The 70,019-nt window shown below is 54.3% G+C and overlaps 1 protein-coding gene across 4 annotated transcripts; it reads right to left on the bottom strand.

Annotated features, from left to right (window-relative positions):
- Positions 1–21,482: 21,482 nt before the first annotated feature.
- On the bottom strand, positions 21,483–62,405 carry LOC120851940 (disabled homolog 2-interacting protein). Of its 4 annotated transcripts, XM_040225034.1 has the most exons (15): positions 51,439–51,980; positions 49,684–49,837; positions 47,973–48,071; positions 46,618–47,172; positions 43,678–43,822; positions 43,443–43,587; positions 40,620–40,856; positions 38,885–39,086; positions 36,250–36,425; positions 33,310–34,213; positions 32,498–32,650; positions 30,238–30,431; positions 25,395–25,482; positions 24,445–24,515; positions 21,483–23,308 (listed from the first exon to the last, which is right to left on the bottom strand). In XM_040225034.1, exons 1-15 carry the CDS (start codon positions 51,573–51,575, stop codon positions 23,299–23,301), a joined length of 3,270 nt encoding a protein of 1,089 aa, XP_040080968.1. In that variant the 5' UTR covers positions 51,576–51,980; the 3' UTR covers positions 21,483–23,298. The 4 variants fall into 4 exon arrangements, with proteins under 4 accessions (XP_040080968.1, XP_040080969.1, XP_040080966.1 ...); XM_040225035.1 differs by lacking the exon at positions 51,439–51,980 and adding an exon at positions 61,993–62,405 and having other exon boundaries at positions 21,483–24,515; XM_040225032.1 differs by having other exon boundaries at positions 21,483–24,515; positions 51,439–51,977.
- Between the last annotated feature and the right edge of the window lie 7,614 nt (positions 62,406–70,019).

Here is a 70,019-nt window from a genome sequence, read left to right as displayed (position 1 = left end):
CACCTGAGAGGAAGCTGGGGGTCTGGGAGAAGTACCTGGCTTGAAGTCATGACCACAGCAACCTCCTCCCCCGACCCCCTGAGCCCAGCCATGGCTCCTGTGCTGCTCCAGCCACTTGGACCCTGGAAGGCATGCATCGGGCTGGCAACAGTGACCAGTCACTGGGTGGCTTCACCCCGGAGTCTGAGGCAGGAGCCGGATCGTTCTCCCTCATGCACCAGAAAATGGTTCTGGAGGCTGGCGCTGGCTTTGTTTCTCACTTGGCTCTAGTCATCAGGCACCGGCCATTTGATCTGCTTGGACATTCAACTTCAATGGCTCCTCCCCGGGCACTTAAGTAGATCTGCTTTGAGCCATTCCAGGGCCAGTGGCTGTGGCATCAGTGGGTCACTGGGTCGATCCCTGACAGTCTTGGAGAAAAATATAGCCCAGATTGGCAGGTCAGAAGTCTGTGGGCATGGCTGAAATGCCAGGCATAAGCAGCTACTTACTTGAAGCCTCATGTCTTACCTTTAAAGGTCCTGTAACTATTGCCTTGGGCTCCATATTATATCCATACTTTAGTCAGGACACTGACTCATACGATGCTAACTCCCAAATCACAGCGGCTTCACCCTGAGGTTTATTCTTCCCTGTGCAAATCTCACCGGCTCAGGGATGACACTTATTTGGACAGGGTCCCAGCTTCTTCCTGCATGGGCTCTTTCCCCTCAAGGATGGTTTCCCAGTTGCCTCTGAGAAGAAGAGAAGATAGGAGGATTGCAGGAGTGGTTTGTTCAGGAAGCACTGACCTCACTTCTACACACATGCACTCGACCAGAACTTGGTCACCTGGCCCTAACCTAAGTGCAGGGGATACTGGGCAATGTGTTCTTCCTGTGTATCCATGTTGAAAAAAATGAAATGGGACTCAGTGGATGCATAGTATGGTTTTTCCTCAATTCATATTTGTTTTAATATAAAAAGGCTTTTCTCTCCTTCCATCTTCAAATAAAATTGCTACTACAAGAAAACAACTGTGTTTCTCTTACAGCTGCACGAGCATCTCATCTTGCCCCCGTCATGGATTTTCTATTTGGGAAGCACAGCGTGATGGAGGGCACATAGGTTCCTGAGACTGCAGGGGATTCTGGGAATATCTTGGATCTTCCCACCTAGAATTCCAATCCTAGGGTCTGTAGCTTGGCTGCAGTTCAGCTCCAAGCTCCTGGGGAAAACTTCCTATGCCCTGGAAAACTCAGTCCGAAGCAGGTCACTGAAATTTCCCCTTGAGAGGGTTGGGAGCCAGGACTGGAGAATAGAAGAGGAATCCGGACAGAGTGTGTGCCTTCTCAGGCAGGCGTAAAGCGCACAGTCCAAGGCTCTGGGGTCCTCAGTTCTAGGGACAGGTGGCCCAGTAAGCCAACTCAAGCTATAGGCCTGTCGAGCTCAGGGCCAGATCACCCCATCCTCCCCAATACAGTATGTTGTCAAAATGCTAACAGCCCATTGGTGGGTGAAAAAACAAGGCATCACTCATAGATTTAATCTGTTTCTCTCATGAATGAGGTTGAGAAGTTTTCTTCTGTGTTTCAAAGCCATTACTATTACCTTTTCTACAAACTGGCTGTTCTTGCTCTTTGCTCATTTTCCCTTTGGTCTTTTTCTGTTGATCTGTAGCATCACTTTGCAGATGAAAAGAATTAGCCTTTTGTCATTTTTTTCCCAAAATATGTGTTCTATATGGGCTATTTTTCAGCAGCCAGCTGTCTCTCTGCCTCTAACACATTTTCCACAGACTGCCAGAGTGGCCTTTCAGAAATGCCAATCTGACTGTGTCAGCCTCCTTCCTAGAGATGCAAAACAGCTTCTTGCCACCTGGATCCAGCTCAAACTCCCCACCTGGTTTGGGGGACCTGCCCATTTGAGGCCCAGCTTTCCACAGTCCCACCAACAGGACCACCGGATGCAGCCATAAGGGTCATGAACTGCAGAAGGGGCAATGACATCTGGAGAAAGGTCTCGGGGGCGCCCCCTGGAGGTGAACAGCGGGACAGCCTGACAAGCGGCTGCCCCCTTCCTATAAGGCCAGGAACCTTAGTTCAGGACTCCCCTGGGCTTCTCCAGTGGCTCAGCGGTAAAGAACCCACCTGCAAGGCACGAGATGCGGGTGCGATCCCTGGGTCAGAAAGATCCCCTGGAGAAGGAAATGGCAGCACATTCCAGTATTCTTGCCTGGAAAATCCCATGGACAGAGGAGCCTGGCAGGCTGCAGTCCATGGGGTCGCAAAGAGTCAGACACAACTGAGAGACTAAACAATACACTTTGGCCATTTCTCAAAGCCCATCTCTTCCACTGCTCCAGGGCTACGTCCAGGATCTTCCTTCTGCCCCTGACACACTTCCTCTTCTGTGATGGCGAGCTTCCTCCTTTGCAAGGTTGACCTCACTGTCACAGTTTGGCTGGCGGGGGTTGGGGGGTGGCGGGGGTGGCCAGCACTGGTGTGTCCATTTAGCCCACCTCACGATGCTTTCCTCTCTGGGGTAAGGCCGTGAGCATTCACGTCTGGATCCCATCCCTGGTCCGCGGAGGTGCTCAGGAAATGCTTGGGTAATGAATAAATGAGGGCCTGAGTGAAGGCAGGCCTTTTATTTTTTTGAAATTTTTAAAACACTGAGGTATAGTTGACGTATACAAGTACATAAAATACAATATTATATAAGTTGCAGGTATACAGTATAGTGATTCACAATTTTTCAAGGTTATACTCCATTTATAGTTATTATACGATATTGGCTATATTCCCTGTGTTGTAGAATATATTCTTGTAGCTTATTTTATACATAGTAATTTGTACCTCTTTCTCTCCTCCCCTGTCTTGCCCCTCCTCCTTCTGAAAACCATTTGTTTATTTTCTGTATCTGCGAGTCTGTGAAGGTGGGGCCTCTGCCTGCCAGTGGACATAAGGTGTGAGAGGTGAAGACCCAGCCTCCCCTCAGCCTTCTCAGCCTAATGTAAACTTATGCACTTACCCAACAGGCTGTCGTTTTGTATAAATATCCTTCAAACACTTTGAAAAATAAAAATTTTTTTAAAAAGCAGCAAAGTGGCTCTTCCCAGGTAATTATAGTCACCCCTGCAAGTCTGCACTGAGGCCGTTTTATTTAGTAGGTCTAGGGCTCTTTCCAGATTATAAATGAAAGCCCTTTAAGGGGCAGGTTATTCTCCCCTCTCTAAATCCCCTGGGGACGGCATTGCAGGAGGACATGGTGGGCACAGACACCGCTGCCACGGGGCACGCCCAGGGGAGCAGGGGCCCAGGGACCCTTCCTGGTCTGTAGGGGCCAGTGGGATGGACGCTCTAAAGCAGGTCCTTCCTCCTAAACCCCAGACCCTTCCCCTCGTCCATCTGGGCCAGCCCTCAACCCCTCCAGTGAGGACAGTTCCCCTGCACCATCCCCCGCCCCCACCCCCAGGTGCCTGCAAGACCTCCTGCTGCTCCGCGCACCTCCAGGCCTCCAGCTACCATCAGTCCTTCTCCAGAAATGTTATTGGTCCCCCCAGCTGCACTTTCCTGCCCAGCTCCTGCGGCCCTTCTGGGTTCCCGTACCCCGCACCCCGTGAAGATCTGTAGCTCTTCCAGCTCCGCCCCTCTGACCTGGCTAAGACCTGCTTAGCCAACTCATTCCTCTCTCTTTCCTGCTTCTTCCTCCCAGTCATTAGCTCCTGAGCACCTTCCCTGGGCCAGCCCCATGCCTGCCCCAGGGCAGGCGAGGAGACGAGCAAAACCAGTGTGGCGCTGCCCACCTGGAGCTGATGTTTGGACAGGGGTTAACTGTGGCTTGAAAGATATGATTTGGATAGTGGACCACGAAGTAGGGTGGAGAGGCTGGTTGGCAGGGTGTGAAGGAATCCTGGTGGCAGCAGCCCGGGTGATAAAGGGCCCAGATTCAAGAGGCTTGCAGGAGGCAGAATTGATGGCACTTCTCATGGCATCATTTAATGCCATCTCCCCTCCATCCAGGAGGGCAGGGCCTTGACCATCCCATTGGCAGCCCTGGTAGCACCCACCAGTACAACTCAGTACGTAGTAGGTGAAGTGTTCTGGGAATGAGTGAAGGAAGGAGAGGTGAGAGAGGGAATAGTAATCAAATGAAAGGATTTAACAGGTGGAGAGCTGATGCTCTGCGTTATGGGGCATGGGTGAGCTGGTGACAGCCCCAGTGTGGGACACACCCCAGCAGCAGGGCCAGTGGGGAGACCCCGGACTGTCTGCCCAAGCCCCAGGGCAACTGGAAAACCCCACCCCCTCCCACCTTGCTCACAAAGACCTGTTTTCCCAACTTGTCATTTCCCCGCACACCCACAGGCAGGAGCAAGCACCGCCCGAATAAATAAATCTGGGCCACTTTTCAGCATCGTTTAACGTCCCCGGGAAGGTTGGATCACGTGGCATCCAGCAGCAGCCCATTAGCTGACAGGCTGAAGCATATCATATTGAATTCCACGGCCCGTGGAGCCCGCGAGACCCCGTGCTGCTCGGAAATCTGCGCTGATTTATTACAATGCAATCGTGCTGTTCATTTCCTATAATGAACACGTTGCCCCCGCCTCTTGCCAGGACCGCTCCCCCACACCTCCAGTGGGGGTGGGAGGACCTTGAACTCACTCCCTGTCTACAGCTTGAAGGGAAGAGGGGATGATTGGGAAGGGGAAGGTTGTGGGAGAGCAGGGGCCAGTCCTGGGGGCTGTCCTTGGATGCTGCTTGCAGAGAGAGGGTCTCGAGGCGTTGCACTGTCCTCCTGTCCCCCACACTTCTTACCCCCTGCCCTGTGTCTCCCTGCTCATCTACCCCTGCCTCCTGGTCTCCTGGCCGCTGGCCACTGCTGCAGCAGCACCTCTGGACAGGCCAGCCAGGGACTCGGCCACTGACGCCCACAGCCTGGCCAGAGCCTGCTACATCTGTCGGCCTCTGTCCCACCTTCTGGGACCCCGTGGGGCTGGGCATCTGCCTTCAGCAGGTGCCCTGTGCACCAGTCACAGCTCTGCTCAGACTGAACTGCGGCAAATCCCTTATGATCAGCTGCTCAAGGTGGCAGCTCTCTGGCCCTCTGGGCACCCCCTGCTCAACCACACCCTGCTTCCCCCACACCCTATCACCTGAGCCTCTTTACCCCCTAGTGATTGTTCTAGTCCTTAGGCCACAGTGCAGCTCCACCTGCTAGTTTATTAAAGAGAACCATCTGCCCTTGAGATGGTCATTAACCTGAGGCACTGTAAGGGATGGGCCTCAGCCACTGGTTTCCCTGGTGATGAGCCAACCTGAAGTCAGTTTCTGTATAAATGGCAGCCTCCTTCTCCCCCGAGTGGCCAAGACGGCTGCCACACCCTGCCTGTGCTCACAGTGGGGTGTTGTTTCGGACGTATAAGATCCCCTATCCGATAAACCATTGATATTTCTGTGGCTGTATCCAGGCGCTTTCTTCAGTCTCAAGGCTGGGCAACGTGTAGGCTTGCAGGCCTGCAGCCCAATAATTGGTAAGTCAGCCGGGAAGGCAAGGGCTTCCCAGGTGGCACAGTGCTAAAGAATCTGCCTGCAATGCTGGAGACACAGGAAACAAGGGTTTGATTCCTGGCTCAGGAAGATCCCCTGGGGGAGGAACTGGCAACCCACTCCAGTACTCTTGCCTGGGAAGGCCCATGGACAGAGGAGCCTGGCAGGCTACAGTCTGTGGGGTCACAAACAGTCAGACACAATTGAGTGGCTGAGCACGTTCTAGGAAGCGGAGGAAACTCCCATGAGCACCGAGAGTTGTGGAAATAAGGATGGGGAACTAACACTTGTGGAGTCACTGGGGGCGGGCTGTCCCCAGCACATGGAGCCTTGTAACCCCTGACCACCCTGAGAGCTACCTTTCCCCCCCACCACACTGATGACATTCTGTTAACCTCAGTCTCTTTCCAGTTTAAGTGTAGTAGCCCCGGGCTCCTGGCTCATCTGACCACATGGGGATGGTTGATGAGTACAGACAAAATGCACGGACCTAGGTTATCTGTCAAATACCTGGGTGTTCTCTGGTTGGGAAAGACAAGATACCCCCACCCACCCCTAAACAACTACAGACACAGGCTTTAGGGACACTAACTCAGAGACAGTAACTGGACATGGCTAGCTACCCAGAATGGACTGGTTGGGGCCCGTGGCAACAGCAAAATAATAGAGTAGCCTGGGGCTTCTGGTCTCAGCCACAGGAGGGGGCAAAGTTATACGCAGCCTATGGTGTCTTACAACAGGTGAGAGACATTACAAAAGACCTACTCAAGTGGTTGAGCAATGCAAAATCCACTACTGGGGATCTAGAACAGTTGGGTGCACCATACGGGACAACCATGGACATCAATAGTGACCGAGGAGCCACCTTGATGTTGAGAAATGGGCTGATAAGAATGCCACAGGCTGGCGTTTCAGCTTGTCCTGCAGCCCCACTATTGTGGGGTTAATTGAAAACATGATGGACCATGTAATCATAGAGATGGGAGCCACTCTCAGCCGTGGACCAGGAACCATCACTGAGCATCCCAGCAGTTATCATCCCAGGGCTTACGCCACATTCACCCAGAGGCAACTAGTCACCAGCCGAGCTCAGCTATTGCTCAGGACAGTCACTCACTTTTGCCCTTGTGAAGGGAGCACATTATGAGATGGTTCTGGGGCTGAAACAGGTAAGTCCCTGGTGGCTAGGGTTCCCTACCCTGTGGGGAACAGGACAGGTTTGCCCTACTGGAGAAAGCATTGTATTAGCCCTGCAGTCGGTTGTTATGTGATATGACGCTGCAGGACAGAAGCTACCGGCAGGGGTGACGTCATCTCAGGATGCGATCACTGCTCGTATTTTGCTCAGTGATCACCATCTCCCATGTATCATGCTTGTTAAACATCTTAGATTTTCAGGCTTTGTGGAGAGAGTCTGTTCATGGACTGGGCGACAACAGTGGCCTCTCTGCAAAAGGAGTCTGATTGCTGGCTTTACAGACAGGCTGTGGTCGTCCTCCTCTGGACTGCCATGAAAAATTGACCGGATAAGTGCCTGGCTTACTCTTGATCCTCAGTAGTGCTGGTATCCGGCTTGCATTTGTGGGCTCTGGTTGCAGTGCACCTCTGCATACCTGATCTCCACGATATCTCTAAGGAGGGGCTGACCAAAAAATTGTAAGGGTTGTGAGGGGTATGTAGGGGAGAGGCATGTGGTCAGGCCACTCAAGATGGCAGCTCTCTTGCTCTCTCTGCATTCCCAGCTCGTCCAGGCCCTGTTTCTCCTGAACCCTATCATCTGTGCATCTTAGCCCCTAGTGATTGTTCTAGTCCTTAGACCAGAATGGCTCCACCTGCTAGTTTATTGCGGAGAAGGCAATGGCACCCCACTCCAGTACTCTTGCCTAGAAAATCCCATGGATGGAGGAACCTGATGGGCTGCAGTCCATGGGGTCGCTAAGAGTCAGACACGACTGAGCGACTTCACTTTCACTTTTCACTTTCTTGCATTGGAGAAGGAAATGGCAACCCACTCCAGTGTTCTTGCCTGGAGAATCCCAGGGACGGGGGAGCCTGGTGGGTTGCCGTCTATGGGGTCGCACAGAGTCGGACACGACTGAAGCGACTTAGCAGCAGCAGCAGCAGCAGCTAGTTTATTGAAGGGAAATGATCTGCCCTCGTGATGGTCGTTAACCTGAGGGGCAGTGAGGGACGTGCCCCAACTGCTGATTTCTCCGGTGACTGTGTCAGTCTGACGTCAATTCCGCCCATAAATGGCAGCCTGCTCCTCCCCGAGGAGCTACCATGTCCTGCCTGCCATCTGCTGCACACTGTGGGGTGTTGCTCCAGGACCCTTTGTTTTGGACTGGTCCACTAAGCCACTGATGTCTCTGTGGCTCTTTCCGGACTCTTTTCCTTTGGTCCAGAGGCTGGGCATCTACAAGCTTTGTAGGCCTGCGGGGCACAGTCCAACATATACCCACACTGATATACAGACCACCTGGACAGAACCACATTCAAACACACCCCTGGATATCAGCTCCCATCCCAACATGTAGGCTACACAGACCCATGCCACACCCATCACAGTTTGTGTTCCTGACTCTCTCACCCATACACACGTAGACACATATACACTTCTACACACATTTTGAATTTCCAAGCAGCAGATAAAACTTTGTTATTAATTCCTACTTGCCTTGCTCTGTGGTCAAGAAATATGACCTTTCCTCTTATGAACCCTACTTTGTGCCTAGCGTGGTGTTAGGTGCTAAGTGTACAAAGCTGAATGAACTTGGATCCTACAGCCTAATAACAGAAAACAAATTCACTTTGACAATCTGATGTGACATCTGATACAGCAGAATCCCAGCACCTATATTTTCTTAACGTTTTATGTATTTTTCTCGACTTAGATTGATTTCCTTAGTTTCTATCACTTAAACACTAGTAGCCAAAAAATATTTTCATTGCTATAGTCACTTGCTTTTCTTGAATTACTGGTGTAAGTGGGCATATTTTCTTCTCTTTACTATCCATCTGTATTCCTTCTTTGTGACTTGCCATTTCATATCCTCTGCTAACTTTTCTACTAGTATGATTGTTTAATTCTCCAAATTTCCAATTATTTGTCTTTTGCAATGTTCTTGGATAATTCTTCAAGCTGATATGCTAGCAAGGACCATGACTTTGACTTTTAAGCACATGTGTTCTGTTTCACTCTTAGCAATAACATGCTTTAATCCCAAGTTTGTTTTCAAGTCACACCTTTTTTTTGGCACATTCCCAGTATAAAGGAAGCATCATTTTAGGTATTTCAGCATCATTCAGAACGTACGGAGAGGTTTCTGCAGGCTGACACCCTAAGACTTGCTGTACCGTGCAGAGCAAAGTAAGACTCGCTGTTGCCAGGGGAGACTACAGCTCAGGAAGGAATCTCCCTGGGAATTTGCCCTCAAGGTTGGCATTTTCATCTGTTCCTCCATTCAGGCTGTACCTGCACCCCCACCCCCCACCACAACTGGGGGCAAGGGTCTGGGAGCAGCTCCCTCTCCCCCTCCTCTGAGCAGCCTATACCTGACACAGGCGTCTCTTGGAACACTTGTTAAACTTTAGATTCCATGAAACTAGAGATACAGATGCAAATTTGTGATTTCTAAAATGTGCACATGTATATGTGTTTGAATGTATACTTGTTTCCTAGCTCTGTTTGCTGGAAAGGTCAGAAAGAAAGGACATTCTAGCAGCTCTCAGATCTTGGCCTATAACTGCATTCCCTGGAGTTCCACGGAGAAATGACTAATCCCAGAGCTGGGGCAGGGTAGGTACAAGATGAGCCTGAGCTAGATAGTAAGGGAATGTTCAAAAACCACACTGAAGGCATGTCACAGGACAGGGGCATCAGCTTGGAGGGGCTCCCAATGGCCAAACTGGGGAGTGTTTGAGCACGAAAACAATCAAGTTGAGTAATGAACTGTAAGCCCTTAAAAACAGACATTTGAGTCCACACTGACTTGGGAAGAAGGCAAGACCTTTGCTGACAGTAAATATCTGAGTCAACCATTGAAGAGGAAGTTTTTTGCAATCATCCTAGTAAAGACTGGATTACTCCATCATTAAGCGTTGCTGAATTTTGGTAATGAGCAGGATATTTGTATGGCGTCAGACTATCTCCCCATGGACTGCATGTTAGTTGCAAGCAAGACTTTAAAAATACCCAGTAAATATACAGTGGAGAAATTGGATCACATCCTGATAAGGTGATCAAAATTAACATCACCAGGGAGGGATAGGCAGGCGTCAGGTGTAAGAAGGAACTCCATATGCTCTCTGCAGTCTTTTGGCCAAGAACGAATAACCAGAAACTAGTCACAAGGAAACATCAGACAAATGCAAAATGCTATTTTTAAAAGGGAGTGTGGGGAGGAATGGTTGGTCCTATTCTTCCAATGTCAATGCCGTAAAAGATAAAGAACACCATAGAGGCGTTCTAGATTAAACGAGGCTAAAGAGACATGACAGCTAAATGCAATCTCTGACCCCCAGACTGGATCCTGTGCTGGAGGGGAAAAAATAGTATAAAAGGATATTATCGGTTCTACTGAGAACATTGGAATGTGAACGCTAGATGAGAGAAAATTCTGTACCGATGTTAAATTGAGGTGGGTGAGTATTCTGTGATTATGTAAGAGAATATCTCTAATCTTACTAAATATTCACTGAAGTTTTTAGAAGTAAAGGGCTGGGACAAATGTAACTTATCATCAGGAATTTGGGGTAGGGGAGAAAAACCTGTGTGTGTGTGTGTGTGTGTGGAGAGAAAGAGGGTGGGAAATGATCAATGAGGAACAACAAAACAAATGCTAATAGGATAATCTATTAAGAGACTCATGGGTGTTCTCTATACTGCTGATTTTAGAAAACTTGCTGTAAGTTTGAAATTCTTTCCAAATCCAAAGTTTTCTTTTAAAACTTAAGACCCTAGGGCTTGAAATTTTAGACAATGTGCAAAAATAATCATTAGGAAGAAAAAAACCATCTGTATGCACAGAAATGAAGTCTTCCGGAAGCCTCGATAAACTGCTAACAACAACAGATAGCCATAGAGAGAGGGATTTGTGGATGACAGAGTTCCTTTTAACTTTGTATGTTTCTGTTTTGTTTTGTTTTTGTAAACGGGAGTCAGGAAAAATAGTGAAAAACATTGAAATAAAAAAAGATGATTGGGCCTCCTAAATCCATAACCAGTTTCATTGCCCTTGAGATACTGTGCAGCTCTGTCAATTATATTATTAGAAAAACTGATCATAATACATGTGATACTTGTCCTTAGAAGCCAAAATAAACTGTCTGGTGGAATACACTTGATTATTGCCTGCAGAGGAACTAGTCCTGTGTTTCTATTTGTAAAATTTTTTCAGCATCTGTGGTAGCCTCTGTAAGTGTGGCTGTTTGAATTCTCCTTTGAATTGGTTATGACAGCTGGCTGGTTGCCTCCTTAATGAATAAGTTGTACATACGCAGTCATGTCCAACTCTTTGTGACCCCAAGGGCTGTAGCCCGCTAGACTCCTCTGTCCATGGAATTTTCCAGGTGAGAATACTGGAGTGGGTTGCCACTTCCTGCTCCGGGGGGGGGGGGGGGGGGGAATCTTCCTGACCCAGGGATTGAATCCATTGCATTGACAGGCAGATTCTTTACCAGTGAGCCACCAGGGAAGTCAATTAATCAGTTAAAAACACTAAATATATGTTCAACTTATGTTTGTGTGAAAGTTATGCTTTACCTATTTAAAAAATTTTCCTTTAACACAAGTGTTTGTTACTTTTATAATTCAGGTAAAGCCTAGAAACATTATGAAAGTATTCCAGAGACTCCGCAGAGATCTAACTCAGATCTGGAGGGAGGTCTCATTCCAGTTGGGCAGTGTTGATTCCCCGATGAGCACGAAGCACAACTTCACACATCAGCCAAGCATGGACACCCCCAGGAACCCACCCCAGCCTTCCCCAGGGACTCTGTGCCTCAGGTGAGTGGGGTCCTCAGTCCTCTCAGTACCAGAGTCACTGGCTTACAGGGAGGGCGTGGCCAAAATCAGACTACCATCCTAGGGAAAAAGAACTATTTATGTTTCTGATTGGCTGGGCCTCTCAAAAGGCAATACATCCTAGGCTAATTTGCTTTCTGTATGTTTCAAGGATATATGAAAAAGATGCCAATGGAGAGTCACAAAAATAGCAGTAAATGTTAAACATTTATGTTGAATCCACAAATGTTTTAATACAAATTCAGTAACAGCGAAGTATAATTGTACCGTTCATTGGAACGGAGGTGTACTCTGGAGACTGGCCGTTTCCTGCACACCCACCGTCTACCTTGTGCGTACAACCTCACCAGATTGTCCAGATTGGAGGTCTCCTGTCCCCCTGCCTCTTACACCTACAGGCCCAGCCTGTTAACAGGCACCAACTGGCGTCTGGAAAAGCAGTTTCAGTTTTGTGTACTTATTGTGTATTCAGCCACTTGACTGAACCAGGAGCACTTTTTGGCTGCTTCCTAGGGAAATTCTAAGATGACCCTATCTTTTGCCTTCTCTTTCCCAATAGTTATAATTATCTTCTCTCCTGCCTTTTTGCCTTGAAATGTGGCAAAATCCTGCATCTAAGCCTGTTTCTTACCTCATTGGAAAGGGCTGTTATGTTTTACTCTTAAGGATGATGTTGGCTATTGACTTGAGATATTCTAGTTTTTAAATGTGTCTTTATTACAAAAGCAAAAGTACGGTCAGAAAAAAAAAAAAAAAAGACTTAAAAAATAATGATTAAACCCCAAGATGGTGGGGAGGAAAAAGTCATTCATTTTGTCATTTATCTCTAGGTCAGTGTTTTGTTAACACTTTGGTATATGTCCTTAATAATAGTTAAGATTTTATTAAAATAATAATTATTGCTCCCAGAGCACATGGCACTTATTTATTATGTGTCAATCTTGGTGCTGAGTATTGGAGTGACAAGCATTATTTCAGCAAATTGTTCCACAGTAGCTCTCTATAGTATAGACACTATTACCACCACTTCACGGTCAATCCTAAAGGAAATCACCTCATTTCCTTGTATTCACTGGACTGATGTTGATACTTTGGCCACCTGACGTGAAGAGCTGACTCATCGGAAAAGACCCTGATGCTGGGATAGATTGAGAGCAGGAGGAGAAGGGGTGACAGAGGATGAGATAATTGGATGGCATCTTGATTCAATAGACATGAGTTTGAGCAAACTTTGGGAGACAGTGAAGAACAGGAAAGCCTGGCGTGCTGCAGTCCATGGGATCTCAAAGAGCTGGACATGACTGAGCAATTCAACAACCGTTAAGGCAACAGACTGAGGATGTTTCCAATTTACCTAAGACCATAGGCTGATCAACAGCCGTGAAGAGCAAGCCCAGGCCTCCCTTATGACTGAGTCCGGCTCTTATCTACGTTGCTGCTGCTGCTGCTGCTAAGTCGCTTCAGTCGTGTCCAACTCTGTGTGACCCAATAGACGGCAGCCCACCAGGCTCTCCCGTCCCTGGGATTCTCCAGGCAAGAACACTGGAGTAGGTTGCCATTTCCTTCTCCAATGCATGAAAGTGAAAAGTGAAAGTGAAGTCGCTCTGTCGTGTCCAATTCCTAGCGACCCCATGGACTGCAGCCTACCAGGCTCTTCTGTCCATGGGATTTGCCAGCCAAGAGTACTGGAGTGGGGTGCCATTGCCTTCTCCGCTTATCTACATTACTATCTCCTAATCCAGAACGTTTTTTGAAAATAGATTTTTAAAACTAATCTAGAATCCTCCTGAACGCATTATTCTTTATCAGCTTTTATACCTAAATGTTGTTAACATCTTCAATGTTATTTATTATTCCTCTACAGATTTAATGGCTGCATTATATGTTTTATTGTATGGAGTTTCATTATATGGATATGTTTTATTTATTCTTGATGGCTCCATATCAAAACAAGAAATAAAGACTGGACATAAAATATTTAAACAATAATAAGAATGTAAAGTAGAAAATGCAAGTCTTCCTTTCCATCCTGCTGAGCCCCACTCCTCAGAGGAAGTTACCATTAAGAATATGTGTTTGCTTTCCCATAGTTCTTCTATGTATCTTATTATAGGTGATGTAATTTCAGTTCAGTTCAGTGGCTCAGTCATGTCCAAATAATTTTCTCGAAAAGAATGAGTATACCAATCTACAGCTTGACTTGCATACATAATATATCACGATCATCATTCCAAATCTATCCATCTTTTTTTTAATATTTTATCTATCTTTTAAAAATATTTTTAAAATTACACTATAATTGATTTACAATATTGTTCATTTCAGGCATACAGCAAAGTGAGACAGTTTTACATGTGTGTATATATAGAGAGTGTTGTTCAATTGCTAAGTTGTGTCCAACTCTTTGTGAGTCTATATATATAGATTCTTTTTTAGATTCTTTTCCATCATTGGTTATTACAATATATTCAATATAGTTCCCTGTGCTATACAGTAAATATATATACTGTATATATATATAGATGGTATACTTTAGCCATTCATCTCTTGACAAGTATTTAGATGGCTTCCATGTCTTGGTTTTTGTAAATATTGCTGTTATGAACATTGGGAGCATGTATCTTTTTTTTAAATTGAAGTATAGTTTATTTTGGGGCTTCCCTGATAGATGGCAAAGAATCTGCCTGCAATGCGGGAGACCTGGGATAGATCCCTGGGTTGGAAAGATACCCTGGAGGAGGGCTTGGAACCCACTCCAGTATTCTTCCCTGGAGAATCCCCTGGCCAGAGGAGGCTGGCGGACTACAGTCCATGGGGTTGCAAAAGGTTGGACACAGCTGAGTAACTGCTTGCAGGGTTATATTGTTTTGTTGTTGTTCAGTCACTAAGTCATGCCCAACTTTTTGTGACCCTGTGGATTGCAGCACACCATGCTTCCTTGTCCTTCACCATCTCCCAGAGTTTGCTCAAATTCATGTCCATTGAGTCAGTGATGCTGTCTAATCATCTCATCCTCTGTTGCCTTCCTCTCCTTTTGGCATCAATCTTTCCCATCATCAGGGTCTTTTCCAACGAGTTGGCTCTTCACATCAGGTGGTCAAAATATTGGAGCTTCAGCATCATCAGTCCTTCCAATAAATATTCAGGGTTGATTTCCTTTAGGGTTGACTGATTTGATCTCCTTGCAGTCCAAGGGATTCCCAAGAGGCTTCTCCAGCACCACAGTTAAAAAGCATCAATTCTTTGGCGCTCAGCTTTCTTTATGGTTGAACTTTCACATCCATATGTGACTACTGGAAAAATCATAGCTTTGACTATAGGAATCTTTGTTGGCAAATTGATGTCTTTCCTTTTTAATATACTGTCTAGGTTTGTCACAGCTTTCCTTCCAAGGAGCAAGTGTCTTTTAATTTCATGACAGCAGTCACCATCCACAGTGATTTTGGAGCCCAAGAAAATAAAATCTTTCCACTTTCCCCTATGTATTTGCCATGAAGTGATGGGACCAGATGCCATAACCTTAGTTTTTTGAATCTTGAGTTTTAAGCCAGCTTGTTCACTCTCCTCTTTCACCCTCCTCAAGAGGCCTAGTTGCTCTTCACTTCTGCCATTAGAGTGGTTGTTGTATAGCTGAGGTTGTTGATATTTCTCCTGGCAATTTTGATTTCAACTTGTGATTCATCCAGCCTGGCATTTCACATGACGTACTCTGCATAGAAGTTAAATAGACAGGATGACATTATACAGCCTTGTTGTCCTTTCTCAATTTTGAACCAGTTGTTCCATGTAATGTTCTATTGGTTGCCTCTTGACCTTAGATACGGGTTTCTCAGGAAACAGGTAAGGTGGTCTGGTATTCCCTTCTCTTTAAGAATTTTCCACAGTTTGTTGTGATATACACAGTCAAAGGCTTTAGCATAGTCAGTGAAGCAAAAGTAGGTATATTTCTGGATTCCCTTACTTTCTCTATCATCCAGCGAATGTTGGCAATTTGATCTTTGGTTCCTCTGCCTTTTCTAAACCCAGCTTGTACATCTGGAAGTTTTTGGTTCACATACTGCGGAAGCCTAGCTTGAAAGCGAAAGATATATCCAACTGAATGCAGAGTTACAGAGAATAGCAAGGAGAGATAAGGCCTTCATCAATGAACAATGCAAAAAACTAGAGGGAAACAACAGAATGGAAAAGACTAGAGATCTCTTTAAGAAAACTGGAGATATCAAGGGAACATTTCACGCAAGGGTGGGCACGATATTGGACAGAAACAGTAAGGACCTAACAGAAGCAGAACATGCTAAGAAGAGGTGGCAAGACTACAAAGAACTATACAAAAAAGTCTTAATGACCCAGATAAACACAATGATGTGGTTACTTACCTAGAACCAGACATCCCGGAGTGTGAAGTTAAGTGGGCCTTAGGAAGCACTACTATGAGCAAAGCTAGTACAGCTGATAGAATTCCAGCTAAGCTGTTTTAAATCCTAAAAGATGATGATATTAAAATACTGCACTCAATATGTCAGCAAATTTGGAAAACTCAGTAATGGTCACAGGATTGGAAAAGGCCAGTTTTCATTCCACTTCCAAAGAAAGTGCAATACCAAAGAATATTCAAACTGCTATACAATTGTGCTCATTTCACATGCTTATTTTGGTTATATACATATAAAATATATTCAAAATATAGTTTTTCCGATTCTTTTCCAATATAGATTATTACAAGTTATAGAATATAGCTCCCTGTGCTGTACAGTAAGTTCTTGTTGCTTATCTATTTTATATATAGTAGTGTATATCTGCTAATCCCAAACTCCTAATTTATCCCTCCTCTCTTCCCCCTTGGTAACCATAAGTTAGTTCTCAATGTCTCTGAATCTGTTTTGTAAATGAGTTCATCTGTATCATTTTTTTAGATTCAACATATAAGTGGAATCATGTATTTGTCTTTCTCTGACTTCACTTGGTATGAATGTAGGTCTCTCCATGTTGCTGAAAATAGCATTATTTCATTCTTTTTCATGGCAGAGTAATAGTCCAGTGTGTATATATATCACATCTTCTTTATCCATTCATCTGTTTATGGACATTTAGGTTGCTTATATGTCTTGGCTATTATAAATAGTGCTTTTATGAACATTGGGAGCATGTATCTTATTGAATTAGAATTATCTTTTTTTGGATATATGTCCAGGAGTTGGATTACTGGATTGTATGGTAACTCTATTTCTAGTTTTTTAGGAAACCTCCATACTGTTCTCCATAGTGGCTGCACCGATTTACATTCCCACCAACAGTGTAGGAGGGTTCCCTTTGCTCCATACCCTCTCCAGCATTTGTTATTTGTGGACTTTTTGGTGAAAGCCATTCTGACCAATGTGAGGTGATACCTCATTGTAGTTTTGATTTGCATTGCTAATAATTAGCAATGTTGAGCATCTTTTCATGCGTCTATTGGCCACCTATATGTCTTCTTTGGAGAAATGTCTACTTCTGGATCTGTTGACCATTTTTGATTGGGTTGGTTTCTTTGTTTTTGATATTGAGTTGTATGAGCTGTTTGTATATTTTGGAAGTTAATCCCTTGTCAGTCACATCATTTGCAGGTATTTTCTCCCATTCCATAGGTTGTCTTTTCATTTTCTTTATGGTTACCTTTGCTGTACAAGAGCTTGCTAGTTTGGTTAGGTCCCATTCATTCAATTTTGCTTCTATTTCTATCACCTTGGGAGATTGACCTAGGAAAACACCGCTATGATTTATGTCAGAGAATGTTTTACCTATGTTCTCTTCTAAGAGTTTTATAGTGTCACTCTTATACTTACGTCTTTAGGTCATTTCGAGCTGACTTTTGTATATGGTGTGAGTGTGTGTTCTAACTTTATTGATTTATGTAGAGCTGTCCAGCCTTCCCAGCACCATTTGCTGAAGACTTTTTCTTATTGTATATTCTTGCCTCCTTTGTCCAAGATTAATTGACTGTAGTTGGCAGAGGAACCAGAGATCAAATTGCCAACATCCGATGGATCATGGAAAAAGCAAGAGAGTTCCAGAAAAACATCTATTTCTGCTTTATTGACTATGCCAAAGCCTTTGACTGTGTGGATCACAAGAAACTGTGGAAAATTCTGAGAGATGGGAATACCAGACCACCTGACCTGCCTCTTGAGAAATCTGTATGCAGGTCAGGAAGCAACAGTTAGAACTGGACATGGAACAATAGACTGGTTCCAAATAGGAAAAGGAGTACGTCAAGGCTGTATATTGTCACCCTGCTTATTTAACTTATATGCAGTGTACATCATGAGAAATGCTGGACTGGAAGAAACACAAGCTGGAATCAAGATTGCTGGGAGAAATATCAATAACCTCAGATATGCTGATGATACCACCCTTATGGCAGAAAGTGAAGAGGAACTAAAAAGCCTCTTGATGAGAGTGAAAGAGGAGAGTGAAAAAGTTGGCTTAAAGCTCAACATTCAGAAAATGAAGATCATGGCATCCGGTCCCATCACTTCATGGGAAATAGATGGGGAAACAGTGGAAACAGCGTTAGACTTTATTTTTTTGGGCTCCAAAATCACTGCAGATGGTGACTGCAGCCATGAAATTAAAAGACGCTTAAGGAAAGTTGTGACCAACCTAGACAGCATATTAAAAAGCAGAGGCATTACTTTGCCAACTAAGGTCCATCTAATCAAGGCTATGGTTTTTCCAGTAGTCATGTATGGATGTGAGAGTTGGACTGTGAAGAAGGCTGAGTGCCTAATTGATGTTTTTGAACTATGGTGTTGGAGAAGACTCTTGAAAGTCCCTTGGACTGCAAGTGTTGACTCATTGGAAAAGACTCTGATGCTGGGAGAGATTGGGGGCAGGAGGAGAAGGGGACGACAGAGGATGAGATGGCTGGATGGCATCACTGACTCAATGGACGTGAGTCTGAGTGAACTCTGGGAGTTGGTGATGGACAGGGAAGCCTGGCATGCTGCGATTCATGGGGTCGCAAAGAGTTGGACATGACTGAGCGACTGAACTGAACCGAACTGATGTGGGTTTATTTCTGGATTCTGTTCCATGGAGCCATATGTCTGTTTTTGTGCCAATACCATGCTGTTTTGTTTACTGCAGCTTTGTAGTATTGGCTGAAGACTAGGTCTCACTCCCATTTTCTATTTCTGGAAGAATACTTCAACTTTGTATTCTGTCACTCCCATTAGATATTTTATCTTTGGATTAAACAAAAAATCTAACAGAAGCTCTTTTGTGATCTAGTTTTTTTTTTTTTTTTTAAACATCCTATTCTTGTTTTATCTCCCTAAGGATATTATATTTTGGTGCAGGGTTGTTTTTTTAACGCTCTTCTCTTTCCTACACTGTCTCTATCTCTCGTTTCTTTTCTTTGGCCAGTTGATTTGGACTCTTCCTTGAAACTTTTTAAGTTATTATATTTGCAAATAGGGGAGTTTGTTAGGACTAGTGAAGCAAAGGCCTGGGGAAATTCAAATCTAGTTTATTTGTTGGAAGCTTTGCCGTCTGAGGGGTCCTGGCTGTCTGTGCTCTTTGTGTGTGTGTGTGTGTGTGTGTGTGTGTGCGCACGTACAAAGGCCCAGTACACACTGATCTGTGTCGTTGTAGGATGTTGGAACAGTGATACAGTCTTTACGTTGAGAAATATATGGAGGTCTTTTCTCCAAAGCCAGTTTTTCCAGTGAAGAATGTTCCAGTCATCTGTCTGGGGGTCAGATGCCTAGTCCTGGGCATTCTGGGAGCCTTGCAGGTGCTGGTGGGCTGGGCACTCTTGAGGGCAGCTCACTTCATCCCTCCCCGCTCCTTTTAGACCTGTACCTCTCAGAGCTCTCTGTTCTGCCTGGTGTCCCCACGTCCAGAGCCTACCTGGCTCAATTGCTCTAGGGTCTGTCCAGCTCCTTACAAGGTGAGATGGCAAAGAGGACTTTTTCCTGGCTGTGCAGAACACAGGGAGAGGACTGGAGTCTGGTTCCCCCATTTCCAACCTGGTACCCTTGCTTGAAGGTTTCCCAGGTGGCTCAGTGGCAAAGAATCCACCTGCAATGCATGCATTTGATCTCTGGGTTGGGAAGATCTCCTGGAGAAGGAAATGTATTCCAGTATTCTTGAGTGGGAAATCCCACGGACAGAGGATCCTGGTGAGCTACAATTCATGGGGTTGCAGAGTCAGACATGACTTAGTGATTAAACAACGACGCTTGCTTGGCCCCCCATCACGCTGGGGCCCCACAGGGCTAATCAGTTCATTTCTGGTTCATTTCTCTCTCTGCTAATTTAGTCAATGATCTTTCATCAGCTTTCAGCTGCCAAAGCCTTTCAAATTCTCTTAAATACTGCTATCTCCTTCCACATTAATTCTGACCTTGTGAGTGATAATCTTTTCAGTCCTTTCCTGTCAGTATAGTGGTGCTTGTAAAGGAAAATAGATGAATGCGTGTCATCTATATACCTTAATTAGAAGACTATTTCTCTTAAAAACCTAATCTTACTGATTCAATAGTTTTTCAATTTTCTGATAGAAAAACCAAGTAAACATTTTTTAAGTGATCTCTAGTTTTATTGCTTCAAGGTACAAAACGTGGCCCAAACTGTTTCTTTGGCCGACTCTCTGAGGTTTTCCTATCTCGATGTATGCAGTCAGTTTTGGGTAATGTTCCAAGTATACTGGAAAGAAGGTGTGTTCTCTCTAGGGTAAGAGCTTGATGTATTCCTGCTTATTAAACTTTATTAATTATTAAAATCCTCTGAGTTCTTAATGTTTCCTTGATCTGTCATAAACTAATACTAGTGGTGTGTTAGTCTCAAATGCAATTATGTTTTTGTCGATTTCTTTTCCTCTTGCATTTCTGGCAGTTTTTGCTTTCTATCTGATGCTCCTTAATCCACATGTGGAAGGTCGTGGCTCTTGTAGCTTCATTGTTAGTGCCTCTGTCAACATGAAAATTTTTTCTGTTGTATCTATTGCTATTTCCTTGAATTTTGTATTTACAGAGCATCGCCCCAGCAGAGGGACCAGGGTCAGCAGTGCAGAAGCACTGAGGCGGCCCATGGTTTGGTGATGCGGTGGTAGAGGTGTGACAGGTAAGCCAGGTGACAGAGGGCTGGGGAAGGGACAGGAGGTGATGGCAGGTCCCTGCAGACAGTACACTTTAACAAATGTTGTCTGAGGGAAGGAAGCCTTCCCGGAGCAGGTGATGAGCAGGTGGAGAGCTGGTGCTCTAAAAGCTGTGAGCAGCAGCAGCAAGGGCTGAAGAGTGAGGAGGGGTGAAAGCAAGGCAGTGGCTGGGGCTGCCTCTCCATCGCCGCTGCAGGGATGGAGCAGTGAGGGCAGGGCGGCCCAGCTGGTGGTGACCAGGGCAGAGGGTCGCTGTGGCGCCCCCCACCCCCGCCCCGTGGGGTAGGAGGGTGGCTCTCAGAGCAGCAAGAGCACCTGGCTGGGAGGTCTGCGAAGAGGCACCATGGTGAACAGGGCAGATGGGAACCCAGGGGCCTGGTCTGAAAGGGAAGTTTCTCCCACCTGCAGTCCTCACCTTGTGCAGGCACAGCCGAGGGGCTTGGGCACTGGCTTGTTCCCAGCAAAGGCCCTGGGTTCAGCCTTGCGGGCAGGAAGGAGGTCACGCATTGGGGCATCTCAGGTATCAGAGGCTTTTTTATGTCTCATTCAGTCACAACCTGCTAGTGCCTCTGGACCAACCTCCTTCCCTCCTGGAGCCAGATTTCAGGGGCTGGGGCAGATTTCGGGTTCCAGAAAGAGACCCCAGTCCTCCTTCCCGACCCTCAACTGCCACTGGGGTGAACCAAGTGCTGGCGTCCCCTGGTACAGAACTGTGTCAGTCTATGACTCGGGGGTCACTTCTGGAAAAGCTCGAGACACAGCTGCATGGAGAGGCGAGTCAGGCTTAAAATAGCTAAATAAATCTTTAATATTTCTAATTGCAAATGTACAGAAATTGCACAGCCACACAGTCTTAGAACACCAACAACTTTCTCTGTACATTATTACATAGTTAGAGTCACAGCTGGAGGGAGGCACTCTGGCCAAGACTCCAACGTTTGCATTTTTTTCCTTTTCACATACTTACAAAAGGCGGGGCGGGAGGTGGAGTGGGGCTGGGGGAGCTGGGGGAGTGTGTAGAAAAAGAGGGGCTGTTTCCCTGGGGTCTGCCTTACGCAGACAGATGGGGTGGGAGGGCGTGAGAGGTGGACACCAGGGCAGATGCTCTGCAGGGTGGGGGTCGCCTGGAGCTCTGCCCTGGGTTCCCCACCCTCATTCTGGGCGGTTGGAAAGAGTCTTCACTCAAAGGAAGTTTGGCAGTTTCCTTTACCCTAAACATAAAAGTTAGGCGGAAAGTCAGGCCTCTCTGTTGGCAGGAGAGGGCCAGGGGACAGCCTTCCCTGGTGGTGGTGGGGGGCACCGGGCTTGGGACCCCCGTCTCCCCCATCCCTCCCTCGGGGACGCGGGTTCAGGGTGACCCAGAGGGGGCGCGCATTCCCCAGCCACCCAGACAGCACACTGCAAAACCCCAACCCCCAGATCCCCGACCTCCGACCTCTGCCTCCTGCCCAATACTGTCCTCTAGATTAAAAATAAAATAAAAAACCGCCAGAGAGCAGCGGTCCCGGGCAGCCCTCGGCAGCACCAGGACTGAAGGACTATGTACAACCATTGGGTGAAATAGTTACATTACAGTCAAACACCAAGAACATTTACAAAAATCGTCAGACTTGCAGTTCAGATAAAAATCTGTGGAGAGTCTGTACACTTTTACAGTTTTTGCACTAAGTAGATAAGGCTCTCGGCCCGAGAGCTCGCAACCCAGGCCAAGGGCCGCCAGCACCGGCCTCCGGAGCCTGGCTGTGCAGGCCCTGGGACCCTCCCCCTGTATTGCTAAGAGGCGCTCGGTTCAATCCGAGGTCGCTCAACGCTCAACGAGGCATCCGCGGGAGAGGGGTGGGGGACGGGTGGGGAGCATTCGCCAGGCAGAAGAGGGGTGCATCGGAACCAGAGGCTGACGTCCCTGGGGCCAGGCCTTGCCTATGTGGCCAGAGGAGTGGGGCAGGGCCTCCGCCCGCCACGGCCTGCCTTCCTGAGGTCTGTGGCCTTTCGGGGGGTCCTGACCCCTCCCCACCAGCAGGTCTCTGGGCTAACTGAGCTGCAGCTTCCACCCCAGGACGGGGTGCAGTGTGGTCTGAGCCACCCAGCCCCTGTTGCTCCCCAACTCTGGGTCCTGGTGGAGCGGCTCCCGTCCCAGAGGCAGGAAGGGGTGACTCCCCAGCTTTCCCACGGCTGAAGGCAGTCGGGGTGGCTCCTGGCTGCGGGATGGATGCCCCAGCTCTGGCCCCAAGATTCTCTAGGGTCAGGGGTGGGAACAAGGACAAGAGAGACCCAAGTTCCTGCCCACTTATGTCCCGCAAGGGTGGGAGCGGGGGGGCAGTGGGGAGGGCCCACAAGCTACAGAACAGCCTGGGGCTGAGGGAAACCGGCCCCAGCCGTGGGTGGGCCCCTCCCCTCCCCTGTCTGCAGCGCCTGGGTCCTCGGTGGGCCCGGGAGGGTGAGGCAGAGGCCGGCCGCACGCACGGGGCGGGTACAGGCTGCCGCGGTCTTGGAGAGGGAGCAAGTCTAACATCCTCCAGGGCCGCTATTTCCCATGCAGTGCGCACGCTCAATTTAAAAGGCCCCTGTGTTCCAGCAAGCGAGCAAGCGGGCTTTTGTTTCTAATGCATACTGTGAAAGGAAAAAAAATCACAGTTATCCACCTTTTCAGGGCCTGTGGGCACTAGAATTCTTTTTCTAACCATCCACCAGGAAAGCTCAGCCTGTCTCTCGGGAGGGGGGGGTGGGGTGGGGTGGGGTGGGGTGTACCTGCTGGCCACTCCCTGCGGGGCCACCATGTGGGCACGCGAGCTCTGGGAGACAGGCGGCCACTGCTATGGTGCCACCTGGGCCAGCTCTGCCCAGATCTTTGGCTTCGGGGGGGTGCCCAGCACATCAGCCTGGGCCCCTGTGGCAAGTGAGGGAGGCTCTGATCTTCCCTTGGGTACGAGGGCCCAGAAGGAAGAGCTGAGATCCTCACTGGGTCTATAGACTGTCTATCTGACAGAGTTACGGTGGGAGGGGGCGGGCCGAGGGGCTGGGAACAGGTGTGGGGGTGACGCCTCGGCTCCGCACAGCCAGGAGGGGGCCCCAAGCATGCACTGGCAGGTGCTCAGGGTGGAGACAGGCGAGGGGACACAGCGCTCTGGCAGCTCCATCCTCCCCACCCTCTGTCTGCCTGCTGACCACCCTGTCGGCTTCTGGAACCGAGCGACAGGTCCCACAGGGCAGCACCTGGCTGCCCGGGAGTCCTGGGTCCCTGGGAGGCGAGGGGAAGCCACGGCAGGAGACCCCTGGCTCTCTGACCCTCCAACTCTCCGGGCGGCTCCCCCGGAGGGGGTATGTCGGGGCGGGGGTACATGCACTCTGCCAGGTGAAGGAGGAAAGGGGACGCGCACCAAGTTCAACACCCAAAACAGAGACACTGCGGCAGGCCCCTGCCCGCGCTAGGCTGCACCCTCCCCAGCCTGCGCCCAACACGCTTCTCGGGGGAGCGGGCCGGTGTCCCCTGCTTGCGCTGCGTCAGTCTCTTGCGGCTCCCTCTGCAGCCGCCTCCTGGGCCGCGGGTGGAGTGGGGGAGGCGAGCCTCGGCCTCTGGGCCCCCGGCGCTGCTCCTCCCCAGGCCGAGACCCCGCCCTGGGCCACCAGAGTCCTCCCCTCCTCGGGCAGGTTAACAATTGCTGCTGTTTCGGAACTCGCCGTTTTCAGTAATCTGCAATTTGGTGGGGTTGGTGGGGGAGAGGCCGTTACGGGCTTGCATGCTGTACCTCTCTTTGAGCTGCGTCAGGGCGCTCATGAGGCGCGCGTTGGCTGCGTCCAGTGAGGCGATGCGCTTCTCCTGTGGAACAAAGAGGGCGTCAGTAGGGGCTGAGCCACGGGCTGCTGGGCCCAAGGTGGGGTGGGGGGGGTGGCACAGGGTCCGTGCCGGGAAAGGGGTCTCCCCGGAGCTGTGGCTGCCTACAAGAAGAGCGGGGAGGGAGGTGGCTGGGAGGACAAACACCGAGGATGCAGAGTTCCTGAAGCCGGGAGGAGGCAGCTCGCCCTCGTGGGAGAGGACCTCACAGAGCCCACCTTCCTCGTGTCCCTACTTCATTACCTGCTTCTCAGCCCAACAGCCCTAGTGGCGTCATGTGCCAGCTCCTTGAAGCCCCGAGGGCAGGCACGCTCAGTCATGTGCATGTGCGCGCGTGTGTGCACGTGTGTGCGTGTGTGTAACACAGAAGTCACAGCTCCCATCAGCCTTTGCAGTTTCCTGACTGAGCAAGGACTGGCCCTGGAGAGGAAAAGGGCACAGACCTGGATGAAGGAGACTGGAAGCCAGTCTCTCAACTGTCTTCCCCCCCTCAACGCAGTTGGGAAGCCAAGGGTTTGAATAAGAGTTCCCTTATTCTCTGTCCCCAGCCTGCTGTCACCCAGCCTTCCCCATTCCCCTCCCAACAGCTTTTACTCTGGTCAGAACACCTGGTGAAAGGTAATACCTAACTAAGCTGCCCAAGCAGGTGAGGAGCGGCCCTGCCCTTTTCAAAGCCTGTCCTAGTGAGCCTGTGGTCCACTGACACCCTCGACTCCGACTTCTTGGGGCAGAGATCCCGATCTCCTATCCTCCTTCGCTTCTGCAGTGGGGTATGACTGAGGATGTGAAGCAGCCAAAGCCACCCCCCTCCTAATCCCAGGTCCTTTAACACCTGTGGCTGTCCGAAAGGCCGGAGCCCCACACCTGAGCATCAATGATCTTCTGTTTGGAGTCTACAGCTGCTTGCATCTCCGCATGGTCCTTCTTCAGCTCCTCCTCCACTGACATCAACCTGTTACCAGACACAAGGACAGTCAGGCTGGCATTTGAGGGTGCAAGTGAGGGGGTGAGTGTGGGGCCTCGTGGGAACAAGTCATCACGCCCTCACAGAGGGGGACACACTAGGAGAGCCCCTCCTTGGGCCACAGACTCACCTCCCACCCTTGCCTGGGACGGAGGTGGCCTCCGCCACCCGACGCAGGCTGAGCCTGCTCCTTCCTTGGGGATTCTGTCCCCAAATCCCCAGAAGCCCCTGGCGTGGCCCCCTTCTGATGTTCCTCCAGGAGCCAAGGGGGTGGGGTGGGTATTAGAGCCTCACGCACCCCAGGGCTGGGCGGGTGGTGTGGGGAACAGAGGCCCTGCTGGGCTCGAGAACTTTCTCCACCCACTCTGTATTCACCGAGGCTGCACCGGGTACTCGAGGTGGCAGGATGAAGCCACAAGGCACAGGGACACAGGCAGGGAGACAGCAGCTACCCTCTGCACGGGAAGCCGGGGAGCCATGGGAACAGAGACCGGGAAGCGGCTAACCGTCCTGGAGGGTGGGGTGCAGCTGCACTTGCTGAACGGGACACCGCAGGGCAGGCAAGAGCTGTTGGGTGGATGACGAGCTGGGACGACATAAGGATCACGGGGTCCGAAAGTTCAGAACGAGGGCCAGCATGGGCCTACTGCCAGCTGCCCCCGCCCTGAGACCATTCCTGGGCTCGCCCTGCTTGTCTCTCACACACCTGTCAGTCACTGCTGATCACTCCCAGCTTCCCACTGCACTCTCTGGGTCTGCATCCCCAGCTCCCCGGCCACTGCTCTGGAGACTCCTTGTCCTGTCTGTCCCAAGGACCTCAGGTTCCCCAGGGCTCTGCCTCAGCCCGTCATTCTTCTTGCTCTATGCTCTTCTCAGATGAGTTCACTTACTGCTTTATTTGGGCTTCCCAGCTGGCTCAGGGGTAAAGAATCAGCCTGCCATGCAGGAGGTGTGGGTTGGATCCCTGCGTTGGGAAGATCCCCTGGAGGAGGACATGGCAACTCACTCCAGTACTGTTGCTGGGAAAACCCCATGGACAAAGGGACCCGGTGGGCTACAGTCCATGGGGCTGCGGAACAGTCAGACATGACTGAGCACGCACAGCTTTCCTCCTGTCTCTGCCCTCGGGACTTCGGCGCAGCACAGCATCTAAGCCCCAGGCAAGCACTCAGTCCATCTCACAGCAGACTCACAGGAAGGTCGACGGTGCCGGGGCAGGTACCACACAGGACTGGCATGAAAAGCCAGTGGGATCCGGGTTGAGGAGGAAGGGACGTGGGATCCTGCCAAGGTCGGGGGTGGGCGTTCCTTTGTCACGGGAACGTAAGACACTGAGCAAAGCCTGGATGAAGAGGAGGAGGTGGAAGCAATGGGGAAAGTGGGAGAAACTTCTGTTTCCAGCTATGGTGGAATAACAGGCACTGGGTTTAACCTCCTGCCACAGAAACACCAAACTAGAAAACGGAACAAAATATATGAAACAAAGGTTTCCAGACACTGAAAAACAGGCAGCGCAGTATAGCGCGGGACTCCCAAGAGATGGGAACACGCGAGGGGAGCCCCGCCCACTGCTGAGAGTGTCCAGGCAAGCAAAGGACCGAAGTGATCACAGAGGGTCAGGGTACCGGGGAGGATGGGGGGTTGGGGTGGGGGAAGATGAGACGGAAGACTCTACCCATCTCCTGAGGGGTCCCCTTGGGGCTTTGGCTGAGAACTGGTCTGCATGCTTGTGAGAAAAACAGGCGAGAGCCACTGGCAAGGAATACACAAAACTAACCCGAAAATAGTTTAGGATCATTCCAAGCAGTAAAAACACTCCTGGGTTAGTAAACACAGAGCCAGATTAGCTCTGGACTAAAGACTACCCAAGACCCACCCCAACAGAGCTTACAAAAAAACCTCGGAAAGACTCAAGACAGACTCTTTCAACTTCATTGTGTCCCAGAACAAAGCCCCCAGGTACTTAAAGGAACATAAGACATCCAGCAGCTACGTAAAAAAAAAAAAAAAATCACAATGTCTGGCATCTAACCAAAACTCACCAAGCATGCAGAGAAGTAGGAAAACATAACCCTTAACCAGGAAGAACATCAATCAAGACAGACTTGGAAATGTCAGATGACAGGATTAGTGGACAAGGACATTAGAACAACTGTTGTAAATATATTCTATGTGCTCAAGAGAACAGAGGAAAAGCATGAGCAAGATGAGAAGAGAAACGGATGGGATTTAAACCAAACTGAAAGTTTAGAGGCAAAAGATACATCTGAAATGAAAAAAATACTGGATAGGAGTAACAGACTGGACTCTGAACAATGAATGAACCTGAAGGCACACTGTAACAATCTAAGATAAGACACAGGAAAAAATTTTTTTAAATAAAACAGCACCGGTAGGATGTGGGACAATATAAAGAAGACTAATATACGTGCAATGAGAATTCCAGAAAACAGCCTGGGGAAGCAGAACCCTATACCCACAGATCCAACAGCTTAACAAACTCCAGAAACATGAAGAAAACACGTCAAGGCACTTCGTAATCAAATTGTTGGCAATCGACGATAAAGGAAAAAATCTGCAAATCAGCCAGAGGAAAAGTGATATCAATACATTAAGGACAGAAGAACAAAAATCCCATCATAGTCCCTGCTATTATAGCCCACGTAAGGGCAAAATCTTGTCCACTGCTAGCTTTGGTAAACGGCCACACCGTGCACATTGTTCTAAAACAGCAGAGGTACACAGCCGTGGCAGACGTCCTATGACCTGCCAAGCCTAAATATCTATTATCCACCCCTTACAAAAAGTTTCCAACCTCTGCCCCTCAGGCAACAAGATATAGCTAATATGCCAATAAAGGAGGTAAGATGGAATCATAAAAAGAACTCAGTCTAGAAGAGGGCAGGAAAAGGAACAGATGGTACAAAGAGAAAACAAGTAGCAAGATAATAGGTTTAAACATAATTATATTGACAATTACATTAAATGTAAATAGTCTAAACATTCCAACTCAAAGGCAGAAACTAAGATTAGATAAAAAGCAAGAACAATAAGGTGTCTGTGATAGAAACTCACTTTATGTAGTGAGTGAGGGACATAGCTTTGTTGAAAGTATAAGGATAAAAAAGGATATAATGGGCTAATGTTAAAAAAAAAAAGTTAAGGGTAGCTGTATTAATATCAAAGTGGACTTCATAGAAAGGAATATTATGAGGGATAGTTATGAGGATGTTATGAGGAATATTACAAAATGATCTTATAACGATAAAGGGTCAGTTCATCAACAGCACATAATAAGCCTAAATCTGTATGCATCTAAAAATAAAGTTTCAGTGACTATGAAGTAAAAACCACAGAAATGAAAGAAGAAATAAATTCGTAATTATGATTAGAAACTTCATTATCCTTTTCTAAATAACTGGCAGAACAGTAAATAAGTACACAGAAAACCACTAAAGATACAGAAGATCTGAACAACACTATCAACTAAATTGACCTGTTTGACATTTATAGCAGGGAGGAAATACACCAGGAGTGGGTAGTAGAAATAAATGGTAAGTAAGCCACTGAATTCAAGAAAAGATGCATCCCTCAGAGAACAGGGTGAGAAGGAAGTGGTTAGGGTGAAAAGTGTTTTCTCTTTTGGAATCACGCACATGAGGTGAGCCAAGAGCAGAGTTGGCAGTTAAGTGAACAGTGGGCTCCTTGTCACCCCGGTTATAGGCCCTCTGCTCACGCTAACCATTTTATAAAGAGGAAACCCATAGGTAAATCAAGTAAACAATAATTAGGAGCAGAGAAGCAGGTAGTGTAAATAGGAGGAATTAAGGAAGGATTTTTTAATAGTGGACAAAGCATGAGGCCAGGCTGGGAAACATCATATTTACTGCACACCTGCTATATCTATGCTGAGGACAGATTCCTGTACCACGGAAACTAACACGTCAGTGCACACTGTCGCCTCGCACTTGGTGTTACTGCCATAAAGGAGGAGGCTACACCTTGACAACACTCCCTGCTTACAGATGGGCAGAGGAGGAGAGAGAGGCAAATCAACACGGAAATAAAGATAAGCCGTCAGTGAAGATGAGAGTCAGCACTCAAGTCACTGGTCCACCTGGAAATCTTCCTGCATAACCCACAGGCACCTTAAAATTCAACACACCCAACACTGGCCTCACCTCTCCCCCTCCCGACCCAAACCGGTCTTCTTCCAAAGGTCCTCGTCTCAGTAACTGGCACATGACCCACCTGGACGCTCTTGGTAAAAATCAGCGTTATTTTGTCTGCTTCCCTCCTCTCACTCCCACCCCCACCAGCTGCATGTAACTGACACGTATTCCTACTTCCCCTGCCCTGGACTGGATGGGTCCTCATTGTCTTTCCTGGTACCCCCTCCATCCAGCTTCTAAACTCTAAGAAAACGTGACTCCCCATGGGGGCCCCAAGGCCCTCTGCACGCTGCCTCGGCTGACCTCGCCTCTGCCAGGCCACCTATACACTCCACCACCTACCCACGTTGTACCACTGGGGTGCCCTGCACTCCAAGCTCCCGCCTTCCTCCGGGCTGCTGCCACGCAATCCCCGCCGCCTCAGACTCTTCTCTGCACTCAGCTCGTCAAGGCAGCTGAGCAGCCCGTCCCTGGGATCCGGGGCCTCCTGGAGGGCAGCGGGCAGGCCTGCTCCTCTGCACGTGTGGGGCCAGCGCTGGGCCCGGAGCAGGGACCGGCCGGCCGCCCTCACCTGCTGATGATGCCCTTCATCTGGATGTCCTTGTCCTCCTGCTGCCGCCGCAGCCGCTCCTCGCCCTCCTCTAGCCGTGCCTGGTACTCCAGCACCAGCTTCTGGGTTGTCTCCTCCTGGCACTTGAACAGGGTCTCATACTCCTCCAGCTTCTTGGTGGAGATTCGCAACTTGTCCTGCAGCACTGCCAGATCCTGCCAGGAGGGCAGCGCGCCACGGCACAGCACCCAGGACAGAAAGCACAGGCTCATGAGTCCGCTGGGAGGCAGCCTGGCTTGGAATGCCCCAGGGGACATCACCAGCCCAGCCCAGTTCACACAGCGGGGAGACGCCCAGGGACCCCAGCCAGACCTGGCATACGGAGTGAGACTCAACGCCTGGCCCCCGTCCAGGGCTCTCCCATCCCCAAGCCTGACCTACACCTATGAGCGGGATGAAGACTCAAACCCAGATCTCACAAGTAAGGGTCTTGAGCTTCTCCTAATAAACAAAGGTAAACTTCTCCTTACAAAGGTAAACAAAGGAAATCAGAGCGCTTTGGAAGTGGGGGCTCTACAGGAGGGCAAACTAGGGTCCAGAAAGGAAGTGAACCAAGCACATGGGGAGTAGAGTGACTAATGGGGTGAGATACTAGCCTCCCAGCCTCCATTTGACCCTAAAGTCATGGCGAGTTGCATGGCAAGTGCAGGGAGAGATTAAAGGCAAAGTGGTCCAGGGCTCTCTGGGTCTGACTCAGGTTGGCACTCCTGGCCTTTGGGGAAGAGGAGGGATGTGTAAATTAGCAAGAGAAGCAGTGAGCAAGCAGGCTGTGTGAGCTGAACAGAAGGGGAGGTGGGGTCAAGACCAGAATCAAAGGGCTGGAGGTGGGAGGTGGGGGCTGGGCACCCTGAGAATCCAGAGAGTGGGGAAGCAGGAAGGGCCTCTCCTTGGGTCTCCCTCATCAGTAAAGTGTGGCCCAAAGATCAGGAGATGGCAAGGCTATCTCCTGAAACAAAACTGGCCCCAGGGGAGAGCCCAGCTCTGGGAAAAAAGGCCCATCATGGGTCTTCTGCTCAGAGTAGTGTCAGAAAGGCCCTCCCTGGCACAGGCAGGACCGGGTGTCCAAGGAGTTCAAGGCAACTCCAGGATCTGCCTGCCAGGGTTAACAGCAAAGAAAGCATGAGAAACAGCAGCTCCCTGGGCTAAGGAACAAGGGAAGAGAACAAGCCAGCTGCAGCCTGACCCCTGAAATCCTTCGAGCCATCCCCATAACTCACACGTGGAAACGGAGTCTCAGAAAGGCGCAAAGCCTGGGGTGAGGCAGGCTCTCCTTGCTCCCCAGCCAAACTCTGGCTCTGGGAGCACTGTGCCCCATGTGCCCTGGTCCCCTTCACGTAATAATGGTGGAAGCAGGTGGATGCGGCAGACCGAGGAGGGGGATGGTGGAGGCGGCGGAATGCAGCATGGACATGGACCCGGCCCCAGGCCGGTGGGAGGGAAAGCAAACACCCTGACTCGTGTGCCCTCACCCAAGAGGCTGCGACAGGCTTTCCCGGGGCCAAGAGGACTGCAGGCACCCAAGGCGCATGGGCCAAGTGGCTGCTGTTCTGCGGGGCCTTGTGACAGTATGAGCTTTGGCCTCTGGGAGGAGATGAGGGATCCAGGGCAGTTGCCACATTAACTAGAAGAATTTTGGAGAACAGAAGCATCCCACTGCCCACTAAATGCTAGATGTAATCTAGGGCTGAGGTTCGGAGATTTTAGGACCAATACTTTCCTCCTGGAAGGAAGAAACACCTCCACGGCCGTGGGACACCACCGCCCCCTGGCTTTCTCTCCCAGACCCTGGTGGAGAGAAGAATGCAGAGCCAGGCGGTGGGCAGGGACCATCCCAGAGCAGAGGGTCCTGGCAGCGTCCCCTCCCCGCTGTCTCTCTGCCTCTTGGTGCATGAGGTCTCCATGCACATCTCAGGCAACTCTGAGCCCCACGTCCCAGAAGCTTGGCTGCCCAGTCACCGAGGCAATGTGCCTCCTGAATCTGATTCAACACAGTTCCTGGGCAAGTCTCATGTGCAGCCCATAGAGGAAACCTCAGGCTTATGCTAAATCCTCCAAATTCCCCTGACTGCCGTCCTGACGTGGGACCAAGGGTTGGGAGGGGACTAGACATGTGCAGGAATGAGCAGCACCCTGAATTCAGTGCTCAAGGGGAGAGAGTGTCCTGCCGGCCACCTTGGGGAGGCAGCTTGCCCTGCCCGAGTGGCCAGGGTCTGGTTTTTACCTTTTCCGCTTGGCTGAGTTCCTCCTTACTCCTTAGCCTATCCCTGTGCGGGGGGTCTGGGCCCAGGCCCTCGTCTTCTAACAACTGTGCATTCATGGTCAAGAGCCAGGCAGCCGTGCGGTCCAGGGCATTGGGGCTCACGGGTGAAGGGCCCTGCGATGAAACACAGCTGTGAGGGACTGGGGCAGGGGGGAAAGGGTGAGGAGGGGGTGGTCCCGGGTGCGGCACAGGGACGGATGGGCATCTCTGATGCAGCCCCGGGCCCCGGGGAGTTTCACCTCCTAGACGCAGCCTGAGGCTGTCACCAGCCGGGGGTGGAGGGGAGCCTAGCTGAATATGGCTTCTCTGCCGCCTGGGGGAGAGCCAGTGGGCTTGGGCTGGCAGGTCGGTGTCTAACCTAAAGAACCCACTGCTCTGTGCAGAGCCCTGAAGACCAGCTCAGAGCAGGAGGAGGACCAGGGGATAGGTGGACTCCTACCCTGGGTTGGGCTTTAACAGGCTTTGGAACTGGAGATGGGCAGACAGATCCCTCCCTCTTTCTTCCTGACCCCAGCTGTCTCTGGGGAAACTGGCAGAGGGACCCCAAGCCACAGTGAAGCTGGTTCACAGGATTTAGGCAGGGGCCACTGGGGGGGTGTCACGGCAAGTAGCTGGTGGGATGGGGCCAAGTGTGGCATCATTCAGCATGGGATGGCAGCTGGGTGCGGGTGGAGATGACGTGGCCGGGAGGAGCAGCACGACGCGGGGGGTCAGCCGGACCCCACCCTGGGGCGGGGGGTGGTGGTCTGCCCTCTCCGCCTGGCAGCACTGACCTGCTTGTGCACGGCGCGAGGCTTCAGCTCGGGGCTGTCGCCCTTGGAGGACGAGGACTGTTGCCGCAGCCGGGCTCCGGGCCCAGCCCAGTCGGGCGAGGCCGAGGCCAGCGTCCCGCTTGACGGCCGTGGGTACTGCAGGGTGCTCAGGAGGGTGGGCGGCGTCCGGCCACGGGGCGCGGGGGGCGGCGGCGGGGGCGGCGGCGGCGGCTGATCGATCCTCCGCTGGGGGCCGGCGCTGTTCTGCCGTGGCACCGTGGGCTGCCCGCCCTTCTCGGTCAGCGACACCTGCCGCCGTGCCAGCTCCCCGGGGCGCCGGCCCAGGTCTTCGGGGGCGGCTGCGGCGGTGCTGCTGCTGAAGCTGCCCAGCTTGGCGGCAGCCGCCAGCTCTTCGCTGTTGCTGTGCGAGCTCAGGGAGCTGTGGCCCTCAGAGCCCGAGTCGCCGAGGCCACGGGGCGACAGTGGCAGGCCGGCCGCCATCTGGTACACGGGATTCTGGAAGGACAGCGGCGCCAGGAGCTGCGGCCGGCCTGGCGCACCCTCCGACGTGCCCGGCGTGGTGGGTGTCTGGCCTGCCCGCCGCACTGTGGCCAGCCCCGCCAGGCTCACAGGGGCCGCCCGGGCTGGCCACCCGGCCACCAGCTGAGTCGCAGGTGCTTGGCCATCGGTGGCGAGGGCGTCGGGGCCCACTGGGGAGCCTGCCTCCCCATCCAGCACGCGGGCGTCTTGGAGGTCCACCATGGACAGACTCTTGCCGCCGTTGGCCATCTGAAGATCGGGCTCGTTGGCTTCCGAGTAACTCGAGCTGCGGGCAGGTGAGGGCTGGACCCCGGAGGACCTTGTGACAAAAAACAAGTCCTTGTTTTCGGGGGTTGGAGACGGTAACCGGGTGAAATCTATCAGACTGCAGGGAGACAAGCACACACAGGGAAAGAAGGGGGAAGAGAAGAACTGTGAATGCGGCCCAGGCGGGTCCCGACCAACTGAGAGCCCCGCCAACCTGCCGCCCGTGGCCTGAGCCGGGGAGGGGGGAGGGGGAAAAGGAGGGGAGGCAGGGAGGGGCGGGGAGAGGAGGGGAGGGGGTGGCAAGAAGGGGAGAGTCCCGGGGCGCAGCTGCGAAACCAAACCACAGCCACCAAGCCTGGCAGAAGCCACCACCAAGGCGCGGGGCAGACGGCTGCTCCTACACGGAACTGCCGCACTAGGGGCCCGAGCTCCCAGCACCAGGCCAGGCTGCCTAGCAGCGGCCCTTTCCCTGCTCAGCGCGGCATCTTGAGACAGTAGGTTCTGGGGCCTGGGGTGTTCTGGAAAATTCCCCTGAGCTAAATCCAAACCCACAACTCAGTGGCTCTCTGCTACCCGAGGGTCCTGCACCGGGAACAATGACTTCAAAGGCACGGGGGGCTCCCTCTGCCTCTTCCCTCCCGTCCCTAGTCAGGCTGCTCACCAAAGTGGGGGGCCTGTGCTGAGAGAGGCCTCCACCTGCAGCCTCCTACTGCCACCCCTTGTCTGACTGGCAGGCGGGGGCTGGGGCTTCCGGCAAAAAAAAAAAACAACAAGGTATCAGAGGAGGATCCTCACAGCGTGACTCAGGCAGGGAGGACCTGCAGCTGCAGCTGTAGGCCATGTCCCGGACCCTCCACCCCAGGCTCCTAGCCCCTCTCTGGCCCATTCCCAGGAAAAGCCGGCTCCTTGGAAGGAGGCACAAAACCAGGTGGGCTTTGGAGGGAAGGCTCGCGGGGAGCTGAACAGGCTCTGAGTGGGCTGGAGGCAGCAGGAACCTGGGGCTTCAATGTGGGCTTAGAAAGGAGTTGGCTTAGTCTGGGATGGAGAGGAAGTACCAGTCCGGGGTGATGGGACAGGACAGGGCAGGATGTGGCCACTCGAGGCCACGGCACTTGGGGGCCGAGAAGAAGTGGACAGGGGAAGTAGGTGGAGTTGGGAGAAACCTGGACCAGCCCTGGGCCTGGTCGCCCTTCACACACCCAGGTCAGCTCTCCTGACCTCTCGACCGACGTGTGTCCCCACTTGAACTCTTGCTTTGCCTCACTTGGCAGGTTGTAGGGACGACCCCTCCTCAAGACGTAGAGGGACCCGGGGGGAAGGGGCGTCAAGGTCTCTGCATCTCCGGCCTCCTCCTGGGCCTTTAGTCCCTCACACCACATTCCCAGGTCCTTGATCTCAACGCCCTCGCCTGCTAACAGCCTGCTGCTGCCGTCCCCACTGTCTCAGAGCCGGACAGCGCCCAGCTCTGCTGCTCCAGCCTCAGCCTCGTGAGCCGGTCCAAGACGGTCCTGCTGGACGAGGGGAGTGTTTGACCCCAAGTACAGGTAGCTCACTGTAAACGCAAAGGTCCTCGTCTTGACGTCAACACTTGAGAACATTCTCCCCTCCACTGTGTATTGACGAGGTACTCGTCCCAGTACTGGGCATGCAGAGTGGCAGCTGGGCCTCAGCATCTCTCTAGTTTCCCGGGGCTCCCAGCCTCTGTGCCTCGCGGAGTCACCTGAACTCCTCCTGAAAACACACCCTGGAGTACTTTTGGACTCTAGCTCAGGCCCAGGAAATACTACCTCATATACACACAAAAAAGTGACTGTGACTAGTGCTGATTGGGACCAGGAACTGTTGCTCAACAAAAGATACTGTCTTTCTCCAGGGCTTTGTGCTAGTCCCTCTACCTAAAATGCCTTTTCCATCAATGGAAATGCTACTTTTCCTAAGCTCAAAACTAGCACAACCTCCTCCGGGAAGCCTTCCCGGATAACTCCCCCCCCCAAAAAATCTTACTCCTTAGGGCCCAAGGAACACCTTGAGTTTCATTCAGCTTGTTTCATAAACACTAGTATAGGTTTTCTCCTCCCCAAAGGAGACTGTAGATGGGCCCTTCCCGGTCTGTACCTGCACCCTACCACACCCAGCACGCCCAGCGGCTCTTACCCAGAGAGGTCATTCTCGATCACCATCTTCTGGAGCCCAGCCGAGACACTGCTGCTGCCTGAGCCGGGCGTAGAGGCCAAGTCAGTCCCTGCAAGCTGCCCACTGCCCGGGGTGCTCAGAGCTGTGTGGACGTCCCTCAGGATTCGAGGCAGAGGCCCCAGCTTGGATATGATGCTCTGCAAAGACATGGCAAAGGGGGCAGGTGTGAGCCAGGGGGCCACCTGGGGAGACAAAGTGCACTGGAGCCCCCGTGTTCAAAATCACTAAGCAGCCAGTCAGAGATGCAGCCTCGCCCTCCCCTGCAATCAGGTTCAGTGGGTCTGGGGAGGGGTAGGGAGCCCAGAAACGACAAATTGCATGTTTATCAGCACCCTGGATATCTCTGGGATGGGGCAAGGCCCACAAGGAGACACACTAACCTAGTCCAGGCGTTTCACCCTGGTCTGTCCTGCCTCAGGGACCCACAGAGAATCCTGGAGTTTGCCCCCGTCTCCCCAGCGGAGAGGCTTTTGGGGTGGCCCCCTCCCACGTTACCTACTCCACAGGGCGGGCTGAGGCCCAACCCACTTCAACACCCGAGTCCCTAGGGTGATGGCCCAGGCACAGAGCAGGCACTCCTGCTCACCCGTCAGACAAACAAGTGGCCAGTCAGGCAGAGGGTGGTGCCTGGGCTCGTCTGAAGCCCACTCTCCTAGTTTAGACCGATGGTGGTAAAGCTTCTAGGCCAAGCGGGTGGTTGCGGGGTGGGGGGGAGGGGCGACTCTGCCTTCATCTGGCTTATGTCCTGGCTTCCACCGACGGCTATGCGCAGAAAGCAAGCATGAAAACTCATGTGGTCCACAGAGGGGAGACGTGAGCAGCAAACAGCTCGACTTTAAATCCTGCTGCAACAATGTCAGCCCTGACGGCTGCAAACCACCGTCCGTACCTCCCGCCTGGTCATGCAGGCGTGGGGGATGGTGGCCCCCAGCACAGAGAATCTGGAAGTGATGGCAGAGTGACAGGTGTTGGCAGCTGTGGAGGAAGACAGGGCTCTGAGCCTCATTTCCATTGCTCCCTCCTGGGTCTCTCAGAGCCAAAGGGCAATGGACATAAAGGAGCAGAAATGATTGCAACGGCCGTTCACAGTGAAAAGCTGGGACTGATCTGAGTGTCCAGTGAATTACATGGTGCAGTCACGTGACTGGACAGTCAGTGCCATTAGAAAGGTCACAGTGGTGTGTGGCATGTATGGCTGGGGAAAGATGCCCACGAGAGAAGAGTGAGCAACGCACACGGCAGTGCCCGCTAAGTTCCCACTTTAACAGAAAAGGGCAAGAACTGCCTGTGTGGGTACCTAACATGTGCACAGAAATACCTAAAGGCCGCACACCAGAGCACCCTGAGTGCTCACCCCTAAGGATGGGGCGGGAGCAGGAGGCCTTCCAGGTCTGGTTCAGCAGCAGCTACTTTTGTAATCAGTCCTGAATATTCACTGGAAGGACTGATGCATATTAAAAAGCAGAGACTTTACTTTGCCAACAAAGGTTCATCTAGTCAAAGCTACGGTTTTTCCAGTTGTCATGTATGGATGTGAGAGTTGGACCATAAAGAAAGCTGAGCATTGAAGAGTTGATGCTTTTGAACTGTGGTGCTGGAGAAGACTCTTGAGAGTCCCTTGGACTGCAAGGAGATTCAACCAGTCAATCCTAAAGGAGATCAATCCTGAATATTCATTGGGAAGACTGATGCTGAAGCTAAAACTCCAATACTTTGGCCACCTGATGTGAAGAACTGACTCACTGGAAAAGACCCTGATGCTGGGAAAGATTAAAGGCAGGAGGAGAAGGGGATGACAGAGGATGAGTTGGTTGGATGGCATCACCGACTCAATGGATATGAGTTTGAGCAAGCTCCGGGAGTTGGTGAAGGACAAGGAAGCCTGGCGTGCTGCAGTCCATGGGGTCGCCAAGTCAGGCACAACTGAGCGACTGAACTGAACTTTTGTAAGATGGGCTCTCAGAGCCCTGGGGGGTAGCAGAGGTTCTGGAAGTAGGTCCTGGCAGGCCTGGCAGTTGCTGCCCAGAACCTGCCCACTGTGCAGGCTGGGCCTGCGGGGGCAGTGGAACCTAGGCCACAGGGCCTGCAGCAGTGTCAGGGGTGTTGAGAGAATGACTGTTTCAACAGATGGTCAAGGGCACTTCTGGAAAGTTTTGCAACTTGCTGCCTGACACATGGAGGCGCAGCATCTCCAGTCCATCTTTTTTGTATCAGTGGCCTTAAAATCCAGAGCAAGGACATTTCAGGAGACAGAGCTAATCTGATCATACTTCCCATGGGTAGGGAGGATAGCATGCCTTCACCCGTGGATGCCATCCACTCAGAGGCATAGCTGAGGCCCCAGTACACAGAGTGGGCTCCCCTGGAAGATGTTGGTGCATGAACGTGGCGCTCCCCACCAAGGAAAAGGGCCGAGATCCCTCCCCAGCGCATGCTGACAGGGTCTGCACTGGATCCCTGGGCTCCGGCGCCCTGGCGGGGCCTCTGATCTCTACTGCACAGGCAAAGCCTCGTGGTTATTCTGGGAGGAGCAGCCTGCAGCTTCAGTGCCCTTGGGCCCAGCCACGGCCCCATCGTGGCCCGAGTGGTCAGGCACCTGCTCCAGCTGGCTGACGGCCTCCCAGAGAAGCGAGTGCAGGCTGGAGAGCTCGCGGCCCAGGTCGATGTAGCCCTCGAAGCCGGCCGTGTTGGAGACGGTCTCGGGGTTGGAGATCTCCAGCAGGAAGCGCTGCATGTTGGTCCACTCGTGCTCCAGGAACTGGTTCATGAACGACATGTACTCTTCCTTGCTGCCGAACCTGGAGCCGAGCAGACAGGGTGAGCGCCCTGGGCCCCACCCGGGAGCCCCTCTACTTCTCGGAGACACCCTCGCCCCCTGGGCTCCCATCCCTCCACTGTGGCCGCATTCCACGCCACTTACTCCCCAGCCAGCCAACCCCCACGGTTTCAGGGTGCTCATGGCTAAGTCTGGAGACTCCTTTCTGGACTTTTTCTCCCAGGATCTGGAATGTTCTATGGCCCTCATTCCACCTTCACGGCCAGTCTCAATCTCCTTCCTCTTTCCCTGCAAATGTCTGCGGCCCCTGATGCACAACTGACTCAAGCCACACTTGGTCGGGTCTCTCTGCTGAGCCTTCCGACACGTTCCTCTTCAGGCACCTTCCTTTGTCCTCAGCTTGGTCAAGTCTGCGGTCACCTTCATCACCCCAAACATCACCCCAAACCCGCACCCTCCTCTGGGACTCCCCATCCCAAGGAGACCGATCCAGAAGCCTGGCCGTGTTCAACTGCTCCCTCTGCCTCTCCGTGAACCGGCAAGGCCTGCTGGCCTCATCTTCTGATCACCCCACAACCTACAGCCATGGCCTCCTGCATCACCATCACCTCCGGTATTATCCCTGACCCAATCCTTCCACCACTCTGCCTTTACCAGAACCATAACTCTGCTCTCCTCCTGGCCTCAGGGCTGCCAGTCTTGTTTCCTCCACTCCTGGCCCCTCTGCTGCTGGGCTGAACTTGGCAGGACTTGGAACACATGAGGGCCACCTTGCTCAAAGCCCTCTGGCAGCTCTTACTGCCCTGCCTGGCCTCCAAGTCCCTGCTGTCCTCTAGGGTGGTCTCCCACCTCTCTCGACCTAGCAAGTGACAATTCAGGAACGGCAGAGCGTCTGGTCCCTCCCTGGCCTGCACCTCCGTGTCTTTTCGTCCTGAACTCAGTTGGGGAGCGCGTCTTCTAGGAAGCCTCCCTTCTCTCTTCTTCCAACAAGCGGATAGCCCTCCTAGGAGGCCACGCCCCTGTCCATCACCGCTCTCCCTGCTGAAGTGTTGGCTCCGGGAGGGTGGGGACCAGCGGTGATTCATGGCCCAGCCCTGCGAAGGCCCGGGGCGGCTCGATCCACACCTCGTGAGAGCTGCTGTCTGAGCCAGCCCGTCTGTGTCCACCCCCTCGCTCTAAGGTACAGCAAGAACACTGAAGTGCTTCATGAACAGACGTCCTTGGCATCCTTAGACAAGGACAGTCTGGAGCCACCCGGGTGCCCAACCACAGCAGATGGGTTCAGGAGACATTGGCCCTTCTCCCTTGAAGGCATATTAGTCACTCATTTCAAAAGGAAGCTCGTGAATGTTAAGTATGTGGGAAAATCCTTAAGATAAAAACGTTCATTCAAAGAAGCAGAAGGAAAAATAATACCTTGCCTTATCACCCTTGAAAACTAAGGAAAGGCACCACAGGAGGGGAGCCTGGGGTGCAGAGGAGAGGGACGGAGGGAGGCAGGGCTGAGGAGGCAGGGACAGGCTCCAGCCTGCCGTGGGGGGGACATGGCACTCACTTCGCAAAGTTGGCCAGGTTCTGGGTGACTTTGGCGATGAGGGTGAGTGTGCGGGCGGTGCGGTCGTCGGGGTACTCCTGCAGCAGGTTGAAGAGTGAGGGGGACATGATGGCCGGGCAGAGGAAGCGCAGGAACAGAGAGGCGCTGATGAGCCGCTCGCTGATGTCCGGCCGGCCGCGGCTGCTGCACTCTTGCCGCCAAGAGGCAAACACCTCCTTGAGCTCCCGGGGGAAGACGCTGTGTGGGGACAGGTCATGGGGGGTGGAAGGGGGGAGTCAGTCGCCAGGCCAGGACCAGAGCAGGGAGCTGGTTCTGGGCCTGATGGAACTGTGTCTGTCCCATGCCCACCCTGATGGCTACATGACGGCCCAATGCCCAAGCTCTCTGAGCCTGCTCCTCCGCCATCCACTATCCGCTGGGCAGGGACGCTGGGAGAGCCAGGCCAGCACAGGGCAGGGATGCCCAGGCCGCAGTTGGTGGGTCTCTCAGAGGGGCTGAGTGAGAGGGGACATCAGCACTGGGGCCAAGCCCCACGGGGCTTCACCCCTGCCCCACCCGGCAGGAGTGCAGTCTTGGGCAGAGGGAGGGACACACGGCACAAACAGCATTGCTCCTCGGTTCCTGTCCCCGGCTTCTGAGGTGGACCCCCACCGCTCCAATAATGTTACAGGATCTGAGGTTCTCAGCAGGGCTGGGTGATCAGGACGAGGGGCAGATCCTAACCACAGGTTAAGAACACAGCTCCTCGCTAACTCGGGTGTGGAGGGAAGCGGGGGCAGCGACCTCCCTAGGCTGACCTGGTGAGGGTGGGCAGGGCTCTCAGCACCTGTCTGGGGGCTGTCCCCCCTGAGCACCTCCACCCTGCCTCAGCGAGGCCCCACCAGGCCAGCCTTTCAGAGGCCTTCCTATCTTTTTCACTCTGGAAGATGGGTGCTCTCTGAACCCTGCCTACACCTGGCTCTCCCACTAGCTCCAGGGTGCTCTGCCCCAGGGCCTGGCCCTCCCCAGGCTTCCGTTTCCTCACTCCCGCAAGGGGAACAAGGCCACCCCTGCTGAGTTTACACAGCCATCTATCCAAAGGCGGGGACCCCCAAGGCCTTAAGCCGCTTTGATCAGCTTGAAAAGCTTTTGCCCAACAAGCCCAGCAGACTCAGGCAGTGAACGTGGCTGAACAATAAGGATGTGGCCAGAGAGGAAGTGAGGGCAGGTGACCTTGAGCCCTGGCCCCCGAAGCGCCTGGCACAGGCCTGGGCAGGGGGCAGGCACTAAGTGATAACATCTATCAACAGCCTCGTGCAGAACTGAGGGGCCTGCACAAAGGCCAGAAAGAGGAAATGGAAAACCATTGTCCACGGATACGTTTCCCCGTGTCCCACACCCGGCCCGCCCTGGGTGAAAACACAGCCCAAGGGTGGGAAGTGTGTTCCAGACCTCAGACTCTCTGGTTGTCCCTCCTGGCCCGGTGCCAAGGGTCATTTTCAGCTCAGCCCAAAGGGCCAGGGAGGCCCCAGTGAGCACCTTGTGTAACCGCGGGGCAGGGGGACCTGGGCCGGCAGTGTGGACCCCACCAGCTCTGCCCTGACCCAAGACTGTCGCTCTCCTCACAGGCCTGCCTCTGCCTGTGCCTGTCCTTCGGGAGCAGCTAAACCAGGTCCTTCTGGTGCCCAGCACAGGGGTGCTCAAGGCACCCTGACGGGAGCAGAGCTGTGAGCCAGGGTGGCTGCGGGGGTAAGCTGACTGTCTCTGGTGACATAATAAAGAAGAGCCATAAAGGGGAACCAGACATAGGCCTTCCAGCAGGACAGGAAAGAACACGACCAAAGAGAGAAGCAAGCTACGGCCGGAGGTGGGACGGGGGAACGGGGCCAGGAGAGCCACTCGGGTGGGGAAGGGAACGTAGGTCCTGAGCTGGAGCACTGACCAGGGGAAAAACCTGGGCAGCTCCTCCAGTGTGAAAATAAAGCCACTCCTGGGGGCTGGTAGCATGGTCCCCTGGACAGTCACGCAGCCATCTCTGATGAGGCTGTACCAGCTCAGTGGCCACCATTCACACGTGCTGGGATGTTCATCTTGCACGGAATGGCCCGGGACTGACTGTGGCCCAGACTGCAGTCCTGTAAGAGCAGCCTGCCCTGCACACTTCTGCTCCTCTCGGGGGCCGCCGGGGCCCACAGAACTCGGTCCTAGTAAAGCCCAGTCCTCTTCCTCGGTTCTCTACGGTCCCAGCAGGAGGCCCACCCAGTGTCCAGGCCCCACACAGGTGCGTGCTAGGGCCATCCCAAGCCTGTGACCTGAGCACCAGCTTCCCTGGCCAGGTGAGGCATCCCAGGTGAAGCCATCCACTCACCCAGGGTTGCCTGAGCAGAGCCTTGTGCGTCTGGCTTCTTGTCCAGCCGTAGCACCTACAGTGGTGCCAGGCAGTACCCACTGTCCAAAATGTGTAAGGGACTGCCGGGTCAGAATCCTCAACAATGCACAGACCACGTCCTGCCCACACACTCTGGAACACTCCGATGTCTGAGCCCAGAAAGGACCAGCTGGACTCAGCGGGGTCAGGAAGAAGGTGGGTTCCAATCCCAGGGCCCTGACTCTGAAGCTGTGTTACCTGCCCTCTCCCTGTTAAACCTCAGCTCTCTTGTCGGGAATGACAGAGGAGGGCTCCTCACCGAGCTCTTGGGATGGGATGATGCCCACAGAGGCCAGCCCAGCGCCCAGCATGCTCTAGGCACCCAGCCTACACAGAAGGATTGGGGGAGAAGGGAGGGATGCGGGGTGGGACCCTGGGCAGCAGAGGCCGAGTGGGCGGGGGGGGGCAGCGCTAACCAGTAGGAGTTGATGATTTTGCAGAAGGCCAGTTCGCAGCACATCTTGAGGTTGCCCTGGTGCTCGGGGAGGTCAGCGGCCGAGCACTTGCTTGGGTCCACTTCACAGTTCTCGTCCGACTCGTATAGCGCTTTGATGAACTCTCCTGTGGCCGAGAGGGCAGGAGGGGCGGTGAGGACCCAGTGGGCATGCCCCACCCTGACCCTCTTGCCCCCAGTCGGCCCACACCCCCTACCTAGCGCGTCCTGCAGGTACTTCTGGCCCACCAGCTTGAGGTACTCCTCGATGGCCTTGGTGGCCAGCGTGTTCTCCCGGAAGATGAGGTGCTCGTTGTCCCCACAGCGGTCCACCTCTGACATCATCAGGTCAGTCAGGAAGTCCTGTGGAGCCAGGTGAGGAGAGTGGACTTGAGCAGGCCTGGCAGGTAAGGCCCCAGGGGTCCAGACCTGCGCTCCCTGGCCAGAAGCCCCTGCTCTGTGAGGCTGCTCCATCGCCAAGCTGCTGGGTCTCACCTGCGGGGGCTTCTGGGGCATGAGAGCAGGGCAGCCTGAAGAGGGGACGTGGTGACACCTGAGCTGGACCCCGGATCAGGGAGGCAAGAGCCCCCGCATCATGGCCAGACCCGTGGGACTCAAATCTCTGCTCAGCCCTGCCCCAGCCTGGCAGGGTGACCGAAAAGAGTACCCCCATCCCAGGGCTAAAGAGGACAAACAGGCTGCCCTGCCCCCTCATACAAGCAGCTATGACCGTCCACCCCTCACTGTGATGAGGTCTCCCACGCCAGACAAGGGCTTGTTCTGTGCAGCCTCACGAGGAAGGAAGACAAGAGGGAGAGGCAGGCCAGCTGCCCTGGAAGGCAGTGAGCTGGGGCTCAGACAGAGGGAGATGAACCTCGGCTTGGGTGGGAAGGTGGCCTGGCTACAACACAGCTCCCGGGCAGACCCAGGAGGGAGCCTGAGCCCACGCCTTCCCTTCTGACTGCAGGGCGGCTCACAGGAACCTGCTGCACCCCTCCAGGTGGAAACACCCCCACCTCAGAGGCTGTGCCTCCTCATGCCCACGGCCAGGCTTGTGACCTCGGGAGAAGGCAGGCAGGAGGCAGGGACCCGGGGGCAGTGGGGGCACAGGGCAGGGGCTGGCCAGTGCAGAGGCTGGGTGGCTGGTGTTGCGCTGGGGCTACTGATGCTCCAGAAATGCCTCACCTAACATGCCCAACTTCAGGGCCCTCTGAAATCACAAGTGGGCCTTGAAATACAGAACCGAACTCTGGGCCCTGGAGATCTGGTTGGCCAATGGAGAAACAGGAGGGCCGGGGTCGGGGAGTGGCAGTCCGTCTCTCCAGAGACCACACAGCCTGAGGACCCTTCCCGACCACTGGTGACCTCTAGGGCCTCCTTCTCTGAACAAAGAACAGCAGATGTCAGTGCTGCGCGTACTGCTCTGCTCATGCCCACAGCCCTCCTGAGCTCCCGGGGTAGGTGCGAGGCCCAGGCGGGGGTGAGGAGGAGCTCTTCTTAGAGCCAGGACCTGGCTGGGGGTAGTGGGGGGGAAACAGGCACAGAACAGGAAACTGACCTGTCCAAGGCCACACAGCTTACCGGGACCAAATCTGGCCTGATTGTCTTGTTATCAAGGGCCCATTTCTCCTACTGCAGGGAGTGGGGGGGCGGGGCGGGGGGAGATGACAGGGGGCAAAGCACACCCATGGCCCTCTCCCAGGACTCGGAGCCCTCGGCACGTGCTCTGGAGAGAGGCATCTCACCCCTTAGCTCCCCAGGGGCTCAGAGCTCAGATGCACCTCACCCCAGCAACCTGATGTGCTGCTGGGGAGCAGCACCCAACAGAAGGTCCGCTGAGGAGCTAGAGCCCCGGCTTCCGTCTCCTTCCACAGTGAGCACCCTGATTACTCCTGTCTCAGCTATGAACCTGAGAGCAAAGGTCCCTTCAGATCAGAGTCAGCCTCCCAGGCCAGCCCAGCCCTCGGGGGCCGCTTACTGAAAGGACAAACCTAGAGGCAGAAAGGCGGCCGCTGGAGCCCCTGCTGCCTCCCTTGGTCTCCCTCTGGTCTCCCTCCCTCTCCAGGAGAAGAGGTGGTCCAAGCACAGAGGAACGGAGTGCCCCGTGCCCATGGAGAAGTACCTCTCCTGGTCCCCCACCATGAGCCCAACGGGCAGGGGCTCTGAAGGGCCCAGAGGAGGCCAGGGCCTTCTGGATCAGGCAGAGAGAGAGAATAAGAGCCCTAATGGACTGCACACCCGGGGCTCTGCCTGGGGGCTGAGGCCTGACCCCCAACCTGTGTCTCCCTCCAAGCCCAGGCTGAGGGCTCGGGACCTTGACCGGGGAGGGCAGTCCCTCACCCCCACCACTGCACCCCTTTTGAGCAGCTCCCTCTAGACTCCGCCAAGGCAAGGGGCAGAGCAGAACCATGTTCTGCTGTGCTGGGCAGGTAGGCCTGCGGAGCCTTCTAGAAGGAGCCGACCTGTCTGCAAAGACAAGTGAGTGGGTGGGGCTGGGTGTGGCCTGGCAGGGAGGCAGGTAGAAGGCGGTGGGGAGGACAGCAGGGGCCCTCCAGCCCTGGAGCAGGGCCTGCTGGAGGGCTCGGGCAAGCTTTGCTCCAGGGGGCTCCAGGGCTGGGGCAGCTGCCCTCCAAACAGACAGCTGCGACAGTGACTGTGTGCCCCGTGTGCGTGCACTGGGAGTTGGGGGGAGTCTGGGGCTCAGACAGCGGCTGCACCCTGGCCATCACCTGCTGCAATGTGTGATAACTCAACAAACCAGACGTGTGTCTGGGTCACTGGGATCCATGTGCCGGCAGAGGTGGGCCTCGTGGCCTGCTCCCCTGGAGTCTCAGGGAGGGGCCGGCCCTCTGGGGCAGTGGGGAGGCACAAAACCCACTTCCTTGCTGCCAGCCGTGTTGCAGACCACGGGCTCCATACCCGCCTCTGGAATCAGCTCCAACCACGGAGGGGGTGCACAAAGCCCCCATCCTTCAGGATGCAGCTCCGGATTTGGCCAGCTCCAGATTGAGGGGGCCCACCTAGCTATGACTGGGGCCTCCAGCAGAGCTGAAATCCATGACGTGGACGCGGGGACCGGCAGGTCATCTGGCGCCTGTCCCCCAGCCTTCCACGGGGCCTGCGGGAGGTGGCGTCCCACCTGAGGCCCGGGCACCTACCTTCACCTTGCCCGTGCTCTGCAGGATGTGCACCAAGGCTGACGCCATCTCCTCCTTGGTCTTGGCACTGAGGATGGGCTCGAGGGCGGCGCAGAGCCCCAGGTAGTGGTTGGTGATGTGCTCGGCGAACTCCTTGTACATCTCCATGGGCAGGATGGTGATGGTCTGGTAGCGTGCCTTGATGCGGATCATGGGCCCGGGGCCCTTGCCGCCCTTGGGGTTGGGCGTCACCACCGGGTACCACTTCTCCACGAACTGTCGGCCGGCCACGGAGGCGGCGGGCAGGCTCACCAAGCCCAGGTAGCTGCTGCGCTCCTTCTTCTTCTTCTTGTCGGTCTCGCGGTACAGGTGGACGGTGACTGTGCGCAGGGGCGGCAGGTTGTGGAACTCGAAGTGCTCGCCCCAGAAGACGTTGTCGGTCTTGAGCTTGCCCGTGGTGCGCGCGTACAGCACGTCGTCCAGGCACAGCTCGCACAGGTACTTCTTCTTGGCCGGCAGGTCCTTGGCCTCGATCACCCACAGCTTCAGAATGTGCTCCACACGCCGGCTGTTGTCCTGCACACGCATGGGCGGGGAGAGGGGCACAGTTACCAGGAGCCCGGCGCCTGGCCCCCTGCCCAGCCCGGAGCTGGGAAGAGTGCTCAGAGCTGGTCAGGGCCAGCTCTGGAGTCTGAAGGACATGGGGCCGGATCTCTGCTCTGCCTCATACACTACTAGCTCACTGACCTTGGGCAAGCAACCATCTATGATCATCTAAGCCTTAAGTCCCTCTGTCATGCAAGTCACAAGCTGAGAGCAAATTAAGAGGCCAGCGTGACACCTGGCACGCGGCGGCCGTTAACTGGCTCTTGGGAAGCTTGCTGGTCCACAGAGTCACATGGAGACAAGTACTGCTGAGGTCCTTCCTCAGTGATGGCATGGTGACCAGGACTCAGCTCCAGGCCGAGTCGGCCAGAAGCAGTGATGACAGCTGGGGAGAGGCCTGGGGGCAGTGGGAACACTGGGCAGTGGGTGCCAGCCTGGGCCGGCAGTGCTTGCCTGGAGGAGGGGACTGGTGGCTAAGCTAGACTCGGAGGGCTAGGCAGGCATTGGCCATGGTGGGGAAGGGGGCACAAAGAGGTCCAGACAGAACACCGACATCCCAAAGGCCGACCCTGGGTTCTCTGGCCTGGCCTCCCCAGTGTGCAGCTCAGCCTCTTTCTGAGCCCAGCACTATGGCCCACTCCGGCCCCAAGCACACCCCGGTCCCAGCCCCCTCCAGAGCCCCCGCCCTTGGCTCTCTCGAGTCGGAGCCTGTGCTCTGCTTGGGGTGCAGCTTCTACCCCGCGCTCTGGGGTCTGGGGACACAGGCCCACCTTGTTGGGATGCACGGCTCGCCGCAGGTTCTCCATCCACTTATCCCGCTCGGCTGCTGACCGGCAGGAGAAGCACTTGCTTCCTGAGGACGTCGTCACCTGCGGGGGCAGCACAGTGTCACGGGGAGGGGGAGGGACGATGGAGGACCTCCAGGGCTGGGGCAGGGGGAGGGACACTGGCTGCCAGGTCTGACGGCACCGCAGCCTCAGGGAGGAGGCAGGACGAGATGCACGGTGCCCCCTGGATTTTATGTTTGCAGGTAGTGCCCCAAGGCCTGTGGTCCCAGAGCAGGATGGTGACAGGACAGTGTCCAGCCTCGTGCCAACTGGCGCTTGAGTCCTGCCTCGGGGCCCTCTGTCCTCAGAAAAGCATCTCTCTGAGTCCACGCTCATTCTCCTGGAGATGGTGGAGACAGAAGGCACGGGCTCCTGCATGAATCGGAGGACCCTGAGGTCTCCCTCTATCGCTGGAGCCACAGGCACCCCGGAGACAACCGCGGGTCAGCCTCAGGGTTGCCTTGGTCCTCAGCTGACAGCTGCTGACGATGCTTCTCTTGCTGAATGTGATGGCAGCGGTGGTCACAAAGGGCTAACCTATTTGAGGCCGGACTACAGAACCGAGAATGGACTCTCTGGGTGTGCTGGGCCCTGGAGTCTGTCCTGGAACCCTTACCCTCCCTGCCCTGTCTGGCTTGCTCATCCTCCCATCTTCTCTGGGAGAGGAAGCCCAGCCCAAGCTGCTCCTAATCTGTCCCGCTGTCCCCTGCACCTTGCTGAGGGCCCTATCTAGCCATTCATGGGCCATACAAGACACAGCATCTCCTGCTTTACACAAGTGGGCAACTAGCATCAGGCGCCTCCAGCCCCAGACAGAGAAGTCGGAGCCCAGGAGGATTCCAGTAGGGCCAGGAGTCCTGAACCAGAAATAGCACCCAAGGGGGCACAGGGCTGGGGCAAGGCGCCAGGTACCACCCCAGTCTCCCCTGGAGCTGGGGGCGCCAGGAGGTTGCCACAGCAATTCCATGCTCATGCCTCTATCGGAAAGCTCCCCTATTTATGCAAGATCGTCGGGGGTGGGAGGCTTCCCAGAGACAGAGGTGGGAAGAGAAAACGAATAATTAGAGAAGCAATTAGGAACTCCCAGGAACACCTGCGACATTAGTTATCCAGATCCTGACTTGGCCTCGTGAGCTCTGACATCTCTGGGCCAGATTCCCCGTCTACACGAGGCACTGGACAGGGATCCCCAGGGAACAGCCTGGCCGGGCGGGGTAGCAGCCCCTCTGCCCTCACACCTCGGGTCACAGAATGGCGGGGCATGAAAAGATCCTGGCTCTTATTATGCAGAGGCCAGAGAAGGGGGTGCTCTCTCCACGCCCCCACACCACACTGGAGGGGTTTTGCAGAGAGGTGAGCAGGCTTGAGACTTCCACATACGCCCTGGATGTCCCTTCCACCGACTCGGGACTCCTGCACAACCCCACGCAGGGGACAGTGCTGGTCAGTCTCCAAGGAGACCACGAGGCAGGAATGAAGCCCCCATCTCCCCGCTCCACTTGGTCTCTTGGGAGTCCAAAAGCTCTGACAGTTTCTGGCCACTGCCCCCGAAGAGTGGAGGCCACAGGACACTCCAGGAGGGCGGCTGAAGGAGACCTGGCCTCCTGCAGGAGGACACCTGGGCCTGCCCCGCCCCGCCCCGCCCCGGACCCACCTCGAAGCAATAGTCCTGGCCCAGGATGCTGCTGTGCACCGGCTTGATGACCACCTCCTCCTCCATGCTGAGGTCCAGCGCCTCCACCGCGCTGCTGGGGCTGAGCAGGGACTCGTGGGAGCGAGACTCTTTCAGCCTGGGCATCAGATGAGACCTGGGGGCGGGCAGCAGGGGTGTCAGGTCAGCCTGCCCTGTCCCCTCCCTTCCCCTCTTCTCCCAGGAGGCCTGCCCAGAACCCCCTGCAGAGGCCATCACACCCCTCAACGCCCACAGTCCTTTCTGTCTTGAGGCAGATTCGAGTGTGGGGGGTGATGGTGGTGCTGGAGTCAGAGACCCGCAGGGAAGAGGAGACCCGACCCAGGCAGCCTTCCAGGGTTGGGTACCTTCCCCAACCCCCACCCCCGCTCCCCCTGCAAGACAGAAGCAATCGCCCTGTCCCAACATTTCTCCAGGCCACCACTGCCGACGGAGCCCTTTCGCATACCCAGGACACCCACCCGCTGGCCCCAGGTGAGGCAGGTGTGCCGTGGGACTCTGTGTTCCCTCCTTACCCCCGAGGACCATGAGGCTCAAAATGGAAGGGATGGAGCCATCTCTGCAGTGCTGAGAGGCACTCAGTGAGCGCTAAGAGGCACACAGGGTGCACGCACTGGGGCTCAGGGGCCACGCCAGGGGCAGGGGGCCCAGCACAGATGGATCCTGACAGACTGGCCGTGGACCTGGGTCCACTGTCACCTGCTGTGTGGCCCTGAGCAAGTCACTTCCCTGAGCCTCGGTTTCCCCTTTCCACGGAAAGCATATCAGATGCGACCTGGTGCTTGATGGAAGTCCACCCAGAGAGGCAAAGGTCCCTTTCCAGAGTCAACAGGACACAGCAGGAAGACACCGGGGCCCTTCTCCCACAGCCAGGGCACAGGAAAAGCCAGAGGACCAGCCAGGCCTGCTAAGACCACCCCAGGGCAGAGGCTGGGCCGGCCATGGCCCTATGCAGGTCCAAACTCTGCCCTTAGCTCACCTAGACCTCCCCAGCTCCAACACCCTCCAGCCATTCAGCTCCTGGCCTCCAAGGGTTAAGCCATCACCTCTCCCTGCCTCCCACTAAAAAAGACCCTCCCTCCCGCAGGTCAGTGAGGCATGGTAGGACCACCACACGTCTCCCCTCAGGGCACACACCCTGGAACCCATTTCCACAAGCACCTGCAGTAAGAGAAGCTGAGGCCCCTAAGTGTGGACCCAGGAGTTCAGAGATGAGCTGGACCGGCCCTACCCAGAGGGCATCACAGGCTGACTGACAGAGACCACCCTCCAGCCCCAGCACTGCATCTCCCCTGGCAACTGTCCTCTTGCAGGCGCGGCATGGGAGTTGGAGCTGGAAATGGGATCTCAGCTCTTGTGGAGCCCACAGCCACACCAAGAGACCCAGTCAGGCTCCCCCTAAGTGCTCCCCCTTGCCCAACAGGAGGCAAGCACCAGGCAGGGCTCCGGTCGGTAGCTGGAGCAGAGCCAATGCCCTCAGGCAGGACTTCTGAAGGCTCCCAGGTGAATGGACCAGAGAGAAGCTGAGAGACAGGCTTAAAACCGATTGGAACCCACCCAAACCTCCCCAGGACCCACTCGAGAACTAAGGCCAATGGCATGCACAGCTGTGGTGCCCCTGCACCTCCAGTGCCCTCTCTGGGAGGCAGCACTGCGTACACGCAGACACACACACACACTGCCACGCCACTCCCCTCGAGGCGCTGACAGCCTTCTTACCATGACGAGCCCCCCAGGTCCTGCTCGACTGGCCCAACCTCCTTTCCCCTCCCAGAGACGACCAGTGCTGTGGGTGGAGCTGCCGTCCACTGAGCTGAGATTCCACCCTGGGCCTCCCTCCTGGAACGCGGCTCCATACCTCAGTGAAATGCCCTGCCTCAGACGCCAGGGAAATCACCCAGCCTCCGACGGGCCGGGACTCAGGCCCCCAGACCAGCTGTCTGGGGCTGAAGACCCAGCCCATCGACCAAGATCGGGCTGCTTTCTGGCCCAGCCCGGAAACTCCTGCCAGGTAAGATGCTGGGAGTGGAGGGGGTGGAGCACAGATCCAGGAAGTACGGGGAGGAGCTGGTAGGCTGGGGCCGCCTCCTGCCTGGGGCACCTGAACCAGCCAGCTGGGGAAAGGCAAGGGAGACTCGTTCTATGGACTGGCCCTGCCCAGGGAGACCCGGGTGGAGTGGGGGGAGTGTTCTGGCTCTACAGCCCCAGGAGACCTGGCACACCTAGGGCAGACCCCAAAGCAGCCAGAGCCTCCTGGAGCCTGTGGCTGCAGACCCCTTCTCCTCCTTCCCCACCATCCTGCTCCACGAACATGCCCCGGCTGGCCCGGGCCTCACTGGGAAGGTTCCTGATGGCACGGAGGTGCTGTGGGCAGCTCACAGCTGAGGCATCCTGGGCCAGCCCTGACCCTCCCCACCTCCCAGGGAGTCTCTCAGTGGCAGGACCTGGAGCCCCCACCCAGCCCCTGCAGCCCAAGCTGACCAGGAGGAGGAGGGGTGGGGGCGGGGTCCTGGGAGGCCCAGTGGCCACTCCTAGATCTCCCAGGTGCTTCTGGGACAGAAGTCAAGGGCTGGGCTCTGACCACTGCCCCATAATGGGGAGGCCCAGTGGGCCTGTGCTCTCTGACTCTCATGCAGATGCTTAGTCTTTCCTCTTACCTGAAGCCTACCTGCCCCCGAGCTCCCCATAAGGCTCGTGGGGGAAAGGGGCACCTATCCGTCAGGCTCTGGCATGCAGCTCTGGGCCCCGAAGGGAGCCAGTCTGCTGTGCCCCTGCAGGGTGGGACCTCCTGGCAGAAGGAGTCTGTCCATGGAAGTGACTGATAAGATGACTGACTGGGGCTCAGGGAGGGGAAAAGGTCACGTGGACACTTCCTGGACCCAGGAGGCCCACCTCACAGCCTAAGAACCACCTCTTCCAGGAAGCCGGCCAGCTCTGTTCCAGGCCCACAGCACAGCACCCCTAACATTCCACTCAAGGACTCCAGCCCCATCCATCACCACGGCAGGTTTCAACCCAGCCCACCTCTGCTCTGGCCAGCATTGTTGAGCACTTCCTTTCTCACCTCCAGCCCCTGCCTTGTCCCAGGTGGGCCTGAAGCCCATCCCGGGAGGGAGGGAGGGCACAGGCCATCAAAGGCTGCCAGACTCCACAGGGGCAGCGAGTGGGCACAGTGTCCCTTCCCAGGAAGCTTGGTAAGGTGATGAGACGGTGCCTGCTCCTGCCCTGCTCATGGGCGCCCACCTCCTCTAGGTCAGGGCACTCGGCTGATGACATTCCATGGCGCACAATTCTGCCAGGAACACTCACCTGACCATTTCACAGAAAGGTAAGATGGGCTCGGGGAGCGGCAGTCCCTGCATCTGCCCAGGGCTCCTGCGGGCAGGGGGACTGGTTGGTCTGGGAGCCCTGCCCATGGCTGTCCCGTGTGGTATGGGGGCCTGGGCTCAGAGACTATCGTATGCAAGGCCCACACCTGGGTCAGGCCCTTCCTCGCTGCCCTGAGGCTGGGGTGGGAGAGAAGGTGGCCCAGCACGCCCACGGCATGGCCTCCCCCAGGGACCTCTCATGGGCTCTGGGGACCAGAGTCTCGGTCCTTGGTGAGATGGCACGGAAGAGGGCAAAGGCCTTCGCAGGGGGCTCTGCCTGTGCAGGTTACTCCCACAGCCCAGGTTTGGGTTACTTCTCACCCAACCCTGCCAGGGACGCCACATGACCACAGCGTGTCAGAAAGGCTACAGAACCGGGTCTCACCACCGGGCTGTGGGCTCTGCGTGCCTGGCCCTCCTCACCGGCCTGGCCTGCCCTGGGCTGTGCCCGCAGGCGACACCACACACAGCGCTTGGCTGAATCCTCACAGACTGAGGGGTGGACACTGACCTGACCCCGGAGCGGCCTCCCCCGATAAAGCAGGTGACCTGCCCACGGTCTCAGCTCCCTCCTGGTGTCACTTCGCACCCCAGCAACCCCTACCCCCAGGGACCCTTTTCCTTATCTGAAACAGAAACGACTCTTTGTCTCAAATGGAAATAAATGGTAACAAGCACAGAGGATGGTTTGCAGGGAGAGGCACTCTCCAGGCGTTGGAGTCATGAACAGAGGGTTTCCCATCAAGGCCATATAAGCTCAGCTGCAGCCCTGCTGGCCAGGGTCCACCTCACCCTGGGCTCCTCTTCCCTGGGAGTCACAGTTCTCTCAGGCAGGCCTCCTTGGCACCCAGCAAAACCTTCAACACCCAGCAAAAGCACCTCTTCTTCCAGGCAGCCTTCCCAGACTCCCTGGGCAGAGATGGACCCCGAAACCTGACATTTATCATGCTGTGCTGGAAGGCCCGTGGCAGAGCAGACCCTCGCCAGGCAGGAGGCTCCTCATGGGGAGGGCAGCATCTGGAGCAGGGCTAAGATTCAGGGCCCCGGAGTTCCAGGACCAAGGCCCCGAGGTCAGCTGAGTCATGGGGAGGGAAGGAGGGCGGCTGGGACGGAGGAGAATCTGCTCTCAGCCCTGAGACGCTGGTGAGCAGAAGCGGCAAAGCGACCCAAGCGCTGGTCAGGGGGGCAGCTGCACCCCGAGATCGTCCCAGACCCAGCTGATCTCTGGACCCTCGGCAGCCCCCAGCCCCTGGAGGTCCCCATGTCCCCCTTTCCCCACCTGGGCCAGCTGCTCAGGAGGTCTTTACCTGTACTCTCCATGCATGGAACCCTCACAATTCCCCGGAAGGAAGAATCGGGGGAGGCCACGATTCTCAGGCCACGGGCAGGAGAGGCAAGGCCACAGGGGAGGAAGACTGCCCTGCCCTGCCCTGCCTCTGAGAGGTGTGTTGGTTCAGGCCCAGGGGCAGTTGAGGGGGATGGCACCCTCGCACCGGCTGGGCCCCTCTGCCCTGCCCCTGCAGTCTCATAGTGCTTCAGCCTGGGGTTGAGCCCTCCCTGAGACTCTACCCCCACACCACACCCCCAGCAAGTGACCCAGGCTCTCCTCTGCAGCAGGTCCCAGGCCAGCCGGAACGCCCACCCTCCGGCAGCCTCTGTCTGAGCTGTCTCCTGAATGCGTCCCACCTCCCCTCCAGTCTCTCTCACCCGACGACGGCCTTCTTTCTCGGCCTTCTAAGCCCAGTCTGAACGTGGCCATTATCACACCGTCCCCGGTCTCCCTGGACAGATGAGCGCTCACATCCAGGCCAGGTGGCTGAACACCACTCCGCACACTTTCCCACCTGACTCCTTACCCGATTCTCATGAGAACCCGTCAGGACCGAGGGACTGCACCTCAGAAGGGCCAGGCAGCTCGCCCAGGATGGCACAGGTGGCAAGTGGCTGAGGGGGACCCGAGCCCCACCCGGCAGCCTCTGAGCCTAATGGCATCCGCTCGAGGCTCCATCTCCCCACTGGCAGCCTTCTGGGGCCTTCTGGGGCCACAGTCAGCTGACCTGCTCACCGTGATCCCTCACTCCAGGTCAGGGAGGAAGAAACCAGGGGGCTGGCCGGGGTCGGACAGCCTGTGCCCAGGGCCCGGGGAGACATGGGCTTGCCCCAGGCGCGGGCGGAGCCGGGGCTGCAGATATGGCCGGGCCCCAACAGCAGTCCATTGTGAGGGCGGGCAGCGGGAACAAGGGGACATTGTCCTGGCTCCAGGGCCTCGGCCTTATCTGATAGCCTTCCAGCCAACCCACGAGCTGTTTTTCAACTCCATCCTTTCTTCTCTGAAAAGGTTAGTGACACATAAGTTTAGCAAATTCCCTATTATTTCAAGGAGGGAGGAGACTTGAAAATAAAACGTGTGATAATTAAAAAGCCCTATGAGACCACACGGGGAGGACGTTTCCAGCTGTGGGCGGGGTGAGCGGAGCGTGGGACTGGATGGCCTGGAAAGCCAGAGGCTCAGAATCACCTTCCAAATCTCAAAGGGGCAGAGGGAGCTGCCGTGCATGCCTCCAGCGGGCGGGGCCGGGACCAGGATGGGCTGATTCCAGCTAGACACACTGTCCCTGGGATGGGTGGGCCAGCCTGGTTTGGATTTAGAGGGGAGGGCACGCTGTCTCTGGAGGCATTTGAGGAGCTGGAAGCTTTACATATGCCAAGGAGGGGCTGCCTGCGCTGCTGGGGACTGTTGGCATAACAAACCGGCAGCGGAGTAAGCCCCAAGGGTAAACATACAGCCACACACCTGCAGCTGGCAACAGGCAGGAGCCTAGTGTCAAGGGTGCCGGGTACAGGAGCACATCCAGTCTCCATTCCCTGTGAAACATACAACCCCGAGTACTTTTAACATGTTGTCCAGGCCTCAGTGTCCCCGACTCTTAAGTGGGGAGAGCTGACATACCTTCCTCCCAGGGCTGCTGTGAGGTCAACTGAGACAAGGCTGGGGAGCCGGGGTCAATGCCAGTGGCCACAGCGGTTACTCAGGCCGGCCCCTGCTCTATTCAATGCTTCATGCCAGGCAGCCTTGTAAGGAGCAAGGGCGCAGCTGTGAATAGGCCGATTAAGGGTTACCTGTGTTGTATCAAGGCTGACGTTTCTAGGGTAGCTGACGCTTCTGATGTCTGAGGTGGCAAGGTGGGGGGTTTGTGGGCAATTCTCTGTTCCTTTCCCCTGACCACTCAAACCTCCTACCTTCGCCAGGCCTGTTTCCCCCACCCACAAACAAACTGCACCTACCCAAATGCTCTGGGATGCTTTCAAAAACAAACACCCCCCTACCCCAATAAAAACTCTTAACTTCCTAAAGTGAAAGGCTGAAAGAGGGTGTCTGGAGGGAGCAGGAGACCCCACGGAGGGGCCACGTAAACCCCTCTGCCTGGGACTCTGAGCACAGACTCCCCCAACCTCTCACTCTCCTGCCTGTGTGGTCTTGGGTCACTGCCCACAGCCAGGCCTGGAAAGGGCAGACACCCCGGACAAGGTTGGTCTCTACGGAGGAGGCACCCACTGCAAGGCTGGCAGGACCCGTGGACTCTAGAATCAGGTCAGAACATGCCAACCATGCTCCCGCCTGTCACAGGCAGGCAGGTCCAGGGAGCTGAGCCCACAGGGAAGGAGCGGGTCCTGGGCACAGTCAGGGTGAGGGCACTGACCTCCTGGGAGTCAAGCAGCAGGACACAAATAGGGCAGCCCCCCCCACCCCGTCCGCGCTACACACACACCCAGGACACCCAGCAGGGTCATCTCTTCCCCAGGCCCGGCCTGCCCTGTTGGCCTGGGAACCGCTGGGGTCCCAGGGGCAGGGAGAAGAATGCAGCTGTCTGGTGGTCCCCAGGGCCTTGGGGAGACAGAGCCTGTCCTTAAAAGGCAGGGAGGTTGGCTGCCTTTGGCTGCCTGGCCTGGGAAGGTTTCCTGGGATGACAGCGCCTGGAGGCATGGCCCCTTTCAGCCAGGGTTCTCACCATCCAAAGCCAAGGGGCAGATGCCAGCTGTCACTGGAGCTGGTGTGACCCCGTCCCCGCGCACACTGAGCTGGGAGCTCCCTGGGCTGGGAGGTGCCCGGTCTTTGGCCTCACTCCACCCTGGAAGCCTATGCCTCCCTGACACTGCAGGGCTGAGCTGGAGGAGGAGGGTCCATGCCCGTGACCGAGACAGAAGGCCAGGATGGCTCATCATAGGCCACGGCTCCATGAAGCCCAAAGCCTGGCTCCCGTGGTGCCCTGTGTACACGGAATGAGTGATGCCACAGCAGCCTGCACTCAACAGACACAAAGTGCCTACCATGTGCCCGACTCTGTTACAGGTATTCTTCCCAAGGTACACACACCATCGGATGGCCTTCTCCCAACCGCTCTGCATGAAAGGAGGGATCACCCCAGCACGAAGGGGGTAAAGAACTCAACTAGACCTAATGAGCCCTGGCTCATGGGGCAGCCCTCCTTGGACACAGCCTGTCAATCTACAGGACTGGACGCAGCAGGCTTCAGGACACCAGAGGAAACTGAGGCTGGGAGAGGAGGGGCTTAGCCGGGGGCGCAGCGTCAGGAAGTGAAAGATGGGAGCCCAGTGGCCCAATTGGCCTCTGCTGGGACAGTCTGGTACCCACCCCACACCAGGCCAGGCCAGGGCAGGCCTGGAGGTCGGGGATCCAGTCAGCCTTGCACCCTGGCAGGGGCCCGGCCTTCTCATTGGGAGGGGAGGGGAACCTGGCCGGTGCATCCTGGGCTCCTTCCTCTTCCTCTCCGCCTTTGATCTGCCTGGATCAGCAGGGCCCTGAACAAGTTCTGACCTCTCTCCAGGCTGCTGCTTCTTCACTTCAGAGACTATGACCAAACCCCCAACATGTCAACTCCCCATTAACGTAAGGGGCCACATGCTAACCACATCCACTCCTCCTCCCGCCACCTGCAAGCCGGTCAGCGATACCTCCTTCCTGTTGGTCACCTGACCCACAACGGTTTGGGGTGAGACCACCAACATGAGTGGTGTTGATGGCAGGGACCCCCCCAAGCAGGAGGGGCGCCCCTCAGCATCTTGCCCTTCCCCCATGCCCCCTTTCTAATTCTGCAGCATAATGGACTTTTCAGAGAACATTCAGGAACACATTTACCTCCCCACATCCCCACGTCATTTTGAGGAGGGGTGGTTGGGCAGGAAGGGCAAGGGGCACACCGAGAGAGAAGAAACAAACCACTTTCCATCTATTCTCCCAAGTTATCCTGCAGCCTGAATAATTTCGGGTTTTTAATCAATAGCTGTCAGACTTGTCAAATTACTTTGGGGACCGCAAAGCAGTTTTTAAACATTCATAAACCTCAGTAGAACAGTGAAGTGCCCTGAATTTTAAGAGAAGAGCATCTGAGGAACACTCATTGAACAGGATAGGATTTGGGCAGGTGGAAAGTGAGCTGAGGGCTGGGTGCTCTTCCTGCTTCTGAGTAGGGACAGCTCCCTACCTCACCCCACCCCAGGTCCCCAGGAGAAACTGTCCAGCCACTCAGCAAGACTAAGCAGAGTGACCCCCCCAACCCCAAGGTCCCCCGCGGAAAGCACCCCCACGTGGGAGCATGGCACCAGCCCCATCTGGTGCACCCCTGCCCTTGCCAGGCCCAAAATACCAGGCTGCTGCCCGTCCAGGGCTGGACAGCAAGCCCCTCCACTTGGAGGGCCCTGATGGAGGGACAGTGCTGTCCCTTCCTGTGAGCCCAGGTGGCACCCCACTCCTCCTTGCACGTGTGAACACGCCCCTGCATGCCCTTGGCCCCATGGATCGCACTGCGGATCATGTAGGGTGCGACTAGCTTACGACTGGCTCCCCCACCCCCACCAGGACCATAAATACCTCCAACAGCTGCCTCGGGCCCTGGGGACTCATGACCCAAGTGGAAAAGGATGATGAAATGAAAAAGAAGCGTGAACTGAAGAACCAAGGACTTCCACTCCCCAAGGAAACAACTTCCTCTCTGGCTCATTTAATTCCTCCCAGCTTTCCACTTCCAGGAAGCCCTCCTAGGCTCAGTGAACCCCTCTGAAGAACGTCATCATCTCCCCTCTCCCCTCCTCCACCTGAGACACAAGTGCCATGCCAGGTGGCCTTCTGGTGTGTTCACATTACGGTGACAAGGTGACCTGTCCTTCCCCCATGCCTGGGTACTAAGCTTCCTGCCTCAACCAAAGACGGATCACTTGTCAACACAGCCAAGCCCCTGGCATCGTGTGGCTGATGTCTGGTATAATGTGGTTCCTTAAGAACACACACATATACACTCCTCTGCCTTCAGTCAAATTCATTAACCTGCATGCCTCAGTTTTCTCATCTGTAAAGTGGAGGCAACACCACCTTTGGTGCTATGGGTGTAACCTGACATGCAGGAGCCCTGTTTTCCCAGGCTTTCTGCCCCTTCCTGCCCTCCAGCACTTCAGCTTTAAGTAGGCACCTCCCAGTTCCTATTTAAGGAGTGACGGGCATCATAGGTTCTGGTGCTGCTGCTAAGTCGCTTCAGTTGCGTCCAACTCTGTGTGAACCCATAGACGGCAGCCCACCAGGCTCCCCTGTCCCTGGGATTCTCCAGGCAAGAACACTGGAGTGGGTTGCCATTTCCTTCTCCAGTGCATGAAAATGGAAAGTGAAAGTGAAGTCGCTCAGTCGTGTCCAACTCTTTGAGACCCCACGGACTGCAGCCCACCAGGCTCCTCCGTCCACGGGATTTTCTAGGCAAGAGTACTGGAGTGGGGTGCCACTGCCTTCTCTGTAGGTTCTGGCAGCAGTGTCCGTTTTCTGTCCTGTCACCGCTCAGGACAGGGTCTCTGTGGCTTCAGGGAGACAAGGAGCAAAGACACGAAGAAGAAGGGGCCCCAGGCCAAGGGAGCGTAGCCCTCAGGTGGGCCTCGGCTTTCTCACCTGACAAATGGGCTGCCCCCACCTCCCCCAGGAGCCTGCTGGAGGTCTGTTATGCTAACACCCCCACCCTGGTTTGAGCTAACCCGGCGCCCCAGTATACAGTTACTGGGCACCTCTCCAGTATGCCAGCACTGAGCCTGGGGCGCCTAGGGAGCCTGGTTCCCCATCCTCCCAAAGCCTGGCATCTGGGAGTCCCAGCGGGGCCTCAGAGCTCCGATTCCCAGGCTGAAACTCGCAGGAGACAGCTGGGGTGGGTGGCTGCCAACAAGCCACCGGCTCCCAGGTCGCAGGCACAGGCACAGACTCATGGCAAGCCCAGGGCCCGGCTGCCAAGTTCCTCCTGCTCCTAGTGACCTCGGCAATTGCAAGCCATCCATGGCTCTCTAGCACCCTGCCTCACCCATGACACCCTGCACACCTCGAAGTGCCCTGGCACCCTGTTTAAAGGACTCCACGTTGCTGCCGCTTAGGGGGTCCAGCCACCCAACCTCAGTTAAGAAAACACACCCTGAAGCCTTGAGGGGCTTCCCAAGGCCAGAGAGGGTGCCAGGCTCCAAGAGCCCACCGTCTTCTCCCACCCCACACTGCTGACTCTAGGATAAGCTAGCCCTGCCTGCCATTTGCCACTGGCCCACGGGATTCCGACCAGTAAGGCTGTGCACTGTAAATACAGCCTCCGAGGCACATCCCAACTCAGGCATCCTGGGTTCGCACCTCCACCTAGAACACACGCAGGAGGCCAGTGAGCCTTACCCGTCGATGCCTGGCTCAAAGACCACCACCTCCCTGCCGCCCGCCCATCCCAGCTGAACTGACTCCTCCCCCCAGGGCTTCCCCTCTACACTCTGCCCCCATGGAAGCAGAGGCTCAGGGAAGTCCAGGAGCTTGCCCAAGGTCACAGTTCACAGGCACTGGGGCAAGGGCTAGAGGCCTGGCATCCGGGCTCCAACTCCAAACTCTTTCCACTGCCTGTCAATGCCTTTGAGGCTTTCACCAAAGCTATAGAAACTGTGTGATCAGACACACCAACTCTCAGGTAACTTAGAAAAGTTGTGAGTCACCAGACCTCCACTGAGAGCCGCCTGCATCAGCTCCTGTGTCACCTGTCGAGAAAACAGTGAGGCGGCCACTAGCTGGTAGGGGTCGGCAGCTCCCCAGCCGTGGCACTGAAGGTGGGCAGGGCTTAGGACCACGGAGACTTGTGAGAAGCCAGGCACAGGGCTGGCTTCACCTGCAGAGCACAAGCTCGCTCTCCTCCACAGGGCAGTACCAGACAAGCCAAAAACCCTGATTTCTCCCAAGAAGGGTAACTTCCTGGGCACACACTGCTGCACCCCAGGCTCCTGACCACTGTCGGAAACATTTAAGCTGGAGCAAAACACACCCCAAACTCAACCCCACAGCAGCCTCCGGATCAGGGACCAGACAGAGGCAGGGAGACCGAGAGAGAGAGAGACTCCGGCTGGGGGCCGGGGCTGGGGGAGAGCTGACACGGCCCCTGAACCCCAGCGCAGCCCCACCCAGTGCAGCTCTGGACTCAGTGATTCCGAGCAAAGGCTGGGCTCCTCATTTCCCGGTTCTCGGAGCAGCCACAGCGGCCCCTGGGCCTGCTCACGGAAAGGGGCAACTGACACTGGATTTCCTCTCTTTTAAAAACTAAAAACAGCAACACCACTCCTCCGTTTCTCGCTTTTTTGGCGGGCCATCCTAATTGCTTCCACATTCTGGGCCGGCGGGAGATGCCTGCAGCGGGGCAGAGACACCATCGCTGGGGAACAGCCGAAGTCCTCCCGAGGCCAGACACCCTCTCTGCCGGCCGGGCCGCTCCCACACGCCTCGGTTAGTTGCTCCCTGGGCCCGAGAGGCCGCTCAGGGGCCAAGGCTGGCGGCCATCCCCCTGCCCTCTTCCCCGGCCTCCCTCATCCCGACCCCCGCTAGGGCCATCAGGTCACTTACCATCCCTCAGTGCGGCCACTGGGCTCAGGAAACCAAGGGGCCGGGCCAGGCACCCCTGCTGCCCGCTGTCCCCCACCGGGCCCAGCCAGTCCAACCCCGCTCTGGTCCTAGACATACCGCTCCAGCCCTGTCCGCTGGGACTGAACATGGCTAGTTAAACAAAGGCTAAGTTCCAACTCTCTGTAATGTGCTTTTAAAGGGCCAGTGTCCCACTTGGGGTTGCTGAGGACTTAAAGGCATAGCTCCCTTTTTCTGTACAGGACACAACACAGCAAAAATCCCCAAATCCCTCAAAAGTCAGGATCAGATGAGAAGTCTCAGGAAGCTTTTAGACAAAATGCCCAATAGTAAAAATCCAAATTCATCTGTTGTTGTTCACTTGCTAAGTTGTGTCCGACTCTTTGCGACCCCATGGAATGCAGCAGGCCAGGCTTTCCTGTCTTTCACTATCTGCCAGAGTTTGCTCAAATTCACGTTCATTGAGCCGGTGATGCTATCTATCCATCTCATCCTTTGCCGCCCTCTTCTTTGGCCTTCAACCTTTCCCAGCATCAGAGTCTTTTCCAATGAGCCAGCTCTTCCCATCAAGTGGCTGAAGTATTGGAGCTTCAGCATCAGTCCTTCAATGAATATTGAGGGTTGATTTCCTTTAGGATTGACTGGTTTGAGCTCCCTGCTGTCCAAGGGACTCTCAAAAATATTCTCCACCACGACAGTTCAAAAGCATCAATTATTTGGTGTTCAGCATTCTTTATGGTCCTATTTTCACATCTGTACACGACTACTGGGAAAACCATAGCTTTGACTAGATGGTCCTTTGTCGGCAAAGTGACGTCTCTGCTTTTTAATACGCTGTTTAGGTTTGTCATAGCTCTCCTTCCAAGGAGCAAGCATCTTTTAATCTCATGGCTGCAATCACCATCCACAGTGATTTTTGGAGCCCAACAAAATAAAACCTGTCAGTGCTTCTAGTTTTCCCCTTCTATTTGCCATGAAGTGATAGAACCGGATGCCATGATCTTAGTTTTTTAAATGCTGAGTTTTAAACAAGCTGTTTCACCCTTCTCTTTCACCCTTGTCAAGAGGCTCTTTAGTGCCCCTTCATTAATTCTGCCATTAGGGCGGTATCTACCATCTGCACACCTAAGGTTGTTGATATTTCTCCCAGCAATCTTGATTCCAGCTTGTGACTCATCCAATCCAGCATTCTGCATGATGTACTCTGCATGTAAGTTAAATAAACAAGATGACAATATATAGCCTTGACATACTCCTTTCCCAATTTGGAACCAGTCTGTTGTTCCATGTCCAGTTCTAACTGCTGCTTCTTGACCCACAGACAGGCTTCTCAGGAGACAGATAAGGTAGTCTGGTATTCCCTTCTCTTTAAGAATTTTCCACAGTTTGTTGTGATCCACACATTCAAAGGCTTTAGCATAGTCAAAGAAGCAGATGTTTCTCTAGAACTCCCTCACTTTCTCTATGATCCAATTAATGTTGGCAACTTGATCTCTGCTTCTTTTGCCTTTTCTGAACCCATTTTGTACATCTGGAAGTTCTCAGTTCATGTATTGCTGAAGACTAGCTTGAAGGATTTTGAGTATAGCCTTACTAGCATGCAAAATGAGCGCAGCTGTCCAATAGTTCGAACATTCTTTTGCACTGCCCCTTCTTTGGGACTGGAATGAAAAGTGACCTTTTCCAGTCCTCTGGTCACTGCTGAGTCTTCCAAATTTGCTGACATATTGAGTACAGCACTTTAGCAGCAGCATCTTTTAGGATTTGAAATATTTCAGCTGGTATTCCATCACCTTCTCTAACTTTGTTTGCAGTGATGCTTCCGAAGGACCACTTGAGGCTCTAGGTGAGAACATACCATCATGGTTTTCTGGGTCAACTTTTTTATATAGTTCTTCTGTGTATTCTTGCCACATCTTGTTAATCTCTTCTGCCTCTGTTAGGTCCTTACCATTTCTGTCCTCCAGTACGCCTATCCTTATGTGAAGTGTTTCTTTGATATCTCCAATTTTCTTGATGAGATCTCTAGTCTTTCCCATTCTATTGTTTTCCTCTACTTTTTTGCACTGTTCATTGAAGAAGGCTTTCTTATCTCTCCTTGCTATTCTCTAGAACTCTGCATTCAGTTGAGCGTATCTTTCCCTTTCTCTCTCGTTTCTTCTCTTCCTTCTTCACCTATTTGTAAAGCCTCCTCAGACAACCACTTTGCCTTCTTGCCCTTCTTTTTCTGTGGGATGGCGACATCTCAAGAATGAGAGTGGGAAAGACATATTTTTCAACCCTCACAATGGGCCAGCACAACACTCCTTCCCAGCAGCATCTCATGACTCCTCCTCACAACTGTGCCAGGCAGGTAGCACATGGATGCATCTTTCAGAGGAGGAAGTCATGCTGCGCGAGGGTTCCCGACTCACTCAGGACGGCGCAGTCCGCAGCTAGGGCCCAACCACATGAGGTCAGCCAGGGCCAGGAGTCTTCTCCCACCTGCCCTCTGGAGGCTGCACCTGTTCTGCCTCCACTAGCGTCTTTCATCGCACGTGCCCCAACACTGGGCTTTCAGTCTAGGCCTCAGAACCCTATGAGCTCAGTTATGTTCTTTCCCCCTTCTCACAGATGAGAAGACTAGAGACCACGAGCACAGCAAAGGCAGGGAGAGGGAGGAGAGAAGAAGAAGGTCTCGAGCCCTGCACACAGGCCCTGAGAGCCAGGCTCTCACTCCTTCCCAACCTGGCTCTATAGTCACAGGAGGGACTGAAGGTGTGGGGGCTCTCTGGGACCCCCTAGGCTCCAAGAGTGGGCATGGCCTGTGAGCTGCTAAAATAGGAGCGGGTAGAGGAGAAGAATGGAGAAGAAAAATGGCAACCCACTCCAGGATTCTTGCCTGGGAAATCCCATGGACAGAGGAGCCCGCTGGGCTATACAGCCCATGGGGATGCAAGGAGTCAGACATGACTGAGCACGCACACACACACACAGAGCAGAGGAAAGGAGAGACTTGATTGCCTGGGCCTCTGTACCTGGTCTAGCAAGCCCTCCAAGAAAAGTGGGCCACTTCGGACACCAGGAGTAGGTGGGCAGCTCAGAGGTGCTGTACAGCCATCCTATCACAAAGGCCAAGGCCAGGCACAGTCCTCAGGCCTAACTCTGCAGGGGCCAGGTCAGTCAAGGATTTACCACCCTTGGTCTGTTTCTATGGAGCCTGGCAGTCAAGTAAGTCTGAAGCTGTGTAGCCTAGTGCTTAGGAACATGGGCTCTAAAGTCAAGACTGTTCAAATCTGGACTGTGCCACTTGCAATCTTGTGTTCTTGGACAAGTCAGGTCACCTCTCTGGGCCTGCTTCCCCCTCTGCAATAACATCAACAGCGCTCAGCCCCCAGGGCTTGCCGTGAGGATTCAATAAGCTACAGAACAAAGCTGACTTCCAGGGAGCACTTGATAAAGGCCAGCCTGTTTAGCTAGGCTGAAGGACACTGCCCCAGGATATGCTGGGAGACACAAAGTGGTCACTTTCTGAGTAGCGACTCTGGGCAAGAGTCACATCTTTCTCTGGGCCTCAGTTGATTTCTGTAAAGATGGGGTCCACCCAGGACCCTCAGTGACTCCCAGGCAAGACCACCCTCTAACATGTCCCAGCTGCCCACACTCCTCTAGAAGCACCCAGGTCATGAAACGCTGGGCTGCAGTTGGAATTCTTTGCGACCTGAAAATAGGCCCTGCCTCTGCCCGGCCCCACCCAACCCCCAGGCTAACTGGGATCTGTTGGGAGGGAGAGAATGCAAAGGCTCAAGGCCATGTGACATGTCAGGAGGCAGCAAAAGGCATCACCTCTCCAGGCAGAGCCCACCTGGCCAGCTCTGTCTCCCCACTATGAGGGGTGAACCCTCGCCTCCTTAGCAGTCTCCCAGAGGATGTGCTGCTGCTGAGCTGCCTTTCTATCGAGGAGCTCAGCAGCCAGCATTGGCAGGCAGATTCTCTACCACTGAGCTGCCTGGGAATCCTCTTCTATCTTTCTAGAACCTAAAGCAACTGGTGTGTGTACTTCTTGGGGAGCAGGGGAAGGAGAACAGGGGGGGGACCAGAAGAATCAGGGATCAGGAGGCAGGAGGCATGCCCGACAGCCCCGGCAGAGCATACGACCACTTCTGAGGGGGCAGGGAGGGACCTGGGTGCCTTAAACTCACACCATCATCTCCTTGTCCATAGGGTTCATCTGTCAGTAGGAGGTGGAAGTGATTTGGAAGTCTGCAGGGCTGGGTAGTGATTCTGGTTGTGTTACTCAGCAACTGTGGGACTTTAGGAAAATTCTTTACTTTCTTGAGCCTCAGTTTCTTCATGTATAAAATGAGGAAACACGCTATCCTTGGAAGAGAAAAGATATAAAAACAGTGGCTAGCCAAATGCAGAGAAAGCATTTACCAAAACAACTTGGGAGCCCAAAGACTCAAATATCTGAGTGTCATTCATTCAACAGACACTCAGAACCCACCTGGAGACTGTTAGCTCTTGGGCTGTCCCCAGCTCTACACTTTCCCCCCAGTGAGCCAAACACATTCTAACTCCCCCCCCCACCCCACCACTCCTGCCTCATGTCTAAGTGTTGCAGAGAGATCAACGTCTGGGTCACCAAAATATTCTGAAATAGACCTCCAACTTCTCTGGAGGCCAAACCCACCAAAGAAGCGTCCAGAGTGAAGCCATCAGTGCAGACCAAGTCCAGCTCAGCTCTGGGAAAGGTCGAGGGCCTTGCAAGGAAAACCAGGCTCACGATGCTCTCCCTTAGGCGCCTGGACTCAAAGAGCAATCAGGTGGGGAGAGGGGAAGAAGGGCAGGTGACACTCCAGGGTGGGACGCGAGCCCTCCAAGGAGAGAGCCAGAGCTCAGAGAGCCGCTGGACGCCACTTAGGGGGCCCAGTGTAGCTCTCCCCCAGTCTGAACCTCTAGGGACCCCGCTCAGAGGCTCCTGGGGGAGGCCCACGGCCGGTAGAGCGAGGCGCGGACGGAGGGGTGGGAGCCCCGCCCTCCCCGGCTCCCTGGACCGGCCCACTCGCCTCACCCTCCTCAGGCCCTGCTGCCTCCTCTTCAATTCACTTCCTTTCTATTCAGCACACACATGGCCCAACCCCCTTCTCTTGATGGCCCCACAGGTGACCAGAGCAGACTGCCGTTCCAGTCCCCTCCTTCCTCCACAGGGCAGCTGGCTCCCTCCCTGAAACCCAGGCCACCACACTCTCCTACCGACCCCCTCCCTCCCAGGCTGCCACCCTCCTCTCTCCGCACACCTTTCCTCCTGGTGTTGGAGTTTCTCAGATGCTGAGGTGGGAGCACTCTTCCTTCGGTGAAACCCTCTCCTTCGTGGAGCTCATCCACTCCTCAGCTTTAGACACCTCCAGTGCTCAAGACTCCAAAGCTTCTCTCCCAGCCTTCCCCTCCCCTGCGCTCCAGACACATATATCTAAATGCTGCCCTGAGAGCCCTTGGCCACCTCACAGAACTTCAAATCTGAAATATCCGAAGTGGAGCTTTGTCTCAGGGCTTCACCCAGGAGTCTCAGCAGCCAGGCACCCTCCCTCTCCCTGGCCTTCAGAACCTAATCCATCAGCACGTCTTGCCACTGCTGTTCTCTGGTGTTGAGTTGCTCAGGCGTGTCCGACTCTTTTGAGACCCCAGGACTGTATAGCCCGCCAGGCTTCTCTAATACTGGAGTGGGTTGCCATTTCCTTCTCCAGGGGACCTTCCCAGTCTGCAGATTGAACCCGAGTCTCCTGCGATTTCTTTACCACTGAGCCACTCAGTTCAGTTCAGTCACTCAGTCGTGTCCAACTCTTTGCGATCCCATGGACTGCAGCACGCCTGGTGTCCCTGTCTGTTACCATCTCCCGGAGCTTGCTCAAAGTCATGTCCATTGAGTTGGTGATGCCACCCAACCATCTAGACCTTGCTGCCTTTTCCTCCTGCCTTCAATCTTTCCCAGCATCAGGGTCTTTTCTAAAGAGTCAGTTCTTTGCATCAGGTGGCCAAAGTATTGGAGTTCCATCATGTATCATAGAGTTTCTAAGTATTTCAGTTTCATCATGAGTCCTTCCAATGAATATTCAGGATTGATTTCCTTTAGGAGTGACTGGCTGGATCTCCTTGCAGTCCAAGGGACTCTGAAGAGTCTTCTCCAATACCATGGTTCAAAAGCATCAACTCTTTGGCGCTCAGTTTTCTTTATAGTCCAACTCTCACATCCATACATGACTGGAAAAACCATAGCTTTGACTAGACAGACCTTTGTTGGCAAAGTAATGTCTCTACTTTTTAATATGTGGTCTAGGTTGGTTATAGCTTTTCTTCCAAGGAGCAAGTGTCTTTTAATTTCATGGCTGCAGTCACCATCTGCAGTGATTTTGGAGCCCAAGAAGCCATTAAGGAAGCCAAAATCCTGTCACTACCACCTCTAAAATCTCTCACACCTGTCCAAGCCTCTTTATCAGTCTGACCCCAAACCCCTACCTGGGAGTCAGGGGGAGCCGTTTAGAAACGCAAACCCTATTATTTAACTTTCGGGCTAAAAACCCTCCAATTACTCCAGACAGCAATTTGAATAACTCCAAACGACTCAACGGACATGAGTCTGGGTCAACTCTGGGAGCTGGCGATGGACAGGGAGGCCTGGCGTGCTGCAGTCCGTGGGGTCGCGGAGTCGGACATGACTGAGCAACTGAACTGAACGATCTGACTAAACTCCTCCCCAGGACGATAAGTTGGCCGAGTGTGACCTGCCTTTCCTCTGACCTCATCTGGCAACCCCCATCAGCCTCTAGAAGCAGAGGCTTTCCCGCCTCAGGGACTTTGTCCTCTCTAACGCCCAGGCAGGAGCTCCAGTTCCACCCCCTTCTCCTAAAGGCAGGCTGGATCGTCCTAGCTACAACAGGTACTGGCCCCCTCCCCACCCACCTCCACCCCCGCTCCTCCCCACAGAAACCCTTGGCTGTTTCCTTCATTATCATATTGGTCGTTCAGCCAGCAAATATTTATTAAGTGCAAACGAACAACAACAATGTGCCAGGCACTATTTTAGGTGCTGAACAAAGCAGACAAAAACCCTGACTTACATCACCCAGTCTGGGATTACTTGTTTCTCCAGTCCTTTATGATGCTCTGTCTCTCCTGACAGAAGGGAAGCTCTGCTGTATTTCTAAATCCTATGGAAGGGTCCGGCAAGGTCTAAAAACTCAGTAAGTATGTAAGAAACCAATTTGTAAAAACAAAGAAAAAAAGAACACCAAACCCAGAAAGGCATAAGAAGTCGGGAGCCACGCCTCTGCTACCTTGAAGCAAGTGCTGCTCACTGCCCGGGGGTCTCAGGTGCACAGGAAAGCTTCCGGTAATGCCCCAGCCTTTCTGGGGGACAGGACAGACTAGAGGCACAGTGGTAGCCTATTAACTGCTTGAGAAAACGGATGACGGTGGGCTTTCCCAATGGCTCAGCGGTAAAGAATCTGCCTGCAAGGGTTCAATCCCTGGGTGGGGAAGATGCCCTGGAGAAGGAAATGGCAACCCACTCCAGTATTCTCAGCTGGGAAAATCCCATGGACAGAGGAGCCCAGCGGGCTACAGGCCATGGGGTCGCAAAGAGTTGAACGCGACTGAGCGACTGAACAAAGCAGACCCACTCGATCGGGAAGGCTCCAGGAGAGGTGAGATTTGAAAGAGGCCCACCCTACCCACCACGGAATCTAGGCAGGAGGAGGGAAACACTCCCGTGCTTTAGGGCCCTGATGTTCTTTGCGCTAGTAGAAAAAAGGGAAAAACACCTTGCTCCAAAAAACTCTTTACTTTTTATTAGTGTCTGGATCAATAAAAGTTTTAGGAGTAAAGCTTCTCTCCTGCAATACTAACCGCCACAGAGACAGCCTAGGATTATTAAATCTGTCTCCAACAGGCAGTGCCTGGGAGCCCCAGGCTAGGAAAAGAGAAGCCCAAGGGCTGTCACTGGCTCTGAAACTTGGGGTCAAAGCCCCTCC

This window comes from Oryx dammah, unplaced genomic scaffold, assembly GCF_014754425.2.
Source record: "Oryx dammah isolate SB20612 unplaced genomic scaffold, SCBI_Odam_1.1 HiC_scaffold_25, whole genome shotgun sequence".
NCBI lineage: Eukaryota > Metazoa > Chordata > Mammalia > Artiodactyla > Bovidae > Oryx > Oryx dammah.
The sequence above is the reverse complement of the archived record's forward strand: the minus strand, read 5'-3'. Positions and strand labels throughout refer to the sequence as shown.

Bases quoted from the DNA above. Each gene is read 5' to 3' on its own strand.
- LOC120851940 (XM_040225032.1), bottom strand. From the start codon at position 51,575: ATGGAGCCGCGTTCCAGGAGGGAGGCCCAGGGTGGAATCTCAGCTCAG. The intron at 49,838-51,438 runs GTAAGAAGGCTG...GCCCGCCCCCAG, and splicing joins GACCTGGGGGGCTCGTCATG to GTCTCATCTGATGCCCAGGC. The intron at 34,214-36,249 runs GTAAGAGCCGCT...GTCTCCCTGCAG, and splicing joins ATCGAGAATGACCTCTCTGG to TCTGATAGATTTCACCCGGT.